At 33.1% G+C, this 53370-nt stretch overlaps 2 protein-coding genes across 3 annotated transcripts; one reads left to right on the top strand and one right to left on the bottom strand.

Moving 5' to 3' along the window:
* Window positions 1-9406: 9406 nt before the first annotated feature.
* LOC120085018 (probable sarcosine oxidase) lies at window positions 9407-10959 on the top strand. Its single transcript, XM_039040837.1, has one exon. The coding sequence runs from the start codon at window positions 9541-9543 to the stop codon at window positions 10768-10770; it is 1230 nt and encodes a 409-aa protein (XP_038896765.1). The 5' UTR covers window positions 9407-9540; the 3' UTR covers window positions 10771-10959.
* Window positions 10960-11556: 597 nt separating this feature from the next.
* Window positions 11557-23729, bottom strand: LOC120085742 (centromere-associated protein E). Of its 2 annotated transcripts, XM_039041917.1 has the most exons (10): window positions 23492-23729; window positions 23093-23226; window positions 21980-22571; window positions 16346-21846; window positions 14410-15292; window positions 13670-14316; window positions 13121-13265; window positions 12929-13010; window positions 12727-12838; window positions 11557-11952 (listed from the first exon to the last, which is right to left on the bottom strand). In XM_039041917.1, exons 2-9 carry the CDS (start codon window positions 23141-23143, stop codon window positions 12736-12738), a joined length of 8004 nt encoding a protein of 2667 aa, XP_038897845.1. In that variant the 5' UTR covers window positions 23144-23226; window positions 23492-23729; the 3' UTR covers window positions 11557-11952; window positions 12727-12735. The 2 variants fall into 2 exon arrangements, with proteins under 2 accessions (XP_038897845.1, XP_038897846.1); XM_039041918.1 differs by lacking the exons at window positions 23093-23226; window positions 23492-23729 and having other exon boundaries at window positions 21984-22125.
* Window positions 23730-53370: the final 29641 nt, after the last annotated feature.

Below are 53370 nucleotides of genomic sequence, written 5' to 3'. Positions count from 1 at the left end.
GGAAAACACGACGGCAAACTACAAGGTGGACCTTTCTGGGATCCTCCTTAGGGTGATCGAATGGGAGACTTGTAAGCCTTTACGGGCCCTCTCATGACGATCAGGATGCACGAACGGTGCTACGAGATTAGACCTTTCTAGATCCTTCCTAGGTGATTGAATGGAAAGTTGTAAGCCTTTTCGGGACCCTCCCATGACGATCAGGAATACACGAACGATGCTACAGCCGGACTTTCCGGAATCCTTCCTAGGTGATTAAATGGGAGGTTATAAGCCTTTGCGGGACCCCTCCCATGACCGATTCAAGATGTTGGGTTTGATGCCCTAAAGTTCTCATACCTGTAGTTTGTAACCAGTTTGTAACGAAACATTTGTGTTGTTAATAATTATATTTACTTTTTACATCTTGTATTTTGCTTAGTTGCTTGTTTTTATTATTTGCTTTACCACAAAACCAATAAACATAAAATCCCTGGTTATCTATATGACTCAAGCATGTATGTGGTGAATACACGTGAAATCTATGTTTGAGTGATAACCAAAATGGTCTGTCGTATATGGATATAGAAGGAAACCTTATCCTAGTAACGCTATAGACCGCATCTACTTTGTGGAATTGTCACAAAGTGCTATGACTTGTCACATATGCTCTAACCTAATCATTCTTTTTGGGGACATGCGAGCGGGGGTTCTATACAAAGAGTTTGTATAAGGCCTGACTACGAATGTAAACGTCTCGTTATATAACATCGTTTATTACAGAGACTCACTTCACTAGAATGACATAGGTAACATGACCTCAATCCTGAGTGAGTTGGAACTCCTGCCATTGAGACGATCCTTTGATTTGTATGGGTGCGAGTGGCGTGCTGATTCAAACCTACCATTTAAGGATTCGCCTGATCTGGGAGCTAGGACTCAGTACACAAGATGGAATCTCTCCTTCTTCCCTGTGACAGGGTAAGTTAGATAGAAGCTCCCTTAAGAGCTGATTCCGAGGCTTGAACGATGTGGCGCCACACACCTTCTCTTGGCCCGAGAGGTTGTTCACATAGTTGGACTATGTTTTATTGTTCATTAGAGGAATCAGTGGTACTTAAGGAAGTGAGATGTAACTACAGAGGCAAACGGTAATTTGGCCTAACTGTACTTACGGACATCTGTGAAGGGTCATCTTACTCATGATTGGTTATATCTGATGGACACGAAATATATCTGTGGTAAGAAGAGTTCAGCTGTTGGTCTTTAGTGGAATGCCTGACAGTTAACGGATGGTGGATCTCATGGCTAAAGAGTTTAGTCAACTATTCAGGGACTGTTGGAGCTTCGAGCCACTAATTCCATTAGGTCCCCCTGGGTAGCTTGGATAAAGTGGGAGAACCAATGTTTGGGTTAATTTGAAATATTCAAATTGATAAGAGGAAGTTTCGATTATATATGATATAATTAGACTGGTTGATTATATATGATATATTGGCTAAATGTATGAGATACATTATTTTAGAGGAAATTAGATATAAATATGATTTATACCAAGTAGAGGAGAAATACTACATAGTAATATGTGATATCAAACTGTAGGATAAAATATAATATGATATATTATATTAATATTTTTAGTTGGTTAATTATATGATAATTAACCCAAAAATCACGTTTGACATGGGTTAGTGGGAATGAGTCGGTTATTGTAACCGATGAAATAAAAATGAAATTGTTTCATTTTGAATAGTCATCCAAAAAGAAAAGAAGAGAGCGTGCTGGTGAAAGCAAAACGATCGCTTAAGAGAATCGAGAGCCTATACAATAGTCCTTCTCCACCTAAACGATCTCCACCTCTGCGCCTAAACAATGCAACGATAGTTCTACATGATCGCATAGCTTCCCATAAACGATCATAGTGTTGTCCCGAGTTTGCTAAACGATCGTATAATCTTCCTAAACGATCATTCAGTAAAACCTACATGATCGTGTAGTGTCTCCAAAACGATATCAATCGTGCTATGCGATGCGCCTTTTTTCCCTCCCACTTGCTTATCGCCTACACGATCCGTGCTTCCTCCTTCCTCTACCAAATTCACCAAAGACCACGCTTTGGGTTCTCACGCAAGAATCCTAGGCTCTTCTCTGATGGTATGTCCCGTTGCGATCGTGAAGTTTGCGGTTGTGCGTACTGCTACGTTGACGATTGGGTGGGTTTTCATTGCATTGAGTTCCAAAGTTTGAAGACTGTCTTCAACGGTATACACTCATTCCATGCACGAACGGCGTTACAAGACAGACCTCTATGGGATCCTTCTTATGGTGATCGAATGGGAGAGCTGTAAGCCTTTGCGGGGCCCCTCCCATGATGATCAGGATACACGAACGGCACTACAAGGTGGACCTTTCTGGGATCCTCCTTAGGGTGATCGAATGGGAGACTTGTAAGCCTTTACGGGGCCCCTCTCATGACGATCAGGATGCACGAACGGTGCTACGAGATAGACCTTTCTAGGATCCTTCCTAGGGTGATTGAATGGGAAAGTTGTAAGCCTTTTCGGGACCCTCCCATGACGATCAGGATACACGAACGATGCTACAAAGCGGACCTTTCCGGGATCCTTCCTAGGGTGATTAAATGGGAGAGTTATAAGCCTTTGCGGGACCCCTCCCATGACGATCAAGATGTTGGGGTTGATGCCCTAAAGTCTCATATCCTGTAGTTTGTAACCAGTTTGTACGAACATTTGTGTTGTTAATATATGATATTTACTTTACATCTTGTATTTTTGCTTAGTTGCTTGTTTTATTTGCTTTACCACAAACCAATAAACATAAAATCCCTGGTTATCTATATATGACTCAAGCATGTATGTGGTGACATACAAGTGAATCATGTCTTGAGTGATAACCAAAATGGTCTGTCGTATATGGATATAGGAGGGAAACCTTATCCTAGTAACGCTATAGACGCGATCTACTTTGTGGAATGGTCACAAGTGCTATGACTTGTCACATATGCTCTAACCTAATCATTCTTTTTGGGGACATGCGAGCGGGGGTGTCCTATACAAAGAGTTTGTATAAGGCCTGACTACGAAGTGTTAACGTCTCGTTATATAACATCGTTTATTACAGAGACTTCACTTCACTAGAATGACCATAGGTAACATGACCTCAATCCTGAGTGAGTTGGGAACTCCTGCCATTGAAGACGATCCTTTGATTTGTATGGGTGCGAGTGGCCAGGTCGCTGATTCAAACCTACCATTTTAAGGATTCGCCTGATCTGGGAGCTAGGAACTCAGTTACACAAGATGGAATTCACTTCTTCCCTGTGACAGGGGTAAGTAGATAGATAGCTCCCTTAAGAGCTGATTCCGAGGCTTGAACGATGTGGCGCCACACACCTTCTCTTGGCCCGAGAGGTGTTCACACATAGTTGGACTATGTTTTATTGTTCATTAGAGGAATCAGTGGTACTTAAGGAGTGAGATGTAACTACAGAGGCAAAACGGTAATTTGGCCTAACTGTACTTACGAGCATCTGTGAAGGGTCATCTTACTCATGATTGGTTATATCTGATGGACACAGAAATATATCTGTGGTAAGAAGAGTTCAGCTGTTGGTCTTTAGTGGAATGCCTGACAGTTAACGGATGGTGGATCTCATGGCTAAAGAGTTTAGTCAACTATTCAGGGACTGTTGGAGCTTCGAGCCACATATCCATTAGGTCCCCTGGGTAGCTTGGATAAAGTGGAGAACCAATGTTTGGGTTAATTTGAAATATTCAAATTGATAAGAGGAAGTTCGATTATATATGATATAATTAGACTGGTTGATTATATATGATATAATTGGCTAAATGTATGAGATACATTATTTTAGAGGAAATTAGATATAAATATGATTTATATCAAGTAGAGGAGAAAATACTATAGTAGATATGTGATATCAAACTGTAGGATAAAAATATAATATGATTATATTTATTAATATTTTAGTTGGTTAATTATATGATAATTAACCCAAAAATCACGTTTGGACATGGGTTAGTGGGAATGAGTCGGTTATTGTAACCGATGAAATAAAAATGAAATTGTTTCATTTTGAATAGTCATCCAAAAGAAAAAGAGAGAGCGTGCTGGTGAAAGCAAAACGATCGCTTAAGAGAATCGAGAGCCTATACAATAGTCCTTCTCCACCTAAACGATCGTCCACCTCGCGCCTAAACAATCGAACGATAGTTCCTACATGATCGCATAGCTTCCCTAAACGATCATAGTGTGTCCCGAGTTTGCTAAACGATCGTATATCATTTCCTAAACGATCATTCAGTAAAACCTACATGATCGTGTAGTGTCTCCAAAACGATAATCATCGTGCTATGCGATAGCGCCTTTTTCCCTCCCACTTGCTTATCGCCTACACGATCCGTGCTTCCTCCTTCCTCTACCAAATTCACCAAAGACCACGCTTTGGGTTCTCACGCCAAGAATACCCTAGGCTCTTCTCTGATGGTATCGTTCCCGTTGCGATCGTGAGTTTGCGGTTGTGCGTACTGCTACGTTGACGATTGGGTGGAGGTTTTCATTGCATTGAGTTCCAAAGTTTGAAGACTGTCTTCAACCGGTATGACAACTCATTCCCTTGTTATTTTGTTGTTCATAGCATGCCGATAATTACTATTTGTTTTCATAACTGTATGGTTGAATGTTTATTGTTGTATTTCGGACACTGTGAGATCGGAGCGATCCGAACACGCTCATAGAACTCTTCGATAAGAGATACTTTACAGGAAGCATGATGGCGCTACGAGGCATACCTTTTTGGGATCCTCCCTAGGGTGATCGGATGGGAGAGTTGTAAGCCTTTGTAAGACCACTCACATGACGATTAGGATATACGAACAGTGCTACAAGGTAGACGGTGATCGAATAAGGGGGTTGTAAGCGTTTGCAGAGCACGTAAGTTTCTTTAGTCCGAGATAAAGGTTGAGATTTTTCTTAAATTAAAATTTTGGTCATCCTCTGTTACAAATTTTAGTTAAACTTGTCACTAAATTCGCGGTTTAATTAAATTGGGGGCATCGAAGTCAAGACCGAATTACTTGCATCTCGATGTCCGCTTTAGCTTTTTCGAGAATCATCCACCACATGTGTGCACAAATCTCGAAAAAGGGTATTTGTTGGAGGAGAAATTTCTGACCAATCATGGATTACCACGTCATTTATTTAATTAATGAAAAATGCCAAAATCAACAATTTTGGGATCAGTTAAGAGTCGACATGGGTCCCAAATTGGAATTGAAGACATATTCTGATGACATCACGTGTTCCCATCACGAGCATTGACATCACGTGTTCCCATCACGAGCATTGGATTGAATAAAATTAATTTCGCCCTATTTGACATTATAATTTAGGTGTTGGTCCAGTTACGCCCAAATATGAGTTTAATTTGGGCCTAAAATGCCAAAATTGGCCCAAATCCAATTAGTTTGCCCAAAGGTCAGACCTAAGTCTAATTAATAGGGCCCAAAAGTCAAGCCCAAGTCCAATTAATTGGCCCAAACCTATGAAGCCCATTAGAAAGCTCTATAAATAGAGAGCTCCTATCATTCCAATGGTAGTAATTCTAAGGGCCAGAGAGAACATTCTTCCATCAAGAACTCTTTGGAAGACTCGTGTGAACCGTTTTTTTATTTATAACCATTATTTAGGCATCATTGGAAAATCCTTTGGTTTTTTGCCTTTTAAAATTTAAGCTTATACTAAGATAACCAACATGTTTATAATTTTTTTTATATATAAAAAAATCAATATTTTAAAAAAAATTAAGTTGAAAACTAAAATTTTTTTAAAAAAAATAAAAAAAGTTTTGAAAATCTTGGTTTGCTTCGTTTGAAATTTGACCTAGAATTGAAATATTTTCTTTAAGAAATATGAAAAACATAGTAAAAAAAATTATGAGGAACAAGTATAAATTTCAAACACTAAAAATTAAAATGAAATTTGTTATCAAACGAAACCTAAGTTTTTTTTTTCCAAAATTGTTTAAAACAAGTTCTTTATATAACAACGTAAATATGTTTATCTTTGTCAATCTACATATGTAAATATCATTAAATCTTAACAATAATATTAAGGACTTAAATCAATATAAACTGTAGAGTACCTAAACCAAATTTTTACAACCTCAAAGTCATATATTAATTTTTTTAGTTCAATAATTACATGGTGGAAGATCGAACTATCAATTTTTTAGATCAAAGTCATTAATTCAATTATATCCATTGAACTATGCTTGGATTGACACAAAAGATATATATAATAGAAAAAGCAATTTATACCCCAAAATTCTTATAGTTGTATCAACTAAAACTAAAACCTAATATATTATCAATTAAAATTTAAACTTTCATAAATTAATCAAATTATACCTTTGATTTGTGAGCCCGGTTTATTTTTCACTTAGTTTCATTCAAAATTATCTCAAAATCACATTAATAAACTTATTCTCGAGAAATTGTCAAAAATAATACCCTCAACTTTCCAGCTTTCAAAACTAACATGCTTTTTGAAAAGTCGTTAAACTAGTCTTTTTTAGGCGAGATCGACCATCGAGATTTAGTTAAAAAATTTACTTTTTTTTAATTTATCATTTGGCCATTTTGGGTCTTTCTCCGTACATCTCGGAGAGATTAAACACAAGATTTTAGTAATTTTTCCTAATATTAAATAATCTATCGGAATCTCATACTATATCTTATATATTTTCAAATTTTCTCCAAATTCGATTATCTTTATCAAATATTATATTCAATTCTTATATAATTTTAGGTCAATTTATGTTTTTATAATTATATGAATTTCTAAATTTTCAAATGTTTTTTAAATTTTGGAAAAGATTAAATTTTGCAAAAAAAAAAAAAAACAAAAAAAAAACAAAAGTAAGATATGAAAAATATGTAAAATCTCGGTATTAATCTATCTGAAAATTCACTTTAATCTGCCTGAGATTTATACTGAGATTTTATATATTTTCCATATTTTACCTTTTTTTAAAAAAAATTAATCTTTTAAAAAACTTAAAAATCAAAATCAATCATCTAAGATCCATCTAAAAAAATTTATTTAGATAATTGGTAAATTGATTTGGAAATTATAAATTTGACTAAAGATTTAAAAAATTACATAAGATTTTGATATAATATTTTGTAAATGTAATCGATTTTGGATAAAATTTGAAAATATATAAGATTTGGTATAAGATTTAAAAAGATCACATAATATTTTGGAAAAATTACTAAAATTTCAGTATAATCTCTCTTAGATGTATCTAGGGTCCAAAAGGGCCAAAGTTAGAAAAAATGGTTTTTTTAAACTAAATGTCAATGGTCGATATCGTCCGAAATGGATCAAGAAAAACTATTTGAATGAATTTTTTTTAAAAAAAAAGTGATAATTTTGTAAAGTAAAAACTTAAAAGTGTTATGTCTAACAATTCCCCCACAAAATCACACAAGTATCAATGTTGTGTGTGTATGTATGTAAAAACTTAAATGTTATGTATGTATGTGATATATATATGTGTATGTATGTATAAATGTTGTGTGACGTAGTTTTCAAATTATTCGATATTTTTTAAGATTTCAGTATTAGATACAATATTAAAATTTTCATATTCATTTATAGAAAAAATAATTTTAATTTTATTAAAAGAATATACAACTTTAAGACACATGGGATGAAAAAACAAAAATTCACAGATCTATTGAGCATGGTTAAAGTTTAGGATTTTATGAAATATAAAACTTAAAAAGTTTTGGATCTATATGACATTGTTTAAATTATAGAAATCTATTGCACTCAAATTTAAAATGTTACAATATATATATATGAAATAGAAAGCAAAAGTTGTTTTAGTATTTCAAAATTATAAATAAATTAAATTAAATTAAATTAAAAGCTATATTCCAAAACTATAAAGAAAAAAAAAATAAAATAAAAAGTGATATGTGCGTTGGGAGAGCTTCAAACTTACGATTATTGATATAGGAGCATCCCAAACCAACGAGGCAAATAATAAAATAGTATCTTTAATTAATATTATAATACAAATTTACCTCAAATAAATACAAACTAAATTATATAATATTAAACTGGAGTAGCAACTAAACAATACATATCTCTACCTCTACTATATTAAAAGGAATTATATAGAGAGAATCTTTACTTGTTATTTTTTTTCCTTATATTTTTTTATAAATTTTCATATTTCTTTTTGTCGAGCAGTTGTGACTTTTCGATTGTAGGTGTCTTACGACAGATTATGGTGGTGAATTTTCCAATTTCTAGTTTACAAAATAAATTTATATATTTAAAAAATAAAGTCTTAGATCGAATAAGTGCAATTGATGTTATCATGATACAACTCTTCGAAATAGGATACAATAGATGTCAATTGGATGCATACGTTCGAGACGAAGACAGTTACACATCGAATTCAATTCTTCCAATATATATGTGAGATGCACACGTAATTAGAACTACAAAATTGTCATAGTTCTATAATATATTGTAAATATATTTGTATATTATATGCTAAACATTATTATTTAAAAAATAATAATTAGAACTACAATATTTTACATGCATCACACGTATTTCTTGACTAGTATATATATATAGTCATGAATGGAAGGGAGAGAAGATGGAGAAAAGGGAGGGAAAACATTAAACTCATATTAGCTTTTGTTAGTAATTAATAAAGATTTAATGACATGATGAAAATACTACTAAAATCAATCTTCAAACTTAAAGTCAAATTTGAAAACTGGACTAAAATGCTATCAAATTCAAACATGAAAATTTTTCTTTCATATTTTATATACAACACGTATCAGCGCGATTTCTATTTCCTACTAAATTTACCCTTAATTTCACAAAACTTATTATTATTCACTTCCTTATCATTTGGCTTAATAAAATTATAATTTATAGGTAAATATCTAATGTGACATTTCTTTAGTGTAAAACAATTACATGAGTGACTGAATCTCCTACGTCAGGAGAATGAAAGAATTTATATCAATTATCGTTGAACTAATTTTGCGAATCATTCACACCTTATACTTTCGTTTCTATTTTATCTCCCTTTTCTTTATATCACTTCAATTTGATTTTTTAATTCATTTCAACACATTTTTAGTATTTATATTTATATTACATAATACATAATTACATATAAGCCAATGTTCATCGTATATGAATATTGATAAAGTGGAGTTGGTAAAGAGAGAATCAATTGAAAATATTTTTATAACTACTTTTAGAAAAAGACAGAAAATATATATTAACTTAAATTGTCATGGAACTAGAAAAGGTAATTAAAAGATGGAAATGGCCATTTTCGTAATTTCAGCGTACTTCAGCACCTTCCTAGAATCTCCACAAATAATTTTCAATTTCAACAATTCAACTCCGTTCCTCTCATCGGAGACTCCGTCGGAGAGAAAAAAGGAAAACAAATCCCAAATCAAATCGGAGAGAGAAATGGCTGACTCCGGCACTCAATTCGATGTAATCGTCGTCGGCGCCGGCGTAATGGGCAGTTCAACGGGGTACCATCTCGCTAAAACAGGGAACAGAGTTCTGATTCTCGAGCAATTTGATTTTCTTCATCACAGAGGCTCTTCTCATGGCGAATCTCGTACCATACGCGCCACCTATCCAGAGGATTACTACCATGGCCTCGTTATGGAATCTTACGAGCTCTGGCGGATGGCGGAGGCGGAAATTGGCTACAGAGTCTATTTTCCGGCGGAACAGCTCGATATTGGCCCTTCCGACGACAAAAGTCTCGCCGCCGTCGTCGACACCTGCCGAAAGCATTCAATCCCTCATATGGTCCTGGATCGTGGGCAACTGGCGGAGAAGTACTCCGGCAGGGTAGAGATTCCGTCAGACTGGGTGGCGGTGTGGAGCAAATACGGCGGTGTAATTAAGCCGACGAAGGCGGTTTCGATGTTCCAATGTTTGGCTTACAAAAACGGCGCCGTTTTGAAGGACAATGCGGAAGTGGTGGAGATTAAGAGAGATGAGAGTAATGGAAGAATAGTTGTTTCAATAGCCAATGGGGAGAGCTTTAGTGGAAAAAAATGTGTAGTGACAGTTGGAGCTTGGGCTAGAAAGTTAGTTAAATCAGTTAGTCGGATTGAATTGCCAATTCAGCCATTGGAGGCTACTGTTTCCTATTGGAGGATCAAGGAAGGGGCCGAGGCCGAGTACGCAATCGGAGGGGACTTTCCGACTTTTGCTAGCTATGGCAACCCGTATGTTTACGGGACGCCATCGTTGGAGTTTCCAGGACTAATTAAGGTGGCTATGCACGGTGGGCATCAGTGCAACCCGGATAAGCGATCGTGGGGCAGTGGAGGACGGCTACCGATATCTGCATTGAAGGAATGGATAGAGGAGAGGTTTGGAGGGAGGGTGGATTCAAGTGATCCGATAGCGACGCAATTGTGTATGTATTCAATGACACCGGATGAAGACTTTGTGATTGACTTTTTGGGAGGGGAATTTGAAAAAGATGTGGTGATCGGTGGCGGGTTTTCGGGGCATGGGTTCAAAATGTCACCGGCGATCGGGAGGATACTGGCGGAGCTTGCATTGAAAGGGGAAGCGGAGGGGGTGGAGCTGAAGTACTTTAAGATAGCAAGGTTTGAAGAGAATCCAAAAGGTAATATCAAGAGCTTTGCAGATCAAGTAAAGCTTCTCTAGAACAGCTCCTCTGCCTTTTGATTAATCTCAAAGGCATTCATGGTTTTCTTTGTTTAATTCTACATTAAATAACTCCTCAACTCTTTCTCCTACTTAGAAGTTGTAATAGTTACATTTTTTTTTTTAAAATTTCAATGTGTGGGAGTAGATATAAACCCAACCTCTTAATGACAGGAAAAATTACAAAAATCACAAGCATGAAAATTTAGTCGTTGAATTTTTACATTGTTAAAATTTGGTCCTCAAATTTATAATAGCAGTGGAAATGAGACCCTCAAATAATAAAAACTTATTTGAAAGTTTAATTTTTATCATTTGAGATTCTAACTTCTAAAACTATTTTAGTTCGAGGTAGTAAAATTGAAAGCCTAAAAGTTGTAATTACAACTATTATCATACATTGAGAGTAGTCTTTGCAATTTACCTTAATAATAATGAGATAGTAACAAATGACAGAGGTGACATTTAGCATAGTGTTGAGAATAAATTCTACAAGATAAACTAGCTGTGCTTCCTGCCTTTTTGTCAATGTTCACATGAGCTGGAATTTGTTGTCGATTGTACTTACCCACATGTGGCTTTTTATTGCTAAACGTCATTAATGAGAAGTTTTAATGCAAGTTTAATTTACACTCATTAGTTTACTAACTTGTATTGCTACAACAAGCAGAAACATTTTATAAAATCATAACTTAAGGTTTAAAGAAGTGAAATATTATATTACACAAACACAACCATCCAATTTGAGAAACAAAAATTACAATTTAAGGACCAATGAGATGTAAATTAAAATAAATTGAAAAGAATGCAAAAGCTTGCTTATCTAAAAGCTGGAAAGCCTTTTTTAGGCTTTGTAGCAAAATTTGTAACAAGAATAACTATGTCTGGTACAATCTGAAAGGTTTTTCTGAGTAAACAAATTGATGATCTATACTTTGTAATAGACAAGGATTCTGTGATCTTTATTTGATGCAGCCAATCAATCTGGGATTTGCTAGGAAAAAATGGGGGAAATCCCAGTCGCTTGGATGAACAAAAAAAAAATACAAGGAAAAAAATAATCTGACCATTCTAATGGTAGTAGTAAACATGTACAAACGAATGACGAGCCTAATTATCTATTTGAGATGGAGGGGAACCAGTTATACGAACTCCACTCTTCGATTCAAAACCGATATGGACCTGGACAAGGGAGAAGGCAAAAGAGGACTAAGAATCTCCATTGATATGATGTACAGCATGTAACAAAATACGTGAACATACAAACTACTTCAAGGTCAAATAAGTAAATATATTTGTGAACCACCACAGAAAAGATGAAAGCTAAATTGTCAAAGATACCAGTAAACTTGCTCGTTTGTTTAAAATACCCTTATTCTTTCAAAAATTGCAATACATACCTACATACATATACATATAGATATATATTGAAAGGATAAAAAATTGCAATATTAACCTTGGCTTTTTATAATTTATATAAAATTGAGATTTGGAACAAGTTTGACAATGATTTATAACATCATGGTGGTGTTTGGTCCTGATTTCTACTCCAAATGGTAGTTTAGAAACACTTATGGAAGGTCAAGAGTAACATTACAACTTTTGAAGGCATATGGTTATTTTTTAGCGGGAGTTGCAAATATAGCAATCAGGCCAAGTGTTTGCATATATAGCACAATGCAAAAGAATTTGCAGATATAGCAAAATTCAGACTTTGCTTTCAAAGTCTATAAGTGATAGACCCGTAAGTAGAGGGTCCATATCACTTGTAGAAGTCTATCAGTAATAGAGTCTATTACTGATAGATTTTGCTATATTTGCAATTCTTTGAAAATATTGTTATACACTTAATTATTATCCCTAAAAGCGCTACCCGATGCAGTTACCCTACTTTTTAAACAAATGACAAAATACAGAGGTATTTTGTCTAATTTAACCAAAAGATGAATAACTAACCGATTTAGCTCAAACTACAAATGTGGCAACGAGTGCATGTAATATGGCCCAATAGAATATAATCCCCAGTCGTAATGCAGGTTGCCGCATCAGTGCCCGATCACAAGAAACCCTAGCAAAATTGTATACAAAATCATGTTACACACTTGTTCAGATTTTATAGATTTATTTAAGTGACTGAAAAGAGTATCTGAATGCCTACCAAAGACCATCAATCATGTCTGTTGCACGTCTTGAAAACTTTGGAACAAGTCTCGATGAAGCTAATGACTTGAAACCATGCACTACAATGGACGAGAATCAAAGGAACAGTAAGTTTAAGCTATCTGACAAATGAAAAAGTTGAAAAGCAAGGAGACCGTAACCACAATAATTTAGAATTTTAGAATTTTACCTTTATCATCATCTTCATCCTCTAATCTATTACTACTGCTAGCAGGATCCATATCAATGGCAATTGCAACTTGATCAGTATTGCCTTTGCGCAAGCTACGAACTTGAGGTGTAACAGAAGTACTGCTTGCAGCCCATTTGTTAATCTGCGCAAGAATGCATAAGGTAGAACTTTTCACAGGGTGCTTCGACACAAAACGGTGACAAAAACAATGTACGAAGAGTTAAATTACTTCTGCTACTTCAGGGAAAAAAAGAGAGAGAGAGAGAATTGAACAAAAGTAATTTGACGTGGATCTACTGGGGCAAACCAAGCAAACGTGTAAACTTTAGTTGATAAATTAGTTAAAAGGGAAAATGCAAAGGATTATGCACGAGGCTATTTCAACAGAATCGTGCAACATCAAAAATTGCAAGAAATTATGTTCCGAAGTAAAAGCGACAAGGCAGGTCCCTATTTCTAGGCTAACTTCCATGAACTAATTTCACTCAACAGGACGTAAGAAACAAAATAATCAAAAGAAAAGAAAAGAGCTACAAAAGATCTCACCAATGGTTCAGATTCAAAAATTTCAGGGGTTGCACTGCTCGTTCTATTATCATCTCCAACATCTTCAAGCAAGTTTAGTTGCAATTCCCTACGTTTCAGTTCTTCTACCTTATTCTTTTCAACCAGCAACAATTCGTCCTTCCTCTGAGATACTGCTTGAAGATCCTCAATTTCTTTTAGAATTGATGTTATCTTCTTCTTGAGGACTTCCTTGCATTCACGAACTTCGTTTTCCTGGTCATCATGACCTATATGAGACAGCCCCGCCCGAGCTCCCACCATGTCAAACCATGTTATGACCTCATTAATATCCTCTGTACTTCTGTTGCTTGTTTGAGTTGCAACAAGAGCATCATTGGTACATCTTGTTACCTCTTGTCTCAAAAAGGAGATTTCAGCATCCCGTTCTTGCAACTGTGCTTGAAGTTTTTCAACCTCAGTTAAGAGACTTTCAGATAGATGATGAAGCTCGTCAAATTTTGTCACTGTGATTGAGAGCTTTTTTGTGAGCTTCCCTCGAGAAGTTTCAATGCTCTCAAGTTCTTGATTCTTTTGCTTCAAGACTTTTTCCAGCTCCTCAATCTTGTTGGTCAAACCTTCCATCTGCACCTCTTCCTCATCAAGTGCATGCATTAATGCTTCAATTTCTGTGGACATCAAGCAAAGCCAGCCTGAGTATTGATAATCTTATGAAATATGAACAGTGGATATATGAAGGATTTAAGCACAATTTAACATACCTTGGTCTTTTGCTGCGAGCAAATCTGTGAGCGATCTGACCCTCTCCCGTAACTCATCTGAGATAGACAAACCATCTTGCATCTCCCTTAATCTCTGCTCCAGAACCTTTCTCTCACCCTCCACTTGTTCCACTACTTTCTCCAACTTACGTACCTCATCTTTTGAAGCTTGGAGATCAAGCGAATATCTAGTTGCAGTTCCTTCTGCTTCCTTAATTTGACCAACAAGCTCCATGCAAATTCCTTCCTTCTGGATGTCCTTTTCCTGAAGCTCTTTCTGCAAATTTGCCATTGCAACCTTCATTTCCCTTACACTCCCGTCAAACATTTCAGCTTTCAAACTTATAAATTCCCTCACTGCTAACAGCAACCTGTCAGCAATCATCTGGACATATTCCTCAGACAATAAATGAGTTTTTCGACTGCATGAAAGTTGATCAGGTGTTGTGGAAACAATATCCAGCCCCAAATTTTCACTAGTCAAATCATTTCCCATTAGTTCCCCTTTTCTATGGTCAACTTCCTTAATTGTAGATGTGCATGCTTCAAGAAGCACCGCAAAGTTTCTACATAAGATATCACCTTCCTTTTCTTTATCTTTTGCAACTGATTCACTCTGTTGCACATTCAACTCTAATGCTTGGACCAACTCTTTCTGTGAATTAACTTCTTGATAAAGTTCTCCCAGTATCTTAGATAGAGAGTCAGACTGTTTATGAATTGACACACAATGGCCATCTATCATTTCTTTCAGACCCCCAATTTCCTTCATCGATTCTTCTAGCTGATGCACAACTTGACTATGTATTTCCATTGCAACATTTTCATCGACAGGAGCATTAGCGTAGGAGTTCAACCAGGAATCCAGAGCAAAAAATCTCCCCTAAAAGAAAAAGAATCCTCGTCAATAAGCCCATTGATTAAAACCAACATAGATTTTCAGAAGCATGGAAACCAAAACAGAATTTAAACCTTTATTATGTACTATTTACAATTCTGACTACCTTATTTAGTTATTTATTAAAAACTACCATTAATTTAGGTTAAAAATCACTTTGTCCCTAAAATTTTCATATAAGTAACAATTTAGTCCCCGAACTTTACTATGTAACAATCTATCCTTGAACTTTAAAATTTGTAAAGATTTAGTCCCTATTATAGAAATTAATGTTAAGGTTTAATGAAATTTCATGCATAAATAAATCATTAAACTAATTAGAGACTCAATATTTTTAAAAAATACAAAGTTTACATTAGTTTGACATCTAATTTTGCTGAATTATTTTACGTCAGAGACTAAATTGTTACAATTTCGAAAGTACAAGGACTAAATTGTTATATATTAAAATTCAGGAACTAAATTGTTATATACTAAAATTCAGAAACTAAATTCTTACAAAATTGAAAGTACAGGAACTAAATCGTTACAAATCAAGGACTAAATTGATACTTTCAAGAAAATTCCAGGCCCAAAAGTGTTTTTTAGCCTTGTTTTTATTTAACTAACGTGTTTACCGAAGACTTGTGAGTGCATTCTGGGAGAAAGAGGCTAAAGACAAGATTAGATGCAATGAATAAAAAATTTAGAGAGTTATCCTAAAACTATGTTGCTGAGTTGAGAAAACCAGATTCAACAATCTCAATAACTTGCCCTTTTGTAAATTTCATACGTCAATGTATTAAAAAAATAAATAAATAAATAAATAATCTCAATAACTTGGATTTATGGAACTAGCAACCGAGCATGGATTTGTGTTATGCTATTCAAACCCACACCTTAAAAGCGGAACCAAAAGTTTTCAATACGAAAATCAAGTTTCCTGTCGTAAACTCTGAAAAATGCTTGACCCAAGGGGCAGTCTGACCAGGGGTCAGGTAATGAATTATGAAACGGCTATTAAGGGAACCAGGCAAATTTACAGAGGAACCAACGTACCTTGTCCTTCTTAAAGGCACCAGATACAGTGGAAGGAGAAGGATTGACCTCAGTAGGAACATTAACTTTAGTACAGGACTCAATAGCAGCTTCCAGATTGTAAAAGGCATCCAAATCCCTAGAGAAAGCATCCACAAGTAAGCCATTGATCTCACGCAAGGCCTCCTTTAGTCGATCAAGGCCAGATTTCAATCCCATAAATTGAGAAATTTGGTTCTTTCTTTCCTTCAAGTGGAGAGTAGATAACTTTTCAAGTTCTGAAAGAGCTTCAAGCTTGGTAGTCTCTGCTAAGTCTCTTTCCTTGGTCAATTCAGCAATCTCGTCGGAAGCTTTTACTAGCTCTTCTTGAAAAGCATCATTTCTTTCCTGAACTTCATTCAATTCTGCAAGAAGTAACTCTGCTGCTCTTCTGGACTTCATAGACTCTTGTTCAGATAAAAACATGGCTTCACGCAGATCAGAGCACATTTTTCCAACTTGTTTCAGTTTCTCGATGGGATCAGTTTCATTAACATCAACGTTAATTTCAATGTGATCTAAAGTGTTAATAATTGATCCCAATTTATATTCTTTTTCCCCTAAATTGCTTTCTGTTTCAGTCAACTGATTCTTCAGAGACAGATTCTCTGATTCCAAAGCCTCCACCCTTCCTGAGTAAACAGAGAAATCCCTAAACTTCTGCTCATAACTAGCAAGAGTATTTTCCTGAGATTTCATCTCAGATCTCAGTTGTTCCAACTCAGTGGTCATCTCTTCAATGGCTTGTTTCTGACTGTCTCGTAGTTGAAGCAAAGATTTTCCCTTCCGGACAGCAACATTTAGTTTCTCTCTGACAGACGCTGACTTCTGCTCCTCCAGACTTAGCAGTTCCTGCAACTCATCCTTCTTTTTATCTAAACTTTCAACCTTGACAATTAAAGATTCGTGCATCTCCATATATTGATCCCTCTCCTTTGTCACAACCATCAATTGATGCATTGCATCCTCTAGATCTTTCTTGAGAACGTTTACATCATTTTGCCAAGCAACATCCGCATCTATGCTTCTGGCAAGCATTTCTTCAGTATCAGGTCCATTCATAGCTCTCCCAGGCACAGCATTCCCTAAAGAAGATGCTGAATAATTTTGAACTAGCTTCATCACTATCAATTCAAGAAATTCAATACTGCTACTCCCAAAAACCAAATCATTCATATCCTCGTCTAGCAATGCATTACTTACCAAAGCCTCCAATTTCACTATTTTATGCTCAGTAGAAATTAATGTCTCCTGCATATTGCTTAATTCATTTTGTAATATTATGTTCTCAATTTCATTCTCAAAACTTCCAAATGATAGATGGTCATTATGATGATAGATTATTTCCAACTTTTCAGAGAGCTTCTCTCTATCAAGCAAGACTGACTGGAGCTCTGCCTCAATGTGAGAAATTTTCTTCTGTGAATCATCCAGATCTGCAGTTAAGGATCCACAATAGTTCTCTAAATAATTGACCCTCTGATGAAGAGAATCCCTATCATGACAAGCCTCTGAAAGGGATCTGTGCAACCATTCAATTTTATCTTCTGGTTCCATGGACCGCAAGTGTGAAGGAATATCAATCTTTTCGAGGAGCTCTTCCCATCGTTGGACTATAATATTCCTTTCCATTAATGACTGTTCAAGCATTTCATTTTGTTCAGCTAACCCATAAAACTTTGTTTGGAGCTCCTCATATTTTCTTCTCAAATCATCCCCAACATTTGCATCCGGCTGCACTTCATCTTTCCAGGCATCTGTAATGGCAAAATTAGCATCAGAGCCTGAGCCTCCTGCAACTGAACTCCTTTGATCCCAATCCGTATGGACTAAATTCTCGCCAGTACTTGACTTGGCTAACCAATCAATCTTCTCAATTATGTCTCTTGAATGAAAATTCTCTGGCAAATCAAGTTCATCAAGAATCTCCTCTATCCTCTGAAGAACTGAATCTTTAAGAAGGAATGATTCTCTTAGTGCAGTGGCAGAATTTCGAATGTACGAAAGCTCAGATTCCAGTGCTTCAACACGCTCTCCTGCCTCTGAATAGATTTTAAGTTTCATTTCAGTCTCGTGAAGCCTAGTGTCTTTCATCTGTAACTCCTGCAAGCACCTCTCCAGTTCACTGGAAGTCTGTGCTAGTGACTGCTTCAGATTATCCCGTTGTACAATCAAACTTTTTCCCTTGGCAACAGCTATGCTTAGCTTCTCTCTGATTGCAGACACTCGCTGCTCTGCTTGTTCCAGTTCATTAACTTTATCCTTTAATTCAGATCGAGAAGCCACTAAGGCTTCCTGTGCCTGGCTTAAGCTTTCTTTTAGAAGAACAATTTCACATTCATGATCGAGAATCAAGTTGCTCAAGTCATGCACACTTTCCTGCAGTTCAGTGAATTTCATCATTACGGATTTAGACTCTTCTCTAGATAAGCCTAATTGCAACTCAGATTCCCTGTATTTTTGTAAAAGCAATGATACCATAAATTCCAAACGAGAGGCAGGTATTTCAGCACGATCCTTCTCAGTGTCTTCTAGTAATAACACACTTTGAACATCTTTAATCAATTTTTCAATGCCAATAGAATCAAGGCATCTCTCCCTAAACTCAGCAAATTCTACAGTCCTATGTTGCAAGTCAAAGCGAAGTTTATCGTTTACAGACTCAAGTTGCAGTCTCTCATTAATACAATCCTCCAGTGGCTTGATTAAGGCCTCAAAGTTGCTGTAATCTAAGGGATCGCCCAACATCTTGAATTGCATGTTCATGTCACTTCCACTTACAGAACCACAAGAAGCAATATAAAGTTTTTGCAACTCACCATATATCTTATGCAGCATATTTACAGAAAACTCGGTCTTTCTAAACAAATTATCATATTTTTCATTTACTTCTTCACATAATATCCTAAATGTTTCGCCATTGGAGGCAGTAGCTTGAAGTTTCTCTCTGAGATCATCAATCACTTTCACAGCATCTATGACAGAGGCAGCAATGCAGCTAGGCAATTGGTCACTAGTGCAAAATTTAATGGCTGAAGTATCAGATTTCCCTAACGATTCATCAAGCTTAGCAAATGTTTCAGCAAGCTCCAATAAGAAAGAGTGCCAGTCCTTCTCAAGTGTCATTGTCCTTTCAATTGCTCCCTCCTGCAAATTGTCTAACTGATTACATATCAAAGAAACCATCTCATTTGAGCTTTGATGAAGATCACATAATTGACACTCCAACTCAGCAAGTTTTAATTCATATCCACATAACCTTTCAGCAAGCTCACTATTAGAATTTTTGTGGTGCATGCCATGTTGCTTTAAAGACTCGTTAAGAATCTCGAGTTCATAGATCTTATCACCAGCATCATCCACGTGATGTTTTAAGCATTCAAATAAAACCCCATGCTCAATGTTGGCTATCACCAAATCATTACTATGGTTCTCCAAAGCTTCAAATTTATCCTTGAATTCGCTCAATTTTGATATAGCAACTTTCCGATCATCACGCTCTCCCTTGAGCAACATAATGACATTCTCACTGTCCACGACCACTTGACGAAGCAGTACTCTCAAATTGTCCACAATTTCAATTGATAAATTAAATGAATCATTAGGTAACTGGATTTCAGCCTCCACCTCATGCTCTTCAACATTTACCTTTGATTCAAAGGCTTGAATTAGTTTAGAAACGGCAGGGGCAGCCATTTTACTGCCTGACCTGCTAGAGGTAGAATTGGACTGCAACCCTGTGATTTCCTTCTCAAGTTTCTGTAACATCAGATCTGCTTCCTTTAAGTGTTTACCCAAGGTTACAAACCCAAGAGAATCGTCAAAAAATTCCTGTTCAGTTACCATGAAGGGTTTCCCACCAGCAAGAACAGAAGAAGTATCGGGTAAACATTTCTCGAAAGTGATCTGGGAAGAAACATTTCCTTGAGACTTATTTCCATGATACTGGTCGGAGTCCGCATTTTCATCCTGATCCTCATCTTCTGTAGATCTCGTTTGTAGAGACATTATTTCACCACAAAGTTCTTCGATTTTAAATTTATGTATATCAAGACTGTTGCTGAGAAATACGTTTTCCTCCGTGAGTTGGTCAAGCTGCACTAATGCATCTTTAAGGTCACCCTCGAACTTTACCCGTTCCTCATGTTCAGTTGACAGTCTCTCATCAAGAACAATCAGCTCAGACGCCATTTTCTCGTTCTCATGAAACAAACGGTTCTTATCTTCATCAACCTTTGTCCTATCCTCTGTTACCAGTAGAAGGTTCTTGGTTAAGTTCATAATTTCTTCTTGTTGAGTAGCTACCAAGCTTTTACAATTGGCAAGTTCAACTGACAGAGTCCCATTCACCTGAAACAACTGCTCTCTTTCTTCTTCAAGTTTTGATTTTTCCTCTGCTACTGATGACAAACTCCCCATTAACTTAGAATTTTCAGCCTCCAGAGCCACCTTCAAACTCTTTAAGCTACTTAATTCTGATAATATCTTTTCATTCTCATTGTCATACAACTCCTTTTCCTCAGCTAATTTCCTTTTATTTTCGTTTTCAAAAGTGATAATACCATTTAATCTTTCATTCTCCCCTTCTAACATTGTCACCAAATGCTTGCACTCATCCAACTCTTTTGTTAATCTGAACATATCTCCATGTAACTTTTCCAAGCTATTCTCTGTCTCGCTAGTTCTAGAAGAAAGCTTTTCTATCTCTGCCTCTGCAGTTAGCAGCTGATCTCTGAGCTCCTCCTTCGCAATTGAAACATCCACAAGTTCAGATCTGCAATGTGAAAGTTCATCCACGAGGCTCTGATTTCTCTCAACAACTTCATTGAGTGAGGTATTAAGCAGAGACATATCATTGGTTGATTTATAACGATGGTTATCAAGCTCCATTTGTAGTTCATTCTGTTCAGTAATTTGCATGTTAAAGATATCTTTCGAGAAACTTGTTACTATCAACTCTTCTTTCATTCTCTCCAGTAAATCAAAAAATTTACAATCTTGTCCAAATGAAGAAAAAGTCCCTGACTGTGCATCCGAAGTTGCAGTCATATGTGCATTATGGGAGATAGAATTGGTATCTCCCGCATCAGAAATTTTCACACTTGTTTGTGAAGCCCTTTCGTGGCCCTCCGACTGATCTGCAAAATTATCTTCTGGTATATATTGCACTTGACACGTGCTTGAATGTATCGTAGCTTCTGCATGAACTTGTCTTTCTTCTTTCCAGTTATCTCTATTACTACTTGAACTATTCTCCATACCTAATTTTTCTCCCGGACTAGAAATTGAATAACTGTTTGATTCGGTTACAGCACCAGATACAGATACCACATCTGTTGCAATAACCTCTTCTTCGTTGCAGCATGTTTCCTTAAAAGTAGTCTCTGCTGCTGACTCACTCGTGCCACCAGTCTCTAGCTGCTTATCTCCTGCAAGCTCTGTTTCATGGACTTGACCAGATTGCATCAGTGCATCCTCCATGCCTATCAATCAAAAAAATAAGGATATATTTAATTATAAATGACTTGCACTTGGTTTCCCTGACCACGCAGTTTATTGGGACAAACCATGAGTAAAATACATTAGCAAATAAGTACCAAAGAATAAGAGGACAACCTACATCTTCCCTTGCTTGCAACAAAGATGTAGACTGTGAAGGCAACAGCTCTTCTTCCCTACATCCACCCCATACTTCAACTATTTTTCCTTGCTGCTCCACAGAAGCAGAAGAAATTTGGGAAGAGGATTCGGTGGAAGACAAATTAGAAATATGATTATTGTTCTCTTCAGCATCGGTAGGAAGGGAAGGTTCAAATGATACAAATCCAGCGGCCTCAGCATTTTGGATTGATTGATCACAGTCCTCCCTATACCCCACTTCCTGCATCGGAATCTCTGCCTGGTCAATTGCTGATGTTTCACCCAAATCCATCTCTTGCTTAACAGAAACTGTTGAATGATTAATCTCTGCTGCCAAGGAATGTTCTGTAGAAGGTGATGCTGAAGAATCGACAGTATCTGGATCGCAGTCAACACTAGATATAAGTACTCCATCAGTGGAATACCTCCCAGATGTGGATTTAGCAGCACCAGTCGCAATGTCTGCATCTGCATCTGCATCATGCTGTTCCAATTTACTTTTATTTTTTGATGAACTTCCCTGGCTACCACTGCCTTTATTATCCTTCTTCTTTCGGAACTGCTGGAGCTGATGAATAGAGAAAATAAAGGGGGGAAACCATAAATTTCAGTCTCCCACACCCAAATGGTAGTAGCTGGTGCATGAGAAAACAATTTTTTCCATTCTAAGGACAGAAAGGTCCTTTGAAGGTTAAAAATGATAAATCTCAATCAAATCAAATATATGTTCAGAATTTTGACGCGCAGAATTCTTCCAATCAATGTTCTTCACCCATGAACTAGAAACTAATACCCAAACCCAAACTTAAAATAATTAATATTCCTGGAACATAAAGGAATCTACCAACTGGGAGTCATTGGAAACTCAAGAAAGGAAAATAAAGGGGTAAATATGAAAATAGAGTAAGTAGCAAAATTTGGTTACCCAACTCGGTCTACATTAAACCCTATGAAATGAGCAAAACGAATTTCACTTTTGTGAAACTATCGGCTACAGTAATGGAATACTTCTACATTTTCCCATTCAACTTACTAAATGAGACGCTTGACATATATTTTAAAATAAAAATAAAAGGAACACGAATTTACCTTCTTCCTGCCTGCGGCGAGCAGATCGGAACGGCTCTTGTTCTTGTCCATCCGATCCACTCCGTTTTTTCCCCCCACACTTACTTAAATGGTAATCACCAATGAATCATTCATCTTTTCCAAGCACCGAAACTCTACACAAACAATATTTCATTCACAGCTCGTAAACGCCGCATTCATGTTTCAACACCAATAAATTAAACCAAAACACGAACTAGTTTCAAATCATAGCTATCACCAAATAACAAACCTCCTCCTAAACTAATCCTAAACTATTCCAAGAGTCGCACATCCAGTTTAAAGCAGAAAGCACCAAATCCTTTTAATTGAAGCGCAAAGCAGGAGAAAAATCAAGAAAAGTAATGAGAGAAAATGATTTGGGGGAAATAAAGAACAGACCTCGATTGGAATCGCCAAAATCAATTGAAGAAGTTGGAGATGGCTTTGGATTGAAAACAGAAAATCTTCGTCTCTGTTTCACTCTCCTCCTTTGTAATGCGTCGCTTTTTGCTTTCCAGATCTCACGCAAGCTCCCTTCGCTTTCGCTGGTGAAATGTAGAGTCGATGAACCAAATAAATTGTAATGAAAAATGAAAGAGAATAATAAATGGAAATATGTGTTGGCCTGTGTTTTTGCCTGTTTGGTGTGTGCCTAATTCTTCTTCTATATGACGCCGATTTGCCGTTTATGAGTCCTGATGAACCGGACCCGGCCGTCGGTGTGAACCCGGTTTAGTTTGTAAATGGCAAACACGTGTCGTTTCCCTTTTTTTTACAAATTACAAAAACCACCTCAACAATATCGTAGTAATTACAATTATACCTTTAAATTTTCAATTTTAAAAATTATACCCTCAAACTTGTACAAATATTTTGGTCAAATTGTACCTTGAAATTTATATAACTGTATTAATTATAACATTTATATAATTTTGAAGATTCAATTTTATCATTTTTGGTCCCAATTTCAACCATTATTATAATCTTGAGGGTTCAATTTAACAATGATAGAAATTTTGGATCTCAATTTTTACGATTGAAAGTTCAATGAGGTAATTACAATTATCATCGTACTTCAAAGTTGTTTTTGTAATTTGCACTTTTTTCCCAAATTATATGACTTTTTTTTAATAGTATTGATGTAAAAATTTGTTAGTAACTATCCGATGAAAATGACAAAATATGATTTATGAAAAATTAAGAAACAAATAGGAAGACAAAGATTTTTCCCATGTCCGTAAAAAATTTTAATTCAAAGTAACTAAAAGTATTTAGTTTTTTTTTTTTTTTTACGGTAACAAATGTCTCTTCCATTCAATGTTTTTTATTCTTTAGTTTTGTGTGTGGTGGGAATATTTAAATTTTTAATTTTTTAGTTGAGGGCATCTGACATACCTAGTTAAGTTAAATGACTTAAAATCAGGTCAGTGTATACATATTGAATAGTGAGTGTTATAATTAGTTATTGATAGTGTTACATAACGAACATGATTTATTTTCGCATAAATATAACGTATAATGTGTATTTTATATTTTATTTTTATAATATATATTTTCATTGTGATGATAGTTTTTTTTGTTCAAGTTTATTTATCAAACTCGTTACTTAAAAAAAATAAGTCAATTTCAGCATTACTCAATCAATTAAATCATCATATTTTTAAATAAAAAATTAGATATGCAAATTTGAACTTCCTCAAGTTGAACTAGAAAAATAAATAAATAAATAAAAATTTATTAAACATTTAGTTTAAAATAATATATCAGCTTTATAATTCGCGTTGGATAAAATATGTGAGCATTTAAGAATAAATGTCAGCTATTGATTTTAGATAAAAATATATCCTCTCAGTATTTTTTTGTCTAATTTTTATTTGGTCTATAAATTTCAATAAAACTACATTTCTAGTCATTCGAGTTTAAATGTGATTTTAGTGTAGCCCCTATGTTTTAAAATGCCTAATTTTTTACTTTGAAATTTTAGTTTTATTTCAATTTAATTCATAGGTTTCAAGATTTATACTTTTAACTTCGATTTTTTACTGAATAGTTACTATCCGTATTTATTGTCAATGTTTATGAATTGAAATTTATAGACTAAATTACAATAAAACCCGAATCTCAAAAGATGAAAATATAATATTTTGAAGTTTTGGAACCAAATTGAAACCATGCTCGAGATTTAATAATTAAGGGATCGTTTGGTTGAGGGTTTTCTATATGAGAATTGATACAGGTCACAACACTCATATTTGTTTCACGGTTTTCACTTTTCAACATTTTATTTGATAATAAGTTGTTCCCATCTATCCTCATTTTCTACCGACAAGGGTTTTTTACTTTCCAAAATTATGAGTTTTCTCTTTTCCTTTGTTAATCCAAGTTTCACTTTATATATAATTTCATTTTGAATATAGTTAATTATTTAATTAATTAATATTAATTTAATAAAATTAATATAGATAGTTATTTTAATAAATTAATAACAATCTATTAAAAGGTCTACTTAACTCATTATACAATAAAAAATTATTAAAGGAATGCAATTACCTTTTTATATAAATAATTAATTAATTAGCTTACAATATCTTAAATATATTTAGTTAGCAAATGAAAAATTTTCACATATAGAAAAAATGTCAAACTATTTATAGAAATAGCAAAAAAAAAAAAAACACTAATAGACACTTATAAACTTCTACAAGCATATATCAGTGATAGATTTTTTATCAGTTTCTATCTGTGATAAACACTGATAGACCTCTATCAACCTCTATAAAAAATATTAAAATTTTGTTATTTTATATAAATAATTTTATTTATTTTTTAAAATCTACTTTAGTAAATTAGGATTAGTTAAATTTCGTCAATATAAAAATGTATTTTCAATAATAATGATTGATTATTTGTTTATAATCAAATAATTATTTATTGATATTAATTTTAATTTCATCTCTCGTTATAAATATATATATATATATAAATAGTATTCTTTGTTAATAAATTTATTAATATATCATATCTTTTTCTCCTTTTTCACTTTTTATATAACATACTGTTTATTATAATATATTTTCTTATATTGTTTAATCAAAATTTAAATTATTGATCTTGAACTTAATTAATCATAAATATGATTAAAAAAATATATTATGTTATAATTAATATGACATTCATTTAATATATTAATTAATTAATTTTAATTATAAATTACTCGATTTTTAAATATTTATAATTAAAATTATTATCGAGTCTTAATTAGTAAACTCTTATCAATATATTCAACATATTTATCTTTTTAATTAATTAATCTATCATAACTACATGAGATTGTCATACTTAATTTCATAAATTAAACTCAAACATAATTTTTGTTCATAAAATGCGAATAACATTCATCATGCACAATTAAACACGGTCATCATTAATTTTTAGACACTCTATTCCCAAACATTCTTTATTTCTAGACATTTAAAAACCTTAAATCGGTCGACCCCTAAAAGTGTAACATTTTGAAACCTAAAGATCAAATAGAAACTATACCTAAAACTTTTGTACAAGAAAAGTAAAAAAAGAATACTTTTTTGGTACACGAGTTTTAAAGAATAAGTGCAATTGGTCTCTAATATTTCAAATTGGTCGTTACCATATAAGTTTTAAATAATTTGTTTAAAATGTCATTCTACTAATAAAACCAATATACTGAATGAACTCAATAATGACAATATGACTTGGAAAAATAGATATTTTTAATTTTTTTTCCTCATATCTCTCCCTCCCCCCATCTTCCTTCTCCTATCCTATATCCTTAAAGTAGTTCATTTCCATTCTCTCTTAATTTCTCATTTTTCAATTTGAATCAATAAGGTAACGACCCAAATTCCCATTATACCCATAGGTAGCTATTATATGCATGCATAGGCTTGACAATAAATTTCTCAAAGAAAAGAAAAATGAAATAAAACTTTTATTTCATTAATAAAACCCAGATAATAAAAATTATGGGGAAAAAACACCGTTTAGGGTATCCCTTACCAAAATTTAGAATAAATAACAATTTAACAAATTAACAAATTAACCAGTAGACAAATGAAATAATCATGAATTTTATAATACTGGACTTCTAAATTATACCCTATCAAAATAGACCTAAGTGTGAAAGCGATAACATATCTAAATGGTCGGGTCATGGATCTCTCTTGTCATTTGTCAGTCTATCTTTACTTTTACCTGAAAAACATGAAAGGAAAATAATGAGTATATGAATATACCTAGTAAGTGACCCACTACTAGGCCCACTGAGTGAACTGTTAGACTCCCTATCAAGAATAGGGGCTTACGCATCGTAGGCATAAGCATAAGCATAAGCATAAGGGGAAAACCCGAAGGCACGCTTTCATAAGTAGTGACCCCGGAGGGCACAATCACAAACATAAGTGGTGATCCCAAGGGAACACATAGGCATGAGGTGTGAACCGGAAGGCTCACATCATGTGAAGTGTGTAGCCCAATAAAAAAGCTAACAGTCACAGTTAACCCAACATAATCGTAAGCATATATGCACAGTCCCAATTCCTGCTTAAAAGATTTCAAACAATCTCTAAATCCATTCATCAACCAAATGTATCAAAACGTACTTTTCGTCATATAAACACGGTTTCCACATCACGCCCAAAGCTCACCGTGATAAGTCATAACAATTAAACCAATTAACACATGCCTATGCTTTCAGTGCAATCACAGACTCGAATCAGCTTGGGTTTAAGGGCAAACCGATAGTAAATCATTTACCTCGAAATCTAACACAAACAATTCGGTCTCCCCTTTTTGCTTTAAGGAAACTTGAGCCAAACACGTCTATCTTAACCAAAGTTAATTTGAACTTTCAGGTTTAATTCTATACATAAAACCATCTTAAAAATCCTCAAATCATTTGCCCAATCCATCATTTGGCCCCCAATTACTCCTAAATATAAACCAACAAACCCAACCTATATAATATTCAATTCCAAAGGTTAGAAACCCAAATTCCAACAACCACCAATGTTACCAAAGAGACTTTCAAGGTCTTGATACTCACCAAAATCTTCCCAAAATATCCTCTAATCTGATGGACAGCAAGTCATCGGTCTCTAAAACCCCAAATCTAACATCAACACATTGATGGTATACCAAATTTAGTCAAAGGTTCAATGAGAATTTAATATTTTGTTTCAAGAAAACCCAAAAACACAAAGTCCTACCACAGACGAGGCTCAACCCCGAGCAGCAGCAGCAGACAGCGTGAATGGACTGATAATGCACGACGCTGACAATAATGACTGGTTTTGACACGGATGACTGACGTGGAGTCGATGGCGCACAGATGTGGACAACTGGGCTAAATGGTGATTTTTGCACAACAATCTTACTATCTATTTCATGTACAACTAAGCCCACTTACCCACCGAGTATGTAGGCTTCCCTATAATGAAATGCGCACCTTAGTGAGCCTGTCCACTATAACCCATATCACCGAAAAGCCTTTCGCTATCATGGACAAACTCATAATGAAGTCCATGGACACGTTTTCCCACCTCTACTCTTGCACATTCAATGGCTGAAGTAAGTCCACTGGCTTTTTGTCTTGGGGCCTCCGCCTGTTGACAGACTATATATTTGCTGACATAATCAACTATCTCCGTTTTCATATTGGACCACCGATAGTCCGCTTCAAATCTCGATACATCTTGGTACTGTCCGAATGTATCGAGAATGGAGAGTTGTGAGCTTCTAGCAACAATTCACCCTTTAGGCCATTATTTGCAGGTATGCACAACCGTCCTTGATACCCAAGACCCGGTCCACAAATACTAAAAACTCACTGATAATTGTTATCATATGCAAACTCTGCCAAATGCAAGTGGGAGTTCCAACCCCCTGAACATTTCAATGCATAAGTGTGCAACATATCCTCCAACATTTGATTCAATCATTATGTTTGTCCATCAGTTTGAGGGTGGAAGGTTGTACTGAAATTTAACCGAGTTTCTAATGCTATTTAGAAGCTATTCCAAAAATTGGAGGTAAAACGAGAGTCTCTGTCAAATGCAATCGACACCGACACACCGTGCAATCTTACTATCTCTTTCATGTACAATTGAGCCCACTTACCCACAGAGTATGTAGGCTTCCCTATAATGAAATGTGCCACCTTAGTGAGCCTATCCACTACAACCCATATCACCGAAAATCCTTTTGCTGTCCTGGACAAACTCATAATGAAGTCCATGGACACACTCTCCCACTTCTACTCTTGCACATTCAATGGCTTAAGTAAGTCCACTGGCTTCTTGCCTTGAGGCCTCTGCCTGTTGACAGACTAAACATTTGCTGACATAATCAGCTGTCTCCCTTTTCATATTGGACCACCGGTAGTCCACTTCAAATCTTGATACATCTTGGTACTGCCCGAATGTATCGAGAATGGAGAGTTGTGAGCTTTTACCAACAATTTGCCCTCTAGGCCATTATCTGTAGGTATGCATAACCGTTCTTGATACCCAAGACCCCGGTCCACAAATACTAAAAACTCACTTACTTGGCCTGACTCCACCAGACAAAATTTTTGAACAAGGTTCGAATCACCATGCTGCACATCAATGATCCTCTGCCTCAAAGTCGGTCATACCGTCAATTGGGCCAGTTGCGAGGTGACTTCCCCCACTAACACCGCAATCTCCATTTGCTCCAGGTCATTACACAATCGAACCTACTTAGTGATCAAGGCAATCGAATGAGCAATATTCCTACTGAGAGCATCGGCCACCACATTCGCTTTACCTGGGTGGTAATGAATCTCACAGTCGCAATCCTTTACTAACTTAAGCCACATGCGTTATCTCATGTTTAACTCCTTTTAAATGAATAAGTATTTCAAACTCTTATGGTCGGCGAAAATCTGGATCCTTTCCCATACAAATAGTGTCTCCAGATCTTTAGGGAAAAATCCACCGTTGCCAGTTCTAAGTCATTAGTAGGATAGTTTCACTCATGGTTCTTCAACTGATGGGAGGCACGGGCAACCACTTTATTGTGTTGCATAATCACACAACCCAAACCCATTCTTAGAAGCATCACCATGGATCACAAAATTCCCGGAGCCATCAGGTACTGTAAGAACCGGTGCTAAAACTAATTTATGCTTGAGGTTGTGGAAATTGCCCCCCTCACAAGCTTTGCTCTAAACAAACGGAGCTCCCTTCCTTGTTAACTGGGTCAATGGGGTGGATATGCTGGAGAAATTTTCTACAAATCTACGATAATATCTAGCCAACCCTAAGAAATTACGCACCTTGCTGATTGCCGTTGTTTAACCTATTATATATAACCTATTGTTTATTTTTTATATATAAACTAGTATTTTTATTAATATTATTTATTTACCTATCACTGATGTTGAACTTAATTAATAAAAAAAAAAAGATAAAATATTATATTCAATTAATATGACATTCATTTAATATATTAATTGGTTAAGTTTAATTATAAATTACTCGATTCTCAAATATCTATAATTAAAATTATTATTGAGTTTTAATTAGTTAACTTTTATCAGTATATTCAACAGGTTTGTCTTTTGAATTAATTAATCTATTATAACTACATAAGATTGTCATACTTAATCTCATAAATTTAATACAAATATAATTTTTGTTCATAAAATTCGAATAGCATTTCTCATGCACGACTAAACACAGTCATCATTAATTCCCAGACACTATATTCACAAACATTCTTTATTTCTAGACATCTAAAAAACCTCAAACCAACCGACCCTTAAAAGTGTAACATTTTGAAACCTAGGGATCAAATGGAAACTAGAGATAAAATTTTTGGACAAAAAAAAGTAAGAAAAATACCGTTTTGGTACATGAATTTTTAAGAATAAGTGCATTTGGTCTTTAATATTTCAAATTGGTCATTAGTCTCTGAGTTTTAAATATCTTGTTTAAAATGTCCCTCTACTAATAAAATCAATAAGTTGAATGAACTAAATAATGAAAAGATGACTCGGAAAAATAAATATTTTTAATTTTTGTCCTCTTTTCTCTTATTTTCCTCCTCTCTCTCCTTCCATCTTCCTTCTCCTATCCTCTCTTAATTTCTCATTTTTCAATTTGAATCAACAACCCCTTCCTTCAACCAACATAATCTCATTTTCTCGGAGCCACGACCTCTTTTTTTCTATCTTCACGATTAAAGCAGACATATCAGCTTTCAACCTATATTTTTCGAGCAAAATTCAATATGATACTATTTAGGGGTGTTCAAATAGCCTGACAATCCAAACAACCCGACCATCTAACCCAAAACGTAAGGATTGGGTTTTTTTTTTTTTTGGTTGAATTGGGTTGTGGGTTGCTAAAAGAAAATTAGGTTGACCCAACTTAGCCTGCTTTTTATTTAAAGTTTTATTACTTTGTGAATTTTTAATATTATTCTTTTATAAATGTTATGATATTTATCTTTGTTTGAAGTTTACAATAAATATCATAGATATTTGATATTTAGCATTTGAATTTTATGAGATTTTAGTTATTAGTCATGTGTTATATATAAATTTTGAGGGTCAGATTGGTTTGGATTGGAGACTTTATTTAGGTCATTTGAGTTGTTACCTGAATCAATCCGATTTGAGTTGATTCCTAGAAACATCTTCAATTAAATTCAACCCAATTCATATACATCCTCAATATTTTGTTTAGATGAAAGTTCACGTACTCATTCACCATGGAAGACCCATTTGCAAATCATTGGTAGTTTTTTTAGTACTTAGAGGAAGTTTGGAAGAACAATGACCCTTCCCTTCTACCTTAAGATCCCTACAAACGATCCCATTATTCGATTATGGACTGATTTCGTTCAGAAACAGGCATATGCGTCTATGCAATTGCTAGTTTGACTTATATTATCATGGTGCAACATTTTAGAAAGTTTTTTATCGCTCTATTGGGTAATTATTTTATCTTTGAAAATTGAGACGATAGACACTATTTTCATATCCGAATTTATTCATTTCTTATTTATGTTTTTCTCAATTATTTTAAAAATCAAATCAAAATTTAAAAACTAAAAAAAGTAACTTCCGTTTGTTAACCATTTGGTTTTTTGTTATTGTTTTTTAAAATTAAGGTTATATAAGCTACTTCAACCTCTAAATTTCTTTATTTGTTATATACTTTTTATCACCGGTTTTAAAAAAACAAGCTAAATTTTGAAAACTAAAAAAAGTAGTTTTTAAAAACTTGTTTATTTTTTAAATTTAGCTAAGAATTCAATCATTTTACTTGAAATATGCAAATCATTGTAAGAAATGAGGAGGAAGTGAGTTTAATCTTCAAAAACAAAAAATAAAAAAATGAAATAGTTACCAATCGGGGTCATAACTTTTAAAATCTTGTTTTTATTTTTGAAAGTGGTTAAGAATTCAAAAATTGTAATTAAAAAATATGCAAATCATCGTAAGAAATGGAAAAAAAAAGCTCGATTAAAAAAAATTAAAAACGAAATTGAAATAACTTGTGTTTGTGTTGGTGCAATTGTTTGAGGGTCTATTTTTAGTAATAAAGACTCAAGAAGAAACACAAGAGAAAACCATCGAAGAAGTTAAAGAGAAACGTTGAAAGTTAAATAAGGGTTTAAGCAATAAGCCTTCGACATCTTATAGATTTTCCTCTTTTTCAAGTCATTTTGCCACTTCATCATCTAGTGCATTAAATTTATTGGTTTTATAGGTAAATGGACCTTTTGACCACATTCTTGCAAACTTAAAGACTAAAATAGCTAATAATGTATCTATTCTTAAAAACTCGGACGACCAAAAGATATTTTTTCCAAGAAAAGTATTTTCCCCTTCTATGTAAATGGGAATTTTTCAATTGGATTTAAGAGGCCCAAACTATGTTTGTTGTTTATTGGGCCAAAACCATCTTTCCAGACCCACCAAAGCCAGCGAATAAGCCCACAAGGAACGACTCGGCCTTTTAAAGCCCCAATCGGGTTGCTTGATTTTGCGTCGGGCTTGAGATTATGAGCTCTGTTTCAGTGGTCTGGTCGGCCACTTGACTTCTACCTCAAAATCACGTGCACTGCACGTATCCTTTAAAATATGAAATCTATAGCTTAAATATCAACTTGGTCCCTGATTTTTTGCTTTATTCCATCTTACTTCCCCAACTATTAAAATAAGCCCATTATTATTATTAGTTTACAATGATAAGAATTGAGGATCAAACATTCAACTTTTAAAGATGAAAATTGTGTTAATTGTAAGTTCACTTTTGCATTAATATTATACTAATAGCCCAACAAATATGTGACGTCAATTCGTGATCTCTATCTTGAGATGTATAGGTTTATTCACGTGCTACTAGATGACACATCAAATGTGTTTTTTCCCCTTGTTTTATATATGTATGCATGCATGTATATATAACATGCAATAAATATATAAACTTTATCTAATACAAATAATTTTTTATACAAAAATAACAACTATAATATAGTACAATTGGTTTTATCGTTTAAGTGTTGTCCAAATTTGATTTACAATGTTATCGATCACTCAATTTATTTCCTTAGACAATGTTGACTTTGAATAAACTCAATTATGTTGCAGCAAAATTTTAATCAACTTCAAAGCGTAATATATAATAAAATTGAAGATTTTAATAAATAATATAATATGTTCTACTTAACAAACAAGTGGATGTGGAACCTTAAATATACATGTGAAATTTAAATTTCAAAATTAAAATAACGTTTAAATGTATATATTGGAAATTTCAAATTAAAAAATGAAAAGGGGAAAAAATAAAAAATAATAATAAAGCTTGCTTTACATTGTACTCGTATCCAAAGCTGATACGTGATAGAGTAATGCATTTGAGTATCTCAACCAACGAAACAACCAACACATTTTATTTTGCAATAGGATTTATAAAGTTTCATGTCCAAATTGTTTGTTATGTAAAAGATGTTATTTTACCAATATAAAAAATTGTGGCTTTAACATTTTCAATAATGCATATTTGTTTCACATATATCACTATAGAAATTCTGACTTCTCTCGACGTCACATTTTGTCGGAAAAGTGTGAAAAATTCGTCAGGAGAGGATCTCCCGACACATAAACGGTCGTCAAGAGTTTGATCGAGAGAAATCCGTCGGGAGAGGATCTCCCGACAAACTTTTGAACGGCGTTGGGAGTTAGGGGGAACACCCGACGCCTAGTATACGGCATCGAGAGCTCCCCCTAACTCCTGACGTCGCTTAGGCGTCGGGAGTTCAGTAAAAAATTACAATATCTAAATGAAATCGATACTAGAAATTACAATATGCAAACGAAGTCGATAAACATTCATAAAAACAACATCTAGAACACTTATCGAACACAACATCTTCAACAATTGTCCCAACTCATCTCCGAACAGCATTCTACAATAAAACAAAAACATTGAAATGTTATATCGATAAACAATTCAAATTCACGTTCAAACTCCAATACAGGTGGTAATGAACATCCAAACGAGTAAACAATGATGACCAACACACATCAAACTCAAATTTGTCCCTAAAATGGTTTGAGGAATGAATATATGAAACTGGATGTAACTTAGACTGCAGCTAACTATTGCTCTTTGTATTAATAATTTACGTTTAAAAGGAAAATAAGAGGATCATTCCAATAAAACAACACTACTTTCTCCATATTTTGCTTCTAATCAGAACAACGAAGACAATAAATGATAAAGTTGTTTCTTCTTTCTTTGACAACAAACAGAGTTTTTTAGATACCAAATAAACCAAATGGAGAGAATAAGAGTAAAAACAAGTGAGAAAAAAAATGATTAAAACAATATGTGACGCCAAGAAAAATTTAAAAAGCTAATCAAATTGCATTGGCAAAAAAAAAAAAAAAAATAGTCATCCATACAAAAATTTTATAAATCAACTTTTGATCATCCTTATAAAAATCTCATAAAACAATATGTAATTTTAATTTTAGTTCTATATGTGTGTGGTATGTGACATCATTATCAACCAAATCAGAGTAAGAGGCAATGAGAGAGAAAAAAAATGAATGTGGCTGAAATAAGGGACAGATGAAAGTCTAAACTTTAAAGAATAGTATAGGAGAGAGCAAGAGGGAATGAGAGAGCGAGAGGCAGGGAGAGAGCAAGATTCAGAGAGAGAGCGAGATTCATAGATTGTGATTAGGCTTTTGAAAAATCAAGGCATGGTGGGATGCTTATCTAATTCAGAGTGTTGAAGCTTTAAATGACACATATTTACAACCAAATCAGAGCAAAGACACCCTTTTGAAGCCTAAAGTTTCACTGTCTGGCTCTACCTTGCTTTTGCCTAATATTGAATCTTCGGTTGATCAAATGAAGTTATACATGTGCTCGTATAGATGTGACTATAAAGTTTCTAGTAATCCTAAATATCTTTGTCCGAGTTGTTCTTATGTTATGAACCAAGTCTGTGAATTTGTGAATCCACCTAATAGTGCAACTACACAGGCAAAAAGAAATGTGGGATGAGGGTTTGTGAATGATGTGGTTACTTACATGGCGATGGATGATTTGACTGTGAAACCAATGTCCACCATTTCTAGTATTAGTTTCCTGAACAAGTTTAATATCAAAGAAGTTGGTGCTTTGATGGAGAAAGTCATTACTTTGGATGTCAATCAGGGTGTGAAGCTGCTGAGGGCATCTTTGCAATCCAAGACTATTCTTACAGATGTCTAAACTTTAAAGAATAGTATAGGAGAGAGCGACAGGCAGGGAGAGAGCGAGATTCAGGGACTGTGATTGAGCTTTTGAAACAAGGCATGGTGGGATGCTTATATAATTTATATGAGAGTGCTGAAGCTTTAAATGACACATATTTACAATCAAATCAGGGTGTGAAGCATCTGGGGGCATCTTTGCAATCCAAGGCTGTTCTTACAGATGTCTAAACTTTAAAGAATAGTATAGAAGAGAGCAAGAGGCAGAGAGAGAGCGAGATTCAGGGACTGTGATTAGGCTTTTGAAACATCAAGGTATGATAGGATGCTTATATAATTTGTATAAGAGTGTTGAAGCTTTAAATGACACATATTTACAACCAAATCAGGGTGTGAAGCTGCTGAGGGCATCTTTGCAATTCAATATTGTTCTTACAGATGTCTAAACTTTAAATAATAGTATAGGAGAGAGCGAGAGGCAAGGACAGAGCGAGATTAAGGGAGAGAGAGAGATACAGGGAAAGAGCGAGATACAGTTGAAAAAAAAGTCAAAAAAAGAGGCAAGGAGAGAGCCAACAAAAAACACATCAAAATCCAGTTGTTTGGCTACCATAACTGCAGGATAGCCAACAATTCTTTAATTATCATAAAGCTACTTAAAACATAACTAAACTTTGCTACCATAAATGCAGGATAGCAACATATTAGACAACTAAATAATGTAGTAATCATACCAAGTTTGATGGGTCTCCTCTATGTGATTGTACCATGTCTTCAATCATTTTTTTCATTTCTTCCGTTCGTCTTGCACGATCCTCTTGCATTATTTTTTGAATGTCTTCAAGTTCCTTAATCCTCGACTGAGACTGTTGGAAATTGACTCTCAATTCATCCATTCCCGCCTCCGTTCCTTGAGTAGATGACGAGCTTGATGAGATGGTACTCTTTCTTGACTTAGGCTTAGGGCCCCAACCTAGACCTTTTGAATATCCAGGTCGTCTACCCAAAATCGTCTCACAGATTTCATCCCCTATTAGTGGTTGAGAACCTTCTACAGTGGTATTGGATTGTAATTTTAATATTTGATAGACATAATAATTAAATGGGTAAGAACAAGCGACTAAAGTTAAAAGTAAAAAAAAAAACACGACAGTAAAAAAAAATGTTACATGTGTACTTTCAGCTGTCTCGTTCACAAAATTGCCACATTTAGAGTGTGTTTCCCTAAATAGGTCAACATGTCTTATTTCTCGACCCTCCTTTTCTTGCAACTCTGCCTGAATTTGCAGGAATGACTTCGATCCACCTACGTGGTCGAACGGTAATTTCTCTCTATTCTTCCTATTCGTCACATACATTTCCTACATTTGAAGAAAAAAAAAATATGTCAATAGTGTGATGTATTAGTAAATGCAGCAAATGATACACGCCATAAATATTGTACCTGAAACGCTTCACTCTCGAAGCAGTCACACAAAAGTACCAATCTTCTGGCCTATTTTTAAGCCAACTAGGCAAACTGACACGTGCTTGCTGAGGATCTTCACATTTTCTATAATGTCTGTGAAAATCTGCTCTAAATTCTTTGAACGAGTTTTGCATTTGATGTTCTATAAAACAGTTAAGTCGTTGACTGGACAGATCAAGATCGAAATGAGCCTACAAAAGAGGGAGGGAAGAATTAGCATAGATGATGTTCATGACTGTAAAAGAATAAACTTATAATTACTTGCCAATAATTGACTTTTAGCCAATTCTATCAACTCATTTGGAACTTCAGCAAAAGTACGACAACGTACTGAAAATGCAGATCTCACGGCGACGCCGATCGCATTACTAAATCGTACCGAATGTTGAGATATCGGTTTCGTCTCCCTCTCATTTATCACGATTGGGATTCTCCCATGTTTTTTGACGTTTTGTTCCAACTCGACGTTTCGCGGATGCTCTCGTTTCTTCCGATTGGATGCTGAGCCACTATCTGAAGAATAAAAAATTTAAAACAGTTTATGATGTATTTCAGTTAACAGAATATATTTCAAAATATACTAGCCTGAAGTATTACCCACAGAAGATACCGTGTTGCCTAGATATAACTCCTGGAATTCTTCATCAGCCTCTCGTTGCCTATTAGGTGTTGACATCGTATCTATACAAACACAAAAAAGAGAAAACAATATTAAATTAACAATAAATACGTGTAAGCTAGAGAAAAAAAGAATTGAGTAGATACATCATTACTCATCATCGTAATCTAATTCAAATTATTCATCAGCACTTGAACTGTTATTGGGAGATAATTGTTCTTCATCATCATCGTTTATGAAGTCATGATCGCCATGTATAGTAATTTGTGTTTTCACAACTATAGGATCAATGTCAACTCTGCATAAAGTAACCTTCTCAATGGTTTCATCCACTCGGACGCCACCAACAAATTCTAATAAATCTAGTTGTGCGTTTTCAACATCATCCATTTCCGGTACATCCCATATTCATTTATTTTGGACTACTTGAACAACTTTCCAATTGCTATCATGTTTGATGTCATCAATGTAAAATACTTGTTGTGCTTGGATAATAAAGATGAAGGCTCGTCGACATACCAAAAGTATGATGTATTGATCGATTTGTATCCTAAATCCACATGTGTCCAATTACTTTTCTTGTTATCTATGTCAAACCATCTACACTTCAACAAGTAAACGCGTCTTCTATTCGCATATTGGAAATCTAATACTTCGTCTACAACACCGTAGAAATTGTTATCCACACTTGTGTTCTCACTGATCTCCTCGGCCACTAGGACTCCACTATTTTGTGTAGCTCAATGATTATCACGCTCTACAGTGTGAAACTGTACCCCATTAACAATGCATCCATTGTAAGAGCGCACCTCAGACGAAGGTCCATTGCAAGTGAAAAGAAATCATCGGAGATATCTTCTCTCTCGCGCCGTTGTAGAACTTGATAATTACTTATACATTAAAAATGAATCATCCCTCAATTGTTGTCTACAAAATGACTATGTATACCTGAGATTTGAACCAATTGGAAAATTTGCGTTGATGTTTTATATATAAGTCAGAGGCGCTTTGAGCTTCACAATGAATTAACCTCAAATGTTGCCTACAAAATTGATCATTTAAATGTTATATCAAAGGAGATACCCTAGAATTTAGAAAAGGAAAAAGTTTGAAATGTACTTGCGATAATCTATTATTTCTTTACAATAATTGAGAATGTACCAATGTGCAATACGCTTTTCCTCAGCTGATAGCGTCCGTAAAGTTGACGCCCCTAATGGTCGTACCCTCTGCCTAAATAATTCAAATTCACCAAATATCTCGTGATCGGGAATGTTATCATCATTTCGTTCATCTCTATTGAATCTCGTTTCAATCCCACTTAGATATCGCGAGCAGAAGTTCCATGATTCATTCATTGCATATGCTTCCGCTATAGACCCCTCGGGACGTGCTTTGTTCCGTACAAATTGTTTTAATGTTCGTAAACTTCTTTCAATAGGATACATCCAACTGGACCCACCACTTTGGTTTCATATGGTAGATGAATTGCAAGGTGTACCATTACATCGAAAAAGGCATGTAGGAATATTCTCTCCAATTTACAAAGTATGATTATGATGTCTTCTTGTATGTTCAAATCACTTACACATATTGTCTTTGCACATAAGTCGCGAAAGAATGTACATAACTCAAGAATAGCAGTAGATATGTTCTTCGATAGGTATGCTCGAATACGAATAGAAAGTAGTCTGTGAAGCAACACATGACAGTTGTGTATTTTCAGCCCCTATATTTTTCCATCTTTGTCATTGATACATCGTGATATGTTAGATACGAATCCATGAGGGAATTTCATTGAATTCAAATACTTATAAAACAAAATCCGTTCACCATTTGTTAATGTGTATTATACGTGTGGTTTTACAAATCTGTTCTCGACCTGTATCAAGTGTAGGTCTTTCTTATCTTCAAATCTTGTAAGTTTAATCGAGCGTTCGTTGTATCCTCTGTCTTTCCTTCAATATTTAACAATGTACCCAACAAATTGTGGCATATGTTTTTTTCAATATGCATTACATCCAATTTATGTCGTAATAATAGTATGGACCGGTATGGAAGTTGGAAAAAAAATACTTTTTTTAGTCCAGTTTAGAATTCGCTTTCTTTTTTTATCTTACTTCGATGGATGTTTGCTAAGCATAAAAAAGTTTCGTGTATTTATTTGTTGTAATATCTCTTCTCCATTCATTACGACTAGTGGAGGTCTACGTTCAACTTTTCCATCATGTTGTCTACTTCAACGCCAACTATGATTCTCCAAAAGATAACGTCGATGTCCCATAAATGATATTTTTCCTCTTATCCCGAAGGACGAGTTATCTTCTTTGCATATTGGACATGCTTGATAACCTTTTGTACTCCACCCAGATAAGTCATCGTATGCAAGGAATTCATTAATCGTCCATCATAAGGTAGCATATAGTTGAAAAAACTCACCAGCAATAGAATCATAAGTTCACACACCAATTGTCCACAACTCTTTCAACTCTTCAATCAATGGCTGCAAGTAAACATCAATTTCCTTTCCAGGAGATTTTGGACCAGGCATGAGCAAAGACATGAAGAATTTTATTTCCTTCATGCATTTCCAATGGGGAAAATTATAAGGAATTATCACCACAAGCCACATACTATAAGAAGTGCTCATATTTCCAAACGGATTGAAGCCATCTGAAACTAATCCCAAACGAACATTTCAAGGATCTAAAGCTAAATGAGGGAATTCACGATCAAAATATTTCCACCCCTCTGCATTAACTGGATGTCGCAATACATCATCCGTTTCAACTCGTTTATCTTTATGCCATCTCATGTCAGAAGCGCTTTCTTTTGATGCAAACAATCGTTTTAATCTCGGTATCAATGGAAAATGACGCAATATCTTACGTGGTATTTTTTTACCCTTGCCATCATTAACTTTGTACCGAGACTCACCACAAACAGGGCATTGTTGCAAATCTGCAAACTCTTTCCAATACAATACACACTCATATTTGCACGCATGAACAAACTCATAACCTAGGCCTAAATCAAGAAATTTTCGCTTGGTTTCATAAAAGGAAGTAGGTATAAGGTGCCAGCTGGAAACGTTGCTTTTAACAATTCCAGCAACATGTTAAACGATTTGTTACTCCAGCCGTTTAGAACTTTGATATGCATCAACTTCACTAAAAAGTTTAAGAACAAAAATTACGAACACCCAGGATATAATTCATTACGTGTTTCGGTCATTAAATCCTCGAATAAGTTCGTGGTATATCTTTCTTGACCATTAAAAGACATTTCATTATTTCAATCCTTCCTTCATTTGCATTTTCATTTTCAATTGGAATTTGTAAATCGTTTATAAGATTCAACATCTCATTTTCTTCGACAACATTACTTTCAATACTATCTACTTCAACATCCTGTATTGAATGACTTGTATGACTTCTAGATAAGTTTACTGACTCTCCATGATATACTCATTCATAATATGAGGGAGATATTCCATATGTTAATAGATGTCAGTCCACAATATCTATCTTTTCCCAAATTGAATTCATACAATTCTTGCATGGACATCTTATTCGTCCGGAATCATTTACATGAAACCTTGCCATATCTAAGAACTGTGATTACTACTTTCTTCTATACTCCCCACTGATAATTGTTCCTTAGTTTAACTCATTCTTTATTCATCTTAAAATAAATATTTTTCTGGACCACTTGTTAATCAACATAAACTGGATTAGAGGATAAAGTTAACAAAGGTATTATCTAAGCATTGGAGTTCATAATTTTTCATTTCTTAAAGGCAAAATAAACACATAGGTCCCTAGACGCTTAAATTGTCTTAACCACTTTCCAATGTTTTATTTAGTAACGTCTCCAAACTTCAATTTTGTTGTCCCTGATATAAGGTCTTTCATCTATTCAACATCTTCTTAAAATTTACAAGCCTTTGGACCATTTTAATGTTATTTTTTCTAGTTAGACACAAAATTTAGTTTATTCTAAGTAGACTCTTTAAACTTTTTAAAATATTAAATGCGTTAAGTAATATTTTAAAAAAAGTGGGGAAGAAGAGGGGTTTTGGTTTAAACCATATTTTGGGGAGTACATAAATCCCACCAAATTGTAAAAATTGGTAACATATATTATAGTAATTTAAGTAATCCATAACCTTAAGAATTTAAAAGGAAAAAAAAAAAAAACTCAATCACAGCAATAAATCCACAATCATATTCATTAATTCCATTAGATTACCAACATGCTAGAATTAAACTTAGCAACATTAATTACAACATTAGTAAATGCTAAAATTAACATTTACACATTAAATTACAACTTAGTAAAATGCTAAAGAATTAAACATTACAACATTTCAACATGCTAGAAATTAAAAACAATGGCTTAAATTAAGATACAAAATAAGAGAAAATAAATGAAATGGATGTGCACGAACCTTGATGAAAGCTTGAAAATAAACAACAAATTTGCACGCAATGAAGGGGGAAAGGCAGGCAGCGGTGCATGCGTGAAGAGGGGCGGCGACAGGGGGGGAGTGGCAGGGGTGTGAAGGGAAGAAGGAAAATGAGGCGACGGGTGTAAAGGGGGGCGGCAGAAGAGGGGAGTTAGGGTTTTTTTTAGAGTGAGAGATAAATTTTTTTTGGAGGAGTGGAGGAAGAAGAAAGGGTCTAGTTTAAACGAGACCCCTTTCCTGACGCCGCCCGACAGGCATCGGAAGATCCGTTGGGAGTTCACAGGGAACTCCCGACGGTTAACACCCGGCATCGGGAACTCCCGACGAACCCTTACTTTATTGAGAGAGACCGTCTCTCCCGATGACCTAACTCCCGACGCATTAAAACAGCGTTGGGAGTTCCCATTTTTCTTGTAGTGTATAGTCGTGAAACTTCACATAAATATTTAATATGTGTGTTTGTTTCATAATATTTCATTTTTGAAAATCTATGATATTATTGTTGAGAGAACTTTAAAACCCATATGTTATGGATTTTTTGATACTCTTCATACTTGTGTGATTTTTATATATATGATGATACAACCTGATTAATTAATAAATTAATATCAATTAATTATCAATTTATACTCTTGAACATTAGGTATTGTAACAAATTAACCCTAAATTAATAATTGCATCAAATTAAACCCTAAACTTTGGGAACTGTATCAGTTTAAATCTCAAACTGATAATTATATCAATTTAAACTCTAAGCTATAATGAGTGTATCAATTTAAATCTTAAACTTTCATAATTGTATCAACTTAAACCATCTATTATGTTTTATTTCGATATAATTATGAAAGTTCAGAGTTTAAACTGATTTAGTTATGAAAGTTCATGATTTAAATTGATACATTTATAAAAGTTCAGGGTTTAAATTGATACAATTATTAGTTTGTGGTTTAAATTAATATAACTCCAAAAGTTTGGAGTTTAAATTGATATAAACCCCAAAGCTTAGGATTTAAATCGATACAATCCTTAGTTTAAGATTTAAATTGATATAACTCTCAAAGTTTAGGAATATAAAGTGATAACACTAATTTATCTGCCCTTAATTTTAACCAATTCATTGATATTTTATGTTATCTTGAGTACTTAATATAAATTATTATTATTAATTATTAATATTCTAATTTATTTTTATTAACTAAATAAAATAATTTAAAATATTAATTGAAAGATGTTTTAATTGATTAAGTAATTAATCAATATAAATAAATATTAAATGGATAGATTTAATCATGATTACATTATTTGTTCTCTTATACTTGATTAGGTAATTATTTAGTTTTGACCCCTATATACAAAATTTGTAAATCAAATACATTTATTTAACTTTTAGACATTGATTATTCTGCATATATAAACACAAACATTAATTATCTCAAACATAAAATCCGAACATTTAAATTTCATGTATCTATTGTTCATACTCGTGAAATAATATCTACGATCTAAACGGTCCCTACAAAATATTTTAATTTTTTTAAAAAAAGACTTTAATATTACTTTCTTGCCAAAAAAGAAGAATAAGAAAATAATAATAATAATAATAATAGATGCCTCAACCCTTTTCTTTTCCCAAAAATACTTTATCATTATCAAGTATATATATATATATATACACACCCACACCCACACACCCACACACATATATATGAGTAGATTCAATCAAATTTCAAGTGCCCCTAACTTTCTATCTTATGTCCCTTATAATATACAAGTAGAAATGTAGATAAGTAATTTTACGTCATCTATCTTTACTTTAATGAAATTATTTGGGTTGGTTTCGTTTAAAGTTTTATAGATGTCTGAAAATAAATAATACATCAAAATAGAATATACGAAAATAAATGTCTGAGAATCAAATATGTTTGAGTTTGGTTGTACGTGAAAAATATTATCGTAATTTTATGAATAAATATTACTGTTCGCACGAGATTTCAAGAGAAATTTATTTCGTAGAACTTGAACTTTGTATTCGTATTAATTTCGTGGAAAGTGAGTACAATCTCTAATACATAGTATTTTGATGCTTTCAAAATAAACTATAATCTTTAAGTTGGTTGATCTTCTTGAACGATCGACCTTTGGGCTTGTTGATTTTCTTGGGTGATCGACCTTTAGGCCCGTTCATCTTTTTGGATGATCGGCCTTTGGGCTTGTTGATCTTCTTGGAGGATTAATGTTCGCACGAGGCTTTCGAAGAAACTTGTTTTGTGGAGTTGAACTTGAGTTGGTGTTGATGTTGAGGTTGATTTGATGCGATGTGGTTCGATCTCTAGTGCTTGATCCTCTGATTCTCTCTCGGTTGGGTGGATGCACTTGACTTGAAGAAGGAAAACACCGAACATTCTTGAAGTAGAAGTTTTGGAAGTGTATTTGTGTCTTCAAGGATCTTCTGTCTTCTAGTGGTGCAGCTTCAGGAGTCTTGAGAGTCTTTTGCTTGTTGATGAATTCTCTCTGGGCTTTCTGAATGTAGAATTACTTGTATATTTAAAAGGACTTCACTCTTAAAGCATGGTCAAAATGCTTGTATCTTCAAAGAACTTCAGTCTTCAGGATGCTTGCATCTTCAAAGGACTTCAGTCTTCAGAATGCTTATATCTTCAAATGAGCTTTAGGAGTTAAGGAGTCTTTTGATCGCAGAGAATTCTCTATAAGTTATCTGGTGTATAAAATTATTGACTCATCTAAATGAGGAAAGCTTATCTATTTATAGAGTTCACTTGTGGGTTTGGGCTTGGTTGATCCATGGGCCTAGCCTTTGGGCCCAATTAGTTGGACTTGGGCTTGGTTGGTCCATGGGTTGGCCTTTGGGCCTAATTAATCAGATTTAGGCCTGATTTGACATTTGGGTCAAATTCAACCTTTTTTTGGACTTAGTTGGACTTTGACCTAATTAATAATATCAAATTGGATCCAATTAATCTTATCTGATTCATAAAACCACATTGCGTCATCGAAATTTGTCTTCAACTTCAATTCAGGACATATATCAAACCCAAATTTAATGATTTGGAATTTCATCATTAATTTAGTAAATGACGTGGCAACTTGTGATTGGTCTAAAAATTTTCATTCAACAATTCTGTTTGTATTTAATTTATGAATTTAAGCATAACAGTCTTATATAAATTTAATAGATTGATTAATTAGTTATATAAATATCATTTAATATATTAATAAAAATGAATTAATTAAGAATCAATAGTAATTTTAATTATAAATATTTAAAAGTTGGATAACTTATACTTGAAATTGGTCGATTAATATATTTAATGAATGTTGTATTAGTTATAATCCAATACTTAATAATTTTTAATCAACTAATTCAACCATAGTCATTTAAATTTAAACTAATAGTAAATAAATTATTTTTAATAAACTAATATTTATATATAAATGGAAATCTGAGATAAAAATATAGTGTTAATAAATAATGGTAATTTTTTTTTTATAAATATGATATGTTAATAATGAATTATATAAAATAATTAACTAATTATAAATAATCAATAATAATCATATATTCGTAATGAAGGATGAAATTGAATTTAATCTCAATAAATAATTGTTTGATTTAAAAATAATAAAATAAATAGTCAATTACTGTCACTATTGAAAAGATGAATATTTATACTAATTAGATTTAACTAACCTAGTTTACCAATTAAAATTATTCAAGGCATTGTTAGCTAGTTAGTTAATAATTTATGTAAATAAGTAATTGCATCAATTTAATAAGTTTTTATATGCAAAGATAAATCATGAAATATTTTAATGGATCATTATTCACTTATTGAAATAAATATTTATATTAATCTTGTTAAATTAATATTAATTAATTAATTATCTGTATTTAAATGAAATTATGGGTGTGTTTGGAATACATTTTTTTAGTATTTAATTTAAAAAATAAGCCATTTTGAAAGAAATTTGAGTATCTAACAATCACTCCAAATAGTATTTTAAGTACACTCTAATCAATTTTTATCAAAAGTGTTTAAATAAAAGTTAGTTTTTAACATTTTTTCTCAAGTCAATCCACGGTCCCTATATATATTATGAAAAAGAGGAAAACGGGAGAAAATAGAGGAATAATTGCACAAAAAACCTATTTTAAATGCCAAGATGGAAAACGACTCGATTTTAACCTTTGATGATGTCACGACCACGTGAAGTTACGGTATTGCTCTTCTTTTATCAATATATGTATATAATACATACATACATATACACACGCATATATATATATATATTATTTTTCCTCTTATTCTCTAACGCTAAGTTCCTCGTCTTTTTCCTTTTTTTTTTTTTTCCCCTTACTCTATGCGTTGCCTTCTTCTCTGACTTTTTCTCCTTTGAATGTCTTCTTCTTCTCTGGCATGACAAGTCCATGCGAGCAGTTCCGGCGCGACCAACTCCAATAAGCAAGAGTAAGATTGAAAGGGATGAGTGATTTTGTGAGTGAAAAAGATAAGAGAGGGAGCAAGATAGGTAGTGAGAGTGAGATCAAGAGAGAGATAGAGAAAGATGCTTTTCCGCGTCCACGCAAATATATTTTTGTAATTTCATCAGATTTGATGTCAACAAATGGTCATTCGGCATTTTTTATTTTAAATTTTTGGTCATTTGACATTTTTGGACAAATGTTTTGGTTACACGAACAAATTTTTCGAAAAGAGAAAACATACAATTTTGAAAAGGAAGAAAAGCCCATTATATGTGAAAAATAGGATGTCCACGAATTATCAAGCAAATATGAATTTTACATGCCTATGTCATTTTCATACAGAACACCGTTCAACCAAACGATTCCTTCTAAGCAATGGTACATTACATATTCTAGCTTTTTACTCCATAGTATCTCACAAACAACCACGAGCTTCTTAAAAAAGTATCCAATGCCTTGTTTGGTAATCAATGGGTTTTATTTATTTATTTTGAAAATCAAACCTATTTATTCTCTCTTTTTAATCATGTTTTCATATTTCTCAAGTTAGTTGAATTCTTAGATCTTGTTTGATAACCAGTTCGCATTTAGTTTTTTATTTTTAAAATTTAAGCATATTTTCTTTCTATTTCCTATAACAGTTTACATACTTCTTAAATACAAGGGTTGAATTCTTATTGATTTTCAAAAAACAAAAACAAGTATCTAAAAAGTTTTTTTTTTTTTTTTTCCTAAATTTTGGATTGGTTTTTTTAAAAACTATTAATAAAAAAATAACTAACAAATAAAAAAATTGGAGGTGAAACTTAGACTTAATTTAAAAAAAAATGCAAGACCTCATTTGATAACTATTTTATTTTTTTAAAAAAATTAAAACTAATTCGAGTAAATCTATTCAATAAAATACACACTTTTTTTTCAACCCTCAGCAGTTGGCATGTACAATTCAATTTTGCTTTTTTTTTTTTTTTTTTTTGGGTCCCACATTTGTATTTGTTTTTGTTTTTCCTTATAGCATTTATCTCACAAAGTATACACATTAATATTCAGATGTCAATTTTCTGCAAATCAGACGGCTGGTAGGGAAGATTTATGATTAAGAGGATCTATGGTTCACGAGTGCAATAAATTAAATTCCATTTTTTAAAACCTTATAATTATTATAATATATATATATATTATATTATATGAAAAATCATAGCACCGAGATTCTGCAGATTGCAATCCTCATTTATTTATTCAGTATCCTTATCGGAAAACATTTTAAAAACAAATAAATAAATATTTGAAAAACAAAATTAAAAATAAATAAAGAAAGAATCAAATCCACTTCCGTATCAAAGTTGGTCATCTCCCTCCACTAAAATAATAACAATAATAATTATCATTATAAATACTCTATTTTTCCCTATCAAAATTTCATAATTTGATTTTTTTAGAAAGTCAACCGGAAATTCTTATTATAATTTATTGTCTTTTAATGTCCGAATTCCTATGTATTGCACAAATATATATATAATAGATATTTTCTTTTTGGTGTGTGGTTAATTTCATATTTCTGTTTATATTCACACGTTGGAGGTACTGTGGGGGCATTTGTGACATTTCAGCCTCCATTTTCTCTTTAAATCAAAATCGTTTTTATAATTGTTCGTTAAAGTCAAATGGAGAATTGGAGATCGGAAAAGTTATGATTTTATTTATTTTTTACTTGTGAGAAAGTTGAAACAATTGACTTTCTGTTTCTTAAGTTTGTTTTTTTCGTCTCATATATATATTTTTTTTTACCTATTTCTTAAAATGGTTGACATGAGAAATAGTAACTTTTAAAATTTTATTTGAAAAAATAAAAAAATATTCTGAAATAATAAAAATAGTAAAACGAATTTATATAATAAAAAATACTAATTAATAAATGGTAAAACTACCTTGAAACAACAAAATTAAATATAAACGAGAAGGCAAATATACATTGCTTCAAAACAAATCGAATACCACAAATACACCTTACTCGAACATTTTATAACCACGAATAGAAATATTAAAACATTTCACGAGCAAAAACTAAAAACCACCAAATATGATCCTTATCGCTTCCAAATGTCTATAGAACATATGTATGTGAGGGAAGATTATGATCGGACAGTGAGGGTTATTAGAAATTTATGGATGTCCACAACGATGGACTTCTCTCAAGGTGATTCAAGGTGAAAGAGCAAAGTTGATTGTAGCAGTTAAGTCGTTGTTGCCGAGTGAATATTTGAAAGAATTGCAACTTCAGGACGAATTGACTATTGAAAATATAATTGCGTGCACCAGATCAGTTGTAGGGAGTTTCATTGTCTTTATTTCATGTGACCATTTTGCTCATAGGATCTTTAAAGCCAACTTTAAATCCCAAAACGTTGTTGTTGAAAACGATATTCAAAATAGAAATATAAGCAGTAAACAAAAATAAAAAAGCACCTCTGATTTTGCTATTTTCTCTAATTTTTCTTCTTAAAATGCATTTGAATTCTTCCTTTCAAAAAATGCATTTGAATTCTTCCCTTAAAAAAATGCATTGAATGTCTAAAAATAAAACATTTTTATAAAAATAAAATATAAATAAAAATAAATTCTTAAAAACCACCTTTCTAGTATCCAATTTTTGGTTGAAGTTTTGAAAACATCTCATATCATTGATAGACTTAGTTTTAAAAGCATAAATAATAAATATCTAAATGGTTACCGAATAATCTGTAATCTAGAGGTGATTTGTTATTTTCTTTTATATCTTGCCTAAACTCCAAGTCCATTATATGATTGATTTAAATTTTTTTCATAGAAACAGTGATAAATTTAAATCAAATTATGTTAATCTAACAATAACACTTCATCAATTCATCTTTCATTTTCGTTCAATTTGGTTTTGCTTCCCACCTCCAAAAAAAAACAAAAAGAACAACAAAACTGACCGTCGATTGGATTTCATGCATTTTTTGATCGGTTTTCAGTGTCCATTTTCTCCCAAAATTATCACTGACGGACCGATGCACACCCCTATAATATACTAATTAACGGTCTTTTCATAACTTACGAAACAAAACAAAACAAATAGACAAAATACTATTAATCCGTATTTCTTTTAACTTACAGTTTTCAACACTTGATACTTTATTTTTCTCTTATATAATAGGAGTTACGAGATTCATATCACAGACTTCGTGGTTGATAACATATACAGACGCTATACTCTTTTTGGCATTTAAATACTTGACGTTGTAGACATGTGTGCACAAATTTACATCTAGACGAAATTTTAAATTGTGCTTTGATTTATGAATTTGGTTGCTTGCTTTAAATCTATATTTTGGTTTATAGATTTTTAACAATTGTATTTTTTTTCTTTGTTGACATTAAAATTCATGTTAAATACCCCTAGACACACCTATGCACGTGTCAAAATATAAGTTTAGTCTTTAAGGTCTTGTTTGGTAACTATATAGTTTTTTTATTCTTAGTTTTTTAAAACAAATCACATTTCCTCTCAATTTCTTACGTGTGTTTTATATTTCTCAATTAAGAGAGTTGGATTATTAATGAAATTCCAAAAAATAAAAATAGATAGGTTTTTTTAATTTTTTTTTTAAAAAAATTAAAAAATGTAGCTTGGTCTTTAAAAACATTTGTACATATTAGGTAACAAATCAAGAGAATTTAGAGGTGAAAGTTGTGTTTCTAGACCGTACTTTTAATAAACAATAAACAAAAATCAAATTGTTACTAGACGAGGTATAAACTTTCAGCTATAGTTATTTTAATCATAAACTCTTAAAAGTGTTTAATACGTCCATAAACAATTAATTTTATGTCTAGTATGTCTTCACACTTTTAATTTTATGTCAAGTATGTCTCTATAGTTACGATTTTGTACTAAATAGGTAATTGACACATTCAACAGTTTAAAACATCGTGGACATATTTGACACAAATTTAAAGTTGAAGGTCCCATATCAATTGGTTTTTAAAAGATTTAAATAGGTAAAAAACATATAGGACACAAAACTAAAAGTTTAATAACCCGTTAGACATTTTAACAACTGTAGATCTTATTCAATAATCTCAAAAGTTCAGGAATCAAATAGACAAACTTAAAAAATTAACAATTAAATTTGTAATCTAACCTTCGTTTTTTAAACGGTCGTAATATTTATTATGGTAATTTGTTATAAATAATTATTTAACATTTAGAGATATTACATTTTTGTTTATTTACATGATCAATAACTATTTTATGTTGACAAGTGTTTAAATTCACACGTAGTCAGGCATGCATTTGCTTTTGAAATACAGTTATAACGTTTATATTATTGACCAAGACATCACTTAATGGAAAGTTTACGGAACATAATCATAATTAAACGTTAGATATGCATTAAAATCCAGTTTCATATATGAAATGTTAATTATTTAAAAACAATCTATGAATTATTTTTAATTACGATAAGTAGATGGATGAAGATTTAAATTTTTTAATATATATGTTAATTACCGTCGAATTATACACGCTTTAACAAAGTAGAAAAAAAAAACACTATGAATTTAGTATAGGTAATACGATATATGGTTGTTTTCTTATATATTGTCATTTTATTAAATTAACATATAGTGATGCTTTCTAAGAAAAAAACATACAGTGATTGAAAAAATATGAACTTAAAAATAGTTGCTGATATTTTATTGTGAACTATTCGTCATTAACACATTCTGATATCAATTGAGTCATGCTCACTATTGACTTATATTGATAAATAATATATTTAAAATATTCATAATCTATAACAAAAAACAACGAAGGAAGAGAACATAGGTGAAAGCAAAAGAGAATATTGCACGGGTACTTCAATTGAATTCTGTACTCATTGAAGTGGAAACGTTACAAGCATTTAAAGACAAGTGAGAAACTATTCATTAATGCACTACCCTTGGATATTGTCTACTAATTTTGAAAATCTCCCCCTGATCGATCCTACCGAGTCATTAGGCCGCTAAATCCTAAATAAAAGTCGATAACATAAATTAAAACAATAAATTAATTTGATTACTTGCAAATTAAGTTGATACTAATTCTTAACATGATCCATTGTGAATCATTTAATTACATGCAAGAGTGAGAGGTGATAAATATATTATTTACGTGCATTGAAAGAAGTGCGGCGACAAATTTAATATTTGACATCAAGAAAGGCAATAGTTACTTTAATCAACTCTCGAATCGTACCGTAAACTAAGTTTACGAAATCATTTTTTCGTATTATAATATTTCAAGACATCAGATTTAAGGATGATGCTTAAGCTTTAAAAAAGGGTGATACTTAGGTATATTTTGGATTTTTTATTTTTATTTTTTATTTTTTAATTTTTTTTTTGCAGTTCACTCAAATTACAAAAGATAAAAATAAAAATTGAGAATATGTAAGAGAGAATATTTTTTTTTTTGTCACATGGCATACGGTAGCTGGACAATTGAATTGATGACATAAAGATTCGTTGCTAATCCACAATGCACTCGAGTATTTGTCTAAAAGATAAAACTATGGTTTTTCTAAACACAAAAATAATAATCCATTCGGAATAATAATAATTTAATAACTAAAACAAAACATTTTTTTATAAAAAAAAAAAAATTTGGTCATTAAGGTTTTTTTTTTAGTGAAGGTCACTGGGCAATTTCAACGTTGTGCAGTCAATTAAATTTTAAATTTTAAAATCTCTAGATAATTTATTGCTGATTTTTCATTATAAAATATTTTATTCATGTAACGGGTAAAACATAATTTTGAAATACTAAATTTAAGATTTTTTCAAAACAAAACACAAAAAAAATCTAAATTTACTGAGAATACAATATTAAAAATTTAACAAGTATCTAATTACACTTAACAACAACTTATTCCAATCATTATTCAATACGTCACCAAATGATTTATTAATTTATAACTCATTTTCAATCATTATTTGACACGTTGTCAAATGATTGATTAATTTATTATTCATTTATTTTGTGGACCCCATGTAATTAAAAAGAATCTAATACTGCGGTTTCATACTACCTTCATATATTCCTTGCCAAAATAGCAACATTTAAGAGTTATGTGGACTTCAAGAAATAAATAAACATTAAAGGGATCTTTTTAAATACTAAAAATATTCACACTTTATAATAAAAAGTTTTAAAAGTACAAACACTTAAAAAAAAATAGTGATGGAAGGAGTTGGTACTATGATAGTACTAGGTTTTTTTCATATAATTCTTAAATGTTACTATTGGATAGGATTGGCAACGGTGCTGGGATTCCCCATAACCGTCCCGGTGGGGTATTTTCCCCATCCTCGTTGGGGGAAAACGGGTCCCGCCATCCCCGGTTTTTTTTTTAAAAATATATATACTTATATATA

Source organism: Benincasa hispida, chromosome 9 (genome assembly GCF_009727055.1).
Source record: "Benincasa hispida cultivar B227 chromosome 9, ASM972705v1, whole genome shotgun sequence".
Taxonomy (NCBI): Eukaryota; Viridiplantae; Streptophyta; class Magnoliopsida; order Cucurbitales; family Cucurbitaceae; genus Benincasa; species Benincasa hispida.
This window is presented reverse-complemented; position numbering and strand designations above follow the sequence as displayed.

Excerpts from the sequence above, each read along its gene's own strand:
- LOC120085018 (XM_039040837.1), top strand. The coding sequence starts at position 9,541 with ATGGCTGACTCCGGCACTCAATTCGATGTAATCGTCGTCGGCGCCGGC.
- LOC120085742 (XM_039041917.1), bottom strand. The coding sequence starts at position 23,143 with ATGGACAAGAACAAGAGCCGTTCCGATCTGCTCGCCGCAGGCAGGAAG. Across the intron at positions 21,847-21,979 it reads GCAAGCAAGGGAAGATGTAG|GCATGGAGGATGCACTGATG; the intron begins GTTGTCCTCTTA and ends TTTGATTGATAG. Across the intron at positions 12,839-12,928 it reads GACATGATTGATGGTCTTTG|GGTTTCTTGTGATCGGGCAC; the intron begins GTAGGCATTCAG and ends CAATTTTGCTAG.